Raw genomic sequence first — 72,089 nt, 5'->3', positions numbered from 1 at the left:
GCAAAATGGTGCCACATTTGATGCTAAATTCGATCTGAAGATATCTCCAGAAATTGCTATTTTTGAGGTAATGATTTTAACAACGCGCAGAATTTTGCAGAGGATATAGGGGGCACCAGCATTTGATGGGGGGGCACTCGGGGGGGCACTAGGTTTTCCAGGGGGGGCACGTGCTCCCCCTGGCCCCCCCTTGGCGACGCCACTGCAAAGGACTCCTACTCATTTGTATAAACCCTCCTAGAACTGGTCTAAAACCAAAACAATAGGTATATACGCGGAAAAGTACGTGCTTCCCAAAAAATACGCTGTTGACGACTCCAAATATGCTCTTTTTGTAAACGCTGCGCTGATAAATAATCAGTGAGGAATGTCAATCACAAAAATTGGCATGATGACGTCATTTTTAAAAGGACATCAAAGATCTAGAGGAAATTTGAATTTAAAAAGTATACTTATCACATTACCCCTAAATATTCTTTGTACAATCTCAAAGGACTGTGAGGTTTCAGAATCATTACGTCATCTGACCGGAAGTTATTGTAGGGAGAATTTGTACATGATCAGTTTTCTTTCCTTTAAATTCAAATCGGAACCGGAAGTTAAGTGTTATTAGCACACATACACTTAAATATTCATTACAATTTCCATATTTTCAAAGTTATTTTCACTGTTTGACGCAGAGTTGTAATGACTTGAGTCCATGACTCGACTCGAGTCCGACTCGAGTCCCTCAGGGCAAATGACTCGACTTGACTTGAGTCACTGCGAGCAAATGACTCGAGTCCCTCATCAGAATGACTCGACTCGAGGAAGGCTAATGAGACTTAAGTCCCAAAAATTAAAGTAAAACTTTGCAAAAAATATTTGCAATGACTTATGCTGGTGCCGTTTTTTTGTTCACGTCAGGTTAGAATGTTCACAAATCATGCATACATATACCTTTGTGGATTGATCAGTGTCCCCCTTAGTTGAATGGCGATCAGCTGGCACCCCCTTTTTATTCTCATTAAAAGTCAAATGTGGTATCAACACATGTAGTAGCCCGAATGTAAAATTAAAATTGCCAAAAAAAGTGACTTTCTGTCTTGTTTTTTTTTAATTTTATGGTGTTCAAATATTTGTGACTCGAATTGACTCGAGCTAAATACTTGACTCGACTGGACTACGCACTGTGACTAGACTTGACTCGACTTTCTTGACTTAATGACTCGACTCGACTCCAGTAAAAAAAATCAGTGACTCGTTACAACTCTGGTATGATGAATGTTTATCATGTCTGGACTTGAAAGGATGCTTTTTTGTTCATGTGAAAACAAATGGTTCCACTGAAAATGGATGAGTTTCTGTTCTTAAAAATATTCACAACTTAACTGACCAATAAAATAGTTCTAACTCAACAAACGATGTAGCTCTAGTTGTATTTGCAGTGTTATTTTGTCTGATACAGGGAATGGCAAATATAAAAGGCTAAGGCCCCCCAAAAAAGTCTCCGGTTTCTGGTATGGAGCTTGCCCAAAAAGTGGTGCGGTGACGCGGCTTTTTTTTGTGTTTTTACCTGATTTTTTTGCTTCAAATGTGTGCTGATGACTGCAAATGGTGCCCGACTAAACTTAGTGCAAATATATGGGAGTCCAGAGAGGTCACATAAAGCTTATTCTCGACCATAACCTAATCTAAAAACACGTTAAAATTGTGCAGCAGCAGAATTCCAGTCAAACCAGTGAGTTTGGCGGTTTGAGACATCATCTTTCATTGAAAATTTTTTTTTCATTTTGCCGACGCGCATGGCTACGGCGACGCGCGCGCATACCAGAAACCGGAGACTTTTTGTTTTGTCCTAAAGGACCAATTTCATCTTTATGATTGGCAGATGGCAATTTTGTGGCGAATCAAGGATATTTCATCAGTCTAGTTTTTTATGAGGAAAAACTTGCAGAGGGTTAAGCATGAGTACCTTTTTTTATTAAAGCGAAAATACACTGGAATTGTCGTACAGCATGACTAGTTTAAATGAAGGCCGGTCCCATTCCTTTGAGACAGGGCATGTGTAACCGCTGGTAAGCATAAACAACTTAGCCACCATTGTCATTTTGAGTCAAAGCATCCATCACGGCAGAACTCCACTGGCGCCACAATTGTGCAAGTTAATAATACATGTATCATGGACATGTCATTAAAGTGAAAAGACACAGGAATTGGCGTAGAGCATGACTAGTTTAAATGAAAGCCGGTCCCGTTCCCATGAGGTTGGGGATGTGTGTAGCCGCAGCATGAACCTTGCTATTTGTTAAGGTTCAGTACAAAACGTTAGCAACGTGAATGAAACTTTAAAATGAAAAAAACAAAAAACCTTCCCGGGAAAAGTATTAACAATTGCCCCTAAATGTATTGAAAGATCGTAAACAACTTTGTCACCATTGTCATGGTCAAAGTCCATTGCTTTTGCGTCAAGCATCAAGCATGACATAACTCCCATGCCGCCACAATCGTTGCGTAAGTTCATAATCTCACGAACATGTCATGGTTCAGATAGTTTGAGAGAAATATCTTTTCTGCACTGCCTGAAGATTTCGAAAATACCACCTCTGTATTTTACAGTGTTTTTGCATTTATTTTTTTCAATACCGGGATACTGCGTCTTCAACCCGGAAGTTATAGGCCATCAGCCTCGGTCCAAAATTTGAACAAACGGTATCAAATGAGGGGAATAATCGTCATAGCGATTTTTGGCAAGGTATACACCTCCACAGAGTTGGAAAGTATGTGATAGCATTGCAGTGGTGGCAGCTTTTTAGGTGTTATCCTCTTTTTCCAAAATGTCCATCAAAATGCTTGTTACCACTCCAGGGGCGGTATACCTTGCGCATGCGCACTATAATCATTTATGCCCTGATTTGATACTGACCAAACCCCCAAGCTGATGACCTATTAGATGTTTCACACACAAAACATTATTATTTCAATATTTTCAGAAGTTCTTTTCTTTTCATGATGAACACAAGAACTAAACCGATATCATTTTAATTGATGATGTCATCAAACCTGACATAACGTGTGCGTGTAAATATACGGCCAAAAAAAAGAATAGTTCTGCTTCCGGTTACCCGACCGACCCTATTTTTAGGCTGCGACCCTAAAAATTTTATCTGCAATTCCAAAAAAAAAAAAAAAAAAAAAAAAAGGGAATAAATAAAAATAAAATCTTGTTGTCTTTCTGTCTTCACAAAATACCTCTCAACAACCCTTTTGCATCAAAAAATGCTTGTATTTATTTGTTTTCTTACTTACATTCGCTTTTTTTCAAAAGAAACCTACGTTATTTTTACAAATTCGCTTCGCGATATAACTACTTCGCAATTCGATGTCACGGTGACTTTAATCACATGGCGACGACTGGTTCCCACCGCGCCGTGCAGGGGCCAATTTGAAAATGAAAAATGCGGTAAATGGAAAAATGCGGTAACCAGTCCACAGCTATGCGACCGATAGCGCGCTAGTGCAGGCCACTGCCAACTGGTCGGATTCGACATCGTAAAAATGCCAAGAAAACACCGATGGAGAATGAACATTTTTGCAAGTTAATTTACAGAATTGATCTAGCTTGTCTGTGTATGTATTTTCTGTGTTCAAGAGTTCATTTTGAGATCGCACTGCTCGTATTTCGAGTTATACATGCCGCGTGTTTTCCGAAATTTTTGACCGTAAAAACAGGTCTGTCGGCCCATGGTGGGCCGCTCGCCACACACGCACGCATCACACACCTCGGAGTTTTGGCCAGCTCCCCGCGTCTTGACTAGCGTTGTGCATATGGTGCGAACGACCTGAATTTTCCATTTTTTTTTTAATTATCGAACGTAAATATATTGACAATAATTAAAGGTAGGTTTTATTCACTTTTTGTTGCCATTTCGTTTATAGCTTTCGTAGTGCAATGGAAATAGTTCAGGCTAAAACTTCGCATATAATTGAATACCCCATTCAATCTGCATAAAAAAAATTGGCAAAAAAAAAAAACGACCGACCGACCGACCCTATTTTTGAAAGGCATGTAATCGGAAGCAGAACTATTTTTTTTTTTGGCCTAATGCATACAGACACTCATCAAAACCCAACTGGTGCATTTTTTATACATTATTAAAATGGCTCTACTGCAAAGCCCGAATTTCATGATCATTTTTCTCTTTCTGTTCTGAATTCAAAATAAACTGGAGAGTCGCGTTTGTTGAGTTTGAAACGCTGAAATATCAGGCCAAAAAAAACCTATTTCATATACAGGGTTCGACCTTAACTTTTTTGTTCACTAGCCAGCCGGGCTACTGAAATGGACTCTGAACTAGCCTGCATGTTTTTCTGACCTCAAATACAAAATGGCGTATTTTCAGGCTCAATTCTGAGGCAATAATTTTTCCTTATAAAACAGTTGATTAAATCAGACACAAATTGATGGGGTTTTCTTTCTGAATTTAATGATTTATTTCTTCCTGTACATTCCTCTTTGCCGTATCCCAATAATTTTTGACTCGCCAGCCGGGCTACTTAAGGAATAGTTTGACTAGCCCGCCGCTGTTTTGACTAACATTTGGCTAGCGGGCTACCGCTAATTTGGAACCCTGATATAGGACGTTGCCAAAATGTGAATATTTGAAATCAGAACAGAAATAGGACTAATGTATTTTATCTCATATTTTTCAATTTTATTTTGGAAAAGGGATTGCATCATAATGTTTGACATTTTGTAAATTTTTTTGCATGTAAAGTTGCAGGTTTTTTGCCCTTCAATCTATCCTGAACTTTTTCAGGTTTAACTCATCATATAGGCCTTCTTTGTGAACTGGCGTCCGACAGAAAAAAATTTAGTCGTCGGCGATTGAATTTGCACATGCTACAGCTAAAAAAATGGAAGGAGATATGATAGTTTGTTCTCGACCTGGCATAGTTGCCAGGTCAAGAACAAACGTTCATGAGGACAACGTTGCAACTTGGGGACTGTTGAATAACTATTCCACAGAGTATGATAACTATTTACAAAATGGATCAACCCTTTCAGTCCTCAACACTTCATGGTTGATGTATGGTTGCCCATGGTTGATGTATGGGCGGCCAAACATATCAACATACCGACTTTCTGAAAAGTAGTGACTGTATCTGTGTTGAGGGTGTTTTGAGTGTGGTTTCCTGGTCGACTAAAGTTGCCCATGGGAACCAGCAGGGGGGGGGGGGGTAGTTCTTGTCGACAAAAGTCGCCCATGGTAAGGAAAGGGTAAAATTGCAGAGGCTTATTTCGTGCAACTCATCGTAACTTACGATGCATCGAAGCGCTTTGACACGTCGTATCCCTACGATGCCTGGCAGCTGCGACGCGTCCTGCCATCCGTTTCACAAAACACGTTGTATTTTAGGACGCGTCACAGGTGTATTTATAGCACAACTCGGTGACTATTTTATATAATGAATAAGTGTACAGTAAATAGTGGTCTGATATTCAACAAAACGTAATACCAAATGGTGGACGTGTGATGCATTTTTAAAGGAAAACAAGCTCTCAGTGGACTAAATAGCCACTTTGAAATTTCAACTGCAATATTCCAGGCTAATTCATAATTATTCAATGCATTTTCTGTTTACACACATTACACACATTACACACATTGTCTCAGTATTATAGTCTCGTTTATGTGTTCTTATGGCATAAAACTGGCTAAGAAAAGGACGCTTCAAATATATCAATAATGCCACAAATATATCAATAAAAAGCCTGAAACACTACTAAAAAAGCTGAAACTACCCTTACCCCCTTTCAAAAATGTGTTTTCTGGATGTTTCAGACCAAATCCAGCACTTTTAATTTGTCACACTTTTTGAAAAAAAACCTGAATTCAGGTTTAAACCTGAAAAGTGGCATCTCTGCACTAGACAAGTCGTAATGTGTGACGCGTTTTAAGCTGTTGTCAAGGAACTTTCGACGCGTTCAACACATTGAAAGTTTCGTTTAATGGATCATATGACGCGTCGCGAGTTGCAACGTGTAACACCCCGTAACTTGGGTTGCAACGTGTCACAGCGCTTTGTGAAATCGGGTGCTGATCACACTTCGCAACTTGATTCTTATTTTATGGTGAAGGGTCATTATTTGACACGACAAACTTACCTGCTGGCTACGTCAGTTGCAATCAAGATGGATCTGCTCTTCCCTTTAAATTTATTCAGCGTTCCTAACCTCTTGGACTAAAGGAGCAACCAAGAAAAAACAAAAAAAACAATACAATTGATGTCCATTCCATAACTTGCAATTCAGGCAGTTCACAATTTGGGCGATTCAACAATGAAGTTTTCTTAAACTGAAATGGACTACCCTCGTGAAAGATTGCAATGAGTGCGTTCGATAACTTCCCCCAGCTCACATGTGCCTGGCTCCTCAAGTGATGACAGACATGCGCAGTGGAGCTAAATAAACGAACGGTTTCGGGTAAAGTTTTGTGCAAGAGCTGGAAAGTTGCACTTTGATATGACACAGGCTGCGCATCCGAATCAACTGTCTAGAGCTAGATCTAGGTCCACGCCCATTGAAAATACGCGGGGACGCGCTGACAATAGACGAAGCCGTAGCTCTGGAAGCCCGTTTCGGACACGGCCGGCCTAAGGCACCCGCCAGACGTCACGTTGGCAGCCATGTCGATTGCATGGCCTTATGGGATACTTTAGTAACTGGCTCGGTGAGTCGGTTACTTGGGCGAAAATATTACAGTTTTTGCACTGGCTTCAAAGTTATGATGTGATTAGGGTTATGTACGACCAGGGACAGACATTTTGTGACAAATGTCCAGTCTGTTCGTACGTATAAATCCTGATTATAAAATATCAAATAATTCTTCACATTGACTCTGAGTTTTCTAGGTTTTGACTTGATAGCATTCCTCCAGGGTACATCTTCTTAAATAAGTCCACATTACGGGATCATTAAATTTTATGCTTACTTTGTGACTTTATCTCAAATGTCTGTCCTTCGTTACATACGTAACACTTTTTAAAACAATATCCACCATATTTCCTAAAATACAAAACCAGTTATATCATTTGCAGGTGAGGATATTTGTTTAAAGCTTGCAATGTTTACAGCAAAAATTGAGAGACCAAGATCGTAGTTTTATCATCAAAACTTAAAGGTCTTCTCAAATGTCACACTTTTGGGCCCATTTGTGTAGAATTGCCCACATACATGTACTTGTGATGGACTTGTGATAGACTTGCAATGACTTGTGATGGACTTGTGATGGACTTGTGATAGACTTGTGATAGACTTGTGATGGACTTGTGATAGACTTGCAATGACTTGTGATGGACTTGTGATGGACTTGCAATGACTTGTGATGGACTTGTGATGGACTTGTGAGGACTTGTGATGGACTTGCGATGGACTTGTGATGGACTTGTGAGGACTTGTGATAGACTTGCGATGGACTTGTGACGGACTTGTGATGGACTTGTGATGGACTGGTGATAGACTTGCGATGGACTTGTGATGGACTTGTGGTGGACTTGCAATGACTTGTGATGGACTTGTGATGGACTTGTGAGGACTTGTGATGGACTTGTGATGGACTTGTGATGACTTGTGATGGACTTGTGATGGACTTGTGATGGACTTGCAATGACTTGTGGTGGACTTGTGATGGACTTGTGATAGACTTGTGATAGCCTAGTGATGGACTTGTGACAGACTTGTGATGGACTTGTGATGGACTTGTGATGGACTTGTGAGGACTTGTGACAGACTTGTGATGAACTTGTGATGGACTCGTGATGGACTTGTGATGGACTTGTGATGGACTTGCAATGACTTGTGATGGACTTGTGATGGACTTGTGATAGACTTGTGATGGACTTGTGATGGACTTGTGATGGACTTGTGATGGACTTGTGATAGACTTGCAATGACTTGTGGTGGACTTGTGATGGACTTGTGATGGACTTGTGATAGACTTGTGATGGACTTGTGATGGACTTGTGATGGACTTGTGATGGACTTGTGAGGACTTGTGACAGACTTGTGATGAACTTGTGATGGACTTGTGATGGACTTGTGATGGACTTGTGATGGACTTGTGATAGACTTGCAATGACTTGTGATGGACTTGTGGTGGACTTGTGATGGCCTTGTGATGGACTTGTGATAGACTTGCAATGACTTGTGATGGACTTGTGGTGGACTTGTGATGGCCTTGTGATGGACTTGTGATTGATTGGCAATGATTTGTGATTGACATGTGATTGGCTGGCAATTGACTTGTGATGGTCTTAAGACACACCGTTGGAAAAGGCCTTTTTTCGATAATTTCTTCAAAATGACAGCTTGCCAGAAAGAGTAATTACACAGGCAGTTAGGTCCCTTTCTATCTTTCAACTAAGTATGTTTTTCAACAATAATTACTTATTGGATAGCTGCAAATGATGGACTCTGGCTTTAAGTTATGATTCAACATACCTGTGACATTTGCCCGTGCAATGGAATGGCCGTCATGCCCAGGTTGCGCAACATGAGCGCCACTCGCTGTGTGTTGTTGCATGTGCTGCAGAACACCATGAAGTTGTTGCCAGCCAACTCATTCAAGATGTACACTAAGTAGCAGTCCTAAAAATAAAAGAAACAATCCAAAAAAAAATGACAGGTATCTGGATGAAAATCAACGACACTTGTGTTTCACTGTGAAACAGAACATTTCAAGTAATTTGACAATCTATTCTAAAACAAGGCACTTCCTGGCTTTAAAAAAAATACATAAAAATTTAACTGTTAGGCCAAAAAAAAATTAAGTAGGACTCTGGTCAGCGCGCGCGTCGATTTTAATCATGCGCGTCGATCTTTTTTTTTCCAAAATGTTCCGCGGTAGCTCCAACAGCGCCCTCTATTTCCGCACCTCCTCAATTTTTTTTTACCAAAGAGCACCAAGGAATGGGAAATTGCACCAAGGCAAATGATCAAAAGCACCAAGGCAAATTATGGAGGACACCAATGTACATGAGGACACCAAAAAAGCAAAATATTACCCACCTTGTCTGTACAATCCAAGCTTGAAGAAAAAAAAAAAAGCAAAAAAAAAAAAAAGCCGCGTGGCCGCGTCAATTCCGGAACTTTGGTCTGACCAGAGACCGAATATTTTTTTTTTTGGCCTTACTCTACTCTTTACACCAGAGATGAAACTGGCATATGAAGAAAAAATCGGAAATAGGCTGAACAAAAATATATGTCCGAAATCTGGGCCGCGCTGCAGCTACACATGTACATGTAGGTATGTACAATACACTTCATGCCCAATTTCCTGACATCGCCTCCTGTTTTATTTTAGATCTAAATGAAAATTTACGTTGAGAACATTTTGCATTGTTCTCACAAAAATAAAATTCCTGAATTACGGTTAGAGTAAAAGACTCATCAACAAAGAACTAACAAAGAATTTCACTTCTTACTTGAGAAAGTCGAGGAAAAAAGTCAGAAAGACAAGAGGGCACCATTCATGATGCCACTCAATCATGTCCATGTTTGCTAAACTCGGGCAGCATCGGTTTTTTTCTTCAAACAACTGTCAATGAAGTGTATCACTTATGCTCTCTTCGCCATCCTCAAGATATTCATCAGGATTTTTAAAGCATTGCATTTTGTACAACTAAATCTGAAACGTCAGAAAATCACACAACATGTTGGAGTTCTTCCATTGGATTGTTCGTGTAGCTAACCATACCCGGCCAGCAATATCACACACGCACCACACTCTGTTTTTACCGTGTGACGCAGTGATTTTTTTTCCATGTCACAGGTCAATGTTTAGCCTTTTATCCAGCCTGAAAAGACTCCAATCAGTGTTGGCCTAGGTGTTTCTACCGCAGACACACTCCATTTACGACTGGTGAAAGAGATTAAAACTATGCTCGCGATAATTTTCATGTGCCACGGACTTACTCAAGTTGCGGACCTACGCACTATCAGACTTTCGTGAAATGTGTCTATAAGTGAACCATTGCGTAAGGTTTCGTGAAATCGGCTGCAGGTCGCAGCTTTTGTCGTCTTCAGTTTTGATAAGACTGTCTTTTACGGGTACCAGGGTACCCATGTTTTACTTCAATAGGGTGCCCAGTTCCCATACTATCGGTTATGTGTGCTTTCCAACTCATGCGGTGGCTGACCCGAGTGAGCTCCGAGAATGACGTCAGAGCTCATTGAACGGCACAGGGCTGACCCCTGTCGACCCGGGTGAGCTAAATGAACGCACCCAAAATGCGTTACAAGTCGCCAGAGGTACTTTTGAGGAATTGGCCTTTTTTGACACATTCTTACACAATTGAAAACAACACTAGCAACAATCAATATTTTCACCAGCATTGGGACTTTATTGATACATCACAAGGAATCACAAATTATCTGTGTCTGACTGTAAGTGAAAAACCTAAAAAGTGAAAATTGTCCTTAACCCCATGCGCTCGGGAAGCGGTCATGGCCGCGGCCGCTAATCCTCATTGGAATGCAGTTGCCAGCTGTGGTATGCCGTGGCACACGGCTAGTGGGTAGTTCCACAGCTGCTGCTTTTGTGCAGTCCCGCTACCACACAAAGGCTGTGCAGTCATGCGGGCCACTTGCTCTATGTGTGGAGGAATGTCCCCATTATAACCCGTGCTTAAGGGGTTAAGACTCATTTCGTGGGATCCGTTCACAATTGATTGATTTAACTGGCTTACCTTGTACTTGGCTGGTATGAAGACATAAAACTGCTGCAGTTTCTCCACCGTGTCATACTTGCTGGATACCTCCACCTTGACTGGCTCTTTCAATGATGCCCGTTGAAGTTTGGCAACCTGGGGAAAACGCAGGTCATAAGGTACATATGATCATTTGTCATTTGTGCATTTTTTTTTCATTCAAAATTACAAAACTGCTCAGTCTTTGGAAGGGTGGATAACAACTAACCTGAAGAATTTAAAGGTAGAGTATATTATTTGTCATTTTTGCATTTTTTTTTCCTTCGTTTGAAGCAACAAAAGTGCTCAAAATCTAAAGAAGGGTGCTTAACAACTAACCTGATGAAGTTTTAGCTCAGTGAATGCTGTATATTCCGAGAAAACAATATTCTAGGATCTTGATTTCAAATCGAAAGTTGCCGAGTCATGTTTTGAATTGCGCCCGAAATCAGACATGTTCTCATTCAGTCGATTGCAGCTATGCAATGTCACGGACTGAACCGACAAATAATGGTAACTGCGCGCGCCTGTGCGTCGTGTTAACGCTTGTGCGCGCACCCATTCAAGCCTTCGCCGAATTAAAATCAAACTACTAACGGAAATTTCCACAAATGCATCGCTTGACGCATCTTTGGAAATTGCCTTCTTTTATTGTTTTCTCCAAAATGACAGCATGCCAGAACGAATAATTTCACAGGGAGTTTGGTGCCATTACTATCTTTAAACAAAGTTATTTAACAATAATTTTGTCAGTCACTTTTTGGATAGCTGCAAATGATCTACATGTACTCTACCTTTAAGCTTAATTGATTATAACATTTTGAGAAAACAGCGAATGAGGGCGCTATTTTTTTAGTATATTGAAACCACATTCCATGATTGTTTTCTTCCAAATTCGGTGCTAACCTGGGCCCAATTTCACGGCGCTGCTAAGCACAAAAATTTGCTCAGCACAAAAAAAAGTCTGGTTTATAAAAGCAGGTTACCAGCCAAAACTCCATGTGATTTTCACGCTAAAGCATACAACAGCTCAATGCTAATCACGAGCAATATACATCACGTGGAGTTTTGGCTGGTGACCTGCTTTTATAAGCCATACTTTTTTGTGCCAAGCAAATTGTTTGTGCTTAGCAGCACCGTGAAATTGGTCCCTGATCTTCACTTTGAGCAACTGATCTTGACTTGAATGTAGAACATTTAAGCAATGAAAAGGCATTTCATGTGCACTGAATTGAGTATTTCAAAGAAACATGTGAGAATGGTTTTCAAATAGACAACCATGTTGGTGCTCAAAGAAACATGTTAAGAAATCACCAAAAATGGGCAAGGATCAGCTCAATTGATTTAACACCGTATTCTAATATTTGCAGTCTCAAACTCCACACTGTACACATTTGTTATTGAAAATCTGATTTTAAAACCATGACTATAGACCATTATCATGATGTGGCCATCTTGATTTTTTTCCCATTCAAATCAACATAACCAAAGCGAGGCTGGAAGGAAAAATAGTGTGGTTCCTTTCTGCACAAAAAACATTATCATTCCGTACTGTTATTGGATACGGGGAACATGACTGAAATGATAGCAGCATGAAAAAGGTCTATTGGCCTAGTTTTGCAGTACCTTTTTAGTCATAGTTGCAGAGTAGAGATACGTGTGCCTCTCCTTGGGAATGACTTTCAGGATCTTATCGAGCTCGGCTTCAAAATCCATATTCAAGATGCGATCAGCCTCATCCATTACCTGCAAAAAAACAAAAAAACAAACTTCTCAACATTTCGTTGTGTCCGTGCAACAAGGTCGTATCTCCTAAAATGGCGTGCGACGTCATGTACGTGAAATGCGAGTTTTGAGTATCAAAAGGTCGTATCTCGCTTAAAATAACCCGGATGTACACACAAAGTCAAAGGACGTTGCGATATGCGAGATACAACCATGTTGCACGGAGCGTATTCGCGCAAGATACAACTTTTTTGCAGAATCGAAAACGACCTAGTTGCACTGATGCGACGATTTCATCTTCTACACTATTCACAAACAGGATTTGGGCTCGAAGTAAACTTGGTAAGACAAGAGTGGTATGCTCTCACAGTTCTAAGTTCCGAAGAACACTGAAATCGAACTCACCAAGTATTTTAAAGCTCGAAGGCTGAAACCTTTGGTGTTTTCCAAGTGATCAACAAGACGGCCCGGGGTAGCTAAGGAAGAAACCAACAAAATAAAGCAAAACTTCATGACAACATCAATTATCCTCGAATATGTTAATCATCCACTCACATGCATGGCTGGAAAGTTAAGTCTACGTGCTATCCATGCGCTTTTGTTCCACGGGTATACACAGTCCTTCCGATTTGAGGCGTGCCATCGCACCCCCATGCCATCGCACGCCTAGTAAAAGCTTCCCAAGAATTGGGAATAATCGCATGCCTGAATCCCTCTGCACCGCACACCTCGGCATACATTTACAATTTTAATATAAAATTTGGTAGGAAATGGGCAATAAATAACTCCTTACCCCTTTCTGTGAGCTCTTGAAATGGTTTTACCAAGATGAATATTATAAAAAAAAATACCAGATTGTTCAGTGCCAGCTTCCAACACAGAATCACACGCCTAGAAAAATTACACGCCTAGAAAAATCACACGCCTAGAAAAATCACACGCCTAGAAAAATCACACGCCTAGAAAAATCACACGCCTAGAAAAATCCAGGTGTGCCCTTTTCCACACGCCTGTGATATTCCAATCGGAAGGACTGTGTATCCGCTCCGTTCACAAGTACCCCCTCACCGGCAAAGGAAGTACAGTTGGGGGTGCGCGGCCACTGCGTGTACATAGAACAAATCCCCTGGTGTACGCGCGTCACACACAAGGAATGGTGCGCGTCTACCAGCGAAACGTACCGCCCATGGGACGTCGTTGCTAGGTAAAAGGGCGCCCTCTTTTGGTAGCGCATGGAGCTCATACACTTGGATTAACCTTTCAGTGCATTCACTGTTACAGCATTAAAACAACAACGAAACCACCTCAATGGTGTCTGCTGAATGCCAACGGTCCATGTAAGATTCAAATGAGGTACATGTACTAGAAAATCTGAGTTACCATTTTAGGGCCCCTCTCAATTCAATACACACACACTTAAAGTACGGGGTGAGTAAAAAAAAAAAACACGAAACCCAAATGTCAGGACCATTGTTTTAGTGAAGTTCTGCAAGTAGCACTTTGAAAATCTAGGATATAAAAGCCCAATTCATAAGCTTGCTTTCAGTACAAGAATCATTCAAATCACTCATGTAATTTTCAAGTTATACAATTTCAAACACAACCACCATTGAAAAAATCTGTCCACAGATCACAAAAAGGTAAGTGTTCTTTCAGCAAACAAAAACAAATCACACGGGGATGTGTGTGAATTGTTTTCGTTTTGCTGAAATAACCACACACCTTCTTTTGTTATCCGTGGACAGAACTTTAAAACGGCGGTTGTGTTTAAAATTCCGTAACTTGAAAAGTACTTGAGTGATTTCAATGATTCTTGTACTAAAAGAAAGCTTGTGAATTGGGCTTTCATATCCTAGATTTAGAGAGTGCTACATGCAGAACTTCACGAAAACAACAGTCCCGACATTTGGGTTTCATATTTTTTTTAACGCACCCCGTACAATTACACTTGAACAACAGAAAAGTAAAGACACAGGTAATTAGGGCCCGTGTCAATTTTAATCCGGCAAGATTTTTTGACAAGTTGCGGACATGTAAGTTGCAGGATTCTGAACAACTTCCCCTGCAATCTTCCCGCAATGAAGTCATCAGTATCGGTGAGTCAAGCAGTTGCAAGTGAAAATATCTCGGAACATGTTCGGGACAAATGCAGAGCTTCTTCCGGACGAAGCGACTGATTTTATCCAGAAGTTGTCCCTGCTATTTTAATTGAGACCGGCCCCTAACATCTCTAACAGAGTAAAAAGAGCAATATACATTTTGTAAACCCTGGTATTTTGCGTAAACTTTCACACTGCCCAGGATAACTGTTTGTTTTCAATGCAAAAGAGCCGAAGACGCAAAAGGCCCAAAATCCTTGTTTTATTGTCTCAAAAAGAATAGTACCCACTGAACTTAAGCTTAAATTTATTTTCTTTACACCTATAGGATTTGGAGTGCTATTGATGACCGTATCAGTTGAAAAGGAAAAATAAGAAATGCAGGTGATTTCATTGGCCTTTAAAGGGAATGTACATCATTGGCTTTTGCTGTAATTTTCAGAAATGAACTATTTGAGGGGTTAGTATAATTGATCAAATATTGTTACACTGACATTTTTAAAGTTTTGTGTTAGAAAAAGTTTGAAAAACCAAGAAAAACAAAAATGTTCAAGTAGTCTGGTTCCCTGACTCCACAAAAGATAAAATGGCTCAATTTATAGATGACGGAAAATTGTAAGGCAAGGGAACCAGTCTAGCTGGCCTGCACCCGTTCATGAACATGTAACCAATAGCAAACAAAATTTGGACTGAAAAATGGTTAATTTGGAGCAGTAGTTGAAAAATAGTTAGGTTTTTCCAACGCTGGTCGGCCGACCACCGTTGGAAATGTATACAAAAATACCATTTTCTTGAAAATGACTTCACATCAGGTGCCATAATTTTACAAGATGCTTGAGACTGTCATTTACCAACATTCTAGTGAGGTATTTCGTAAAAACTTGGTAGTTTTATTTTTCGATGTTTGCAAATGTTGTATATTCCCTTTAATTGTAATGTTTTATTTCAAAGGTACATGAAAATGAAGTGAAGTTCGGACCTACCTACTATGACATGTGGCTTCTTGGCCAGTTGTAGAGCTTGCGTCATCATGTCAATGCCTCCAATAACCACAGCTGCAATCAGTCCAAAAAAACAATTTAGTTTTAAAGGTAGAGTATATCATTTGTCATTTGTGCATTTTGTTTGCTTGAAGCAACAAAAGTGCTAAAAATCTAAAGACGGGTGCTTAACCCCATGCGTACGGGAAGCGGTCATTGCCGCGGCCGCTAATCCTCATTGGAATGCAGTTGCCAGCTGTGGTATGCCGTGGCACACGGCTAGTGGGTAGTTCCACAGCTGCTGCTTTTGTGCAGTCCCGCTACCACACAAAGGCTGTGCAGTCATGCGGGCCACTTGCTCTATGTGTGGAGGAATGTCCCCATTACACCCCGTCCTTAAGGGGTTAACAACTAACCTGATGAAGTCTTAGCTTTGTGAATGCCGTACATTCTGAGAAAACAATATTCTAAGATCTCGGTTTCAACTCCAAAGTTGCAGTGTCATGTTTTGAATTGCGCCCCAAATCATTTTTGGTCCTTATCGTACCGCAAGTGACACCTATGCCGGATCCCAGCGCTTCAAACTGCTCCGATATCTGGAAGGCGAGTTCCCGCGTTGGCGTGAGCACTAAGGCAAAGAGTCTCTGGGGTCTCTCCAGCAAGGCTTGCAGGATTGGGATGGCGAAGGCCCCGGTCTTACCGGAACCTGTCTCCGCCAAGCCAATGATATCACGCCCTGTAATTTCAAACAATAATAATAATACATGTAATAGTGGATATTTACAAAGCGCACGTATCCACCAGGACTGGTGCTCAAGGCGCTACATCATTATTACCCCTGCTCATTGGGCACATCATGAAACATTCCAAATACCATCTCAGCTCCCTGGGGAGTACACAGCTCGATGCAGCCTGTTAGCGGCAAGGAAGCTAATTCAATCACAATACCCATCTCTGCCCTCACAGGTACCCATTTACTCCTGGGTGGAGAGAAGCAATGAGTGACAATGTGCCTTGCCCAAGGGCACACGCACCAAACAGAAAATCTATTACATCAAGTCGTGGTGATCAAAAACTGCGTAGGCAACTTAGCAGAAAAATTTACACCCTGCAAATAAACTATGAAAGGGCACAGATACTTTTTCAATTTTGTTTTCTGTTTGCAAAGGGCTAGCTACTATATCTGGGTCATTCTATGAGTTGAGCGTCCAAAGTGGGACACTTTTTTTTCTCTCTGTGTTGCCTTGTTACTTTGTAATTTAATAAATAATAATAATACTAATAATTATTAATGCTTTATTTATTATTAATTTGACAATTCAAGTATCATTAAGAATGACTTCAATTTATTTTTTTTGTATTCGGTAGGTAGTTAGCTATTCACAATCACTCTTTGACTGTATTAACACAACCTTCCAAAATCCTCAAAAATCCTCTCTGCAAAATGTGTCCAGGTCTAAGGCCTGAACCTTGTGTTGTTTTTGCTCAGCCGTGCATAAATATAGGCTTAGATTATACTTGGAATCCTCCGCACTGCTCCAGGATGTCACTGGCTCAGCCTCAAAGTATTCCCAGTGATTGCTGGAGGATTTTGCAGGATGGAGGCAGTGGTCGCCCCTCCATGGCCGACTTCAAGAAATAACGGATGATTTTAAAGGATTGAAGCTGTGTGCTATTTTTTACTTGGAGGCAGTTGGAGGATATCGCAGGATTGAGGTTGCATCCCAGCAAAAATGCCTAGGTACTACTTGGTTCTTGGTTGGTGGTCCTCCGAAATATTCCACCCAGGGAATTTAAACCGGAGGTGTGGCACCAGGGTTTATAAGGTGCTGCGGCCACTGCCAGAAACACTGGGACAAACCCCTTCTCTTAGCGACAAGTGTTACTGGGTTCTTTAACGTGCATTACACAACACACGGGACCTACGGCTTTACGTCTCATCCGAAGGACGAAGCAATAGTGGTAAAGTGCCTTGCTCAAGAACACAAGCCCCCTGTTCCCACGGCCACCATTAGACCACAGTACCCCACAGGGAGTCAGGGTCAAGGAGTGTATCAGATCTATAAGCTCACAGCTGAGAAAAATAACAGGGACAGGGAAGAAACCTTTTTAAAACTATAATGAAACCAACCTTTCAGACTGAGTGGAAGAGACTCTCGCTGTATTTTGGTTGGGGTCTTCCATTTCAGACGTTCACATGCTTCACACAGCACATCTACTACGCCCTGCAAAGAAAACAGGTGTCAAAACATTAGCACCAACATATATATCCTTGTCATGTGTGCGAATCCACTGCCTTGTTGCGAGTTGGTCATTATGACTGTGTGTGCGCATGCATCGATGTTAGATACTTTCTCTGATATTCGTCTCTCAGAGATCACCATATCCAAAACAATTTCCCCCTTCGTATACTGCACTGACTGCACTCCATTGTATCCTTTGACTTACTTCATCGAGATTCGAACCTCGGACTCTTACTTGAAACACGAGACTCTTAACCGCTAGGCCGCGCACGACCGCTGTTGCAATAACGACCGCTGTTGCAATAATCAATCTTTGAACGTGTTTGAAGTAGCCATTGAAATAAACTAAATATTCATGAGAAATAAATATTCATAATGACGTATTGCACTATCATTGGCCGGCTCATGCGACGTCATGGTTGTCGATGTCATGCGTCATGCGTACCGCTGTCTGTCAGCCACACTTCAATCAGTTTTGACCGGCTGCTTCAACTTCGTTCCGCACGACGTGTGCATACAAAATGGGCTCTAAAAACACATTTTGCCTAATTTTTTTTGCATTAACACAGCTTCCTGGATTCCTCTTGGGTGAAATCACAAGGTGAGGTGAAAATTGATGTGTTTAGCGGCAGGTAAAGTCGTGGCCCAGTATGGAATTTTTCCCACAGTGTCATTTAGAGTTGTATTGGTATTGGTATTTATTTTCCAATGAATTTGTGGACTTTTTTGGTGTTTTTTTACTACATTTTTCAAAAATAAAAAATAATAAAAAAATCCAGGCGGCCTCCAAAAAGGAAGCGGGCGGGGACGAGAAACTTGTTTTTTTTTACTTCGCCTAAAGCTGAAATTTCACACCCCTGATAATGATATGAAGAAAAAAGTGGCGTCAGGTTTTCCCAACTTTTCTCTTCATATATCATATCAATGAAGGTCAGTCATTGTGTTGCAACGAAATTGGGAATCCGCCGAAACTATAGTATATAATAACCACCCCAATCGTCAAATTTGTAAGTTTCGTTACCGTATTTATTTGGTAGTGGATATTTTGCCGGAGGTAACGCCAGCAAACTAACGTTTACTAATGGTTTGCCGGCGGCAATCCATATCAACAGAGGGCGCTGTACTCTTTAAGATAGAGCTGAATTATAACATGTATTAAATTCCAACCAAAGTTGTGTAGCACAGTCGGTGCAGTGGTTAAGCAATGGCTCTCGGGATGTCCCGAGTTCGAATCCTGATCCCCGCCAGAATTTTAAGGTTTTTTTTTCCCATCCCCAAATAAATAAGAATATTCTTCTTTTATTATTTTAACATGTCTCAAACATTTTATTGCAGAGTATTACTTTTTCTTTTTCAGATTTGTGGCTCTGGAGGATTTTTTTTTAAAGGGAAATAAAGTCCGAAATTATAAAATGGTCTGATTCCCATCTTGTGAATACAAAAATACAATGATAATATTGGCATGGAGCCAGACTAAAATGTTTAAGTGCAAAAAAACAGTAACTGCGCATGTTCAGTGCATATCCGGCAAACTAACATTTACTGAAGGTTTGCTGTCTCCAGCAAAATATCCACTGCCTATTTATTTATCATGTGCTTAGTTACAGGCTTAGGTTGCAACATTTTTTTCAAAAGTGGCGTCAGGTTGCAACATTTTTTTCCGTACCTTTTTTCTTTGTTGGTGTTTTGAAGAAATGGTAATCCTTACTTTTAGGACCCCGTTCCTATATAGGAAGGGAAAGACTCACCAAAACAGTTGACTAAATGACACTCAAAATTGACATTCTGACATTCCTTGATACATCTGAACAATTGGCAATGACATCTTCTTGAATATCAGCACGTTTATTTTTGTGGAAAGAGGGCAGGGCTTTGATTTATGAGGGAAATTAAGGGGTAAAAGATGACGATGACAACCAGAAAACAGACTCAAAAACCAAGATGGCAAACGTGAAAGCTTGATGCAATGAAAGCTCGATGCTGATTGGCTGATAAAAAATAATCATCTAATTAATTTTTTTTAGCAGCCAATCAGCATCGGGCTTTCATTAGGTAGGGCTTTCACGCGTGTGAGAACTACAACATGCATGTCTGACTGCAAAACAAGGTAGGAAAGTCGAATTTTCTTTGAAAGTGCTTTCAAAATTACAACTAACATGAGTTTATATGAAGCAAAAAGACTGCTTTAGCCTGCAAAAGTCACTTTGGTACTGGACAGTCATCTGCAAAAGTCAGTTTTGAACAGAACTTGTAAAAAATAGAGCTTAGGTTAGAGGTGTCCTAAAGATAAGGATTACCAAAGAAATAAACAATGCTGTGGGGTAAGTCGTGGAGCAACTATAGAATGCAGGGCCACGCCGGAGCAAGGTTTTTTAATTTGCCTGGAGGCGTGGATGGATAGGAGTAATAGATATGCAAACCTGCAAAAAGTGCTAAGTACAGCGAATGCACTTGTCTTCTAAGCTTCTCATGAAGGATCGGAAGGGAGGGCGTGCTTGTAAACGTGTTGGGGGCACGGTACGGATCGGAGTGGCGGAGGCGCGGAGTCTGGGAGTCGCAGAGTCTAGTTGCGGAGACGCGGGGCACTGGAGTGGCGGAGGCGCAGAGTCGCGGAGTCGCAGAGACGCGCGCCGATAGAGGGCGCAATTCTCGGGGGAATTTTTTTGAGAACGAAGCATCCGTATCCATTTTAAATGGGCTCGCAAATTAGGAAGGGAGGAGGGCAACGGGGCACTGTCTGGAGTGGCGGAGGCGCGGAGTCTGGGAGTCGCAGAGTCTAGTCGCGGAGACGCAGGGCACTGGAGTGGCGGAGGCGCGGAGTCGCGGAGTCGCAGAGACTCGCGCCGATAGAGGGCGCGATTGTCGGGGGAATTTTTTTGAGAACGAAGCATCCGTATCCATTTTAAATGGGCTCGCAAATTAGGAAGGGAGGAGGGCGACGGGGCACTGTCTGGAGTGGCGGAGGCGCGGAGTCTGGGAGTCGCAGAGTCTAGTCGCGGAGACGCGGGGCACTGGAGTGGCGGAGGCGCGGAGTCGCGGAGTCACAGAGACGCGCACCGATAGAGGGCGCAATTCTCGGAGATATCGACTGAGCTGCGGCTCCACGACTCCACGATCGATTTTCGGAGGTAGGTCGACTGCGGCTCCACGCCTCCACGCAGCCGTACGGAGGCGTGGATGTAGAGTAAAGTGGCCCTGCATTCTATAGTTTTACCTAAGTCGTCTATGGGGCCGGCTCCGCTACTCGCTAGGGGTACGGTACGGCTCTAGTACTAGTGCGTGGCAACTTCGAATGTCCGGAAACTAGGCCACACGATACTTCATGACAACTTGAAGTATAATCATTATTAATAACAAAACTTTTTATAGCAAAGACAGAATAACGTTTTCCTTACTAGTGATGCAAAGGTGCTCTCTTCTTCAGTTTCTGTGTGGTCCTCCTCGTCAACTTTCGTTTCACTCGTTTCACTCGTTTTACTCTTGGGGGCTGCCATTTTGGATTTTAATATTGCGCAAGAAACGGCGTGGATTTTCCAACAGAGGGCGCGCTACACAAATAGCGGTCACTACTGTAAAAAAATTCAAAGCCAATCACGATCTGCCAGGGTTCTGATTGAACAAAAATAAAGCCATTCTTTGTGGAGATGATAACTCACGAAAAAAAATTGCAAAAAACATATTGCGCTGAATCGAAATTACGCCCACTGTTTAGTCATGATATATGACACGACAGGTTTAGAAATTGACGGCAAAAAAAACCATATTAATCTCGAAAATCCAAATTCAAGTCTCCTTTAATTGAACAAAAATAAAAATAAAACACTCTTTGTGGAGACGATAACTCTCGAAAAGACACTGCATTGAATTGAAATTTCGTCCAATGATTGGTCGTGTTATAATATGACAGGTTCAAATATTGATGGCAACTGTTGAAGAATAAATTTAATATGATTTTTAAAAAATACTGATGCTAATCACGAAAATTTCAATCCGAATTCAAGTCACTTTAAACTGAACAAAAATAAAACACTCTTTGTGGAGACGATATACTCTCGAAAAACACATTGCATTGAGTTGAAATTTCGTCCAATGATTGGTCGTGTTATATAGCACGATAGCTTTAAAAAAAAACAATAGCACAATAACTGTTAAAAAAAACCCAAATTAATACAACAAAAACAAAAACTATAAAGGCAATCAATTTTGCTAACAGCAATTTCTTCCAAAAGAGGGCGCGCTTCACAAATAGTGGTCACCACCGTGAAAACGTTTGTCAACGCGGATCGCGATCAGTGCAATGTGTTTTTTCGTGAGCTGTCCCCATAAAAGTATGTTTATTTTTGTTCAGTTATTGGACCCAATTTTAATTCAATGTAATTTGGTTTTCTTGAGTTATCATCTCCACAAAGAGTGCTTTATTCATGTTCAATTAAAAAGTGACTTGAAGTTGAATTCAGATTGAATTTTCCGCGATTTGTACACTGTATTTCTTTAAATCATATTAAATTTATTCTTCAATTGTTCTCGTCGATCTCGAACAATTATTGGACGAAATTTCAATTCAGTGCAATGTGTTTTTCTTGAGTTATCATCTCCACAAACTGTGTGCTATTTTTGTTCACTTTAATGCCGACTTCGTTTGGGCAGATCGTGATCCGCGTTGCTTTACGGTGATGACCACTATTTGTGTAGCGCGCCCTCTATTGGAAGAGATTGATGTTGGTAAAATGTACGGGAGTGCCCTTACACACTGAAGTTTTTTATTTTGGTGTGTTCATTTTTTTACTTCAACGGTCAATTATAGGACGCAATTTGAATTCAATGCAATTTGGTTTTCTTGATTTATCGTCTCCACAAAGAGTGCTTTATTCATGTTCAATTAAAAAGTGACTTGAATTCAGATTGAATTTTTCGCGATTTGTACACTGTATTCCTTTAAATCATATTACATTTATTCTTCAAGTGTTCTCGTCGATTTTCAAACTGGATGTGTCCCATATCTTGAACAAATATTGGACGAAATTTCAATTCAGTGCAATGTGTTTTTCTTGATTTATCGTCTCCACAAAGAGTGCCTTATTCGAGTTCAATTAAAAAGTGACTTGAATTCAGATTGAATTTTTCGCGATATGTACACTGGTTTTCTTTAAATCATATTAAATTTATTCTTCAAGTGTTCTCGTCGATTTTCAAACTGGTTGTGCCCCATATCTCGAGCAATTATTGGACGAAATTTCAATTCAGTGCAATGTGTTTTTCTTGAGTTATCTCCACAAACTGTGTGCTATTTTTGTTCACTTAATGCCGACTTCGTTTGGGCAGATCGTGATCCGCGTTGCTTTACGGTGGTGGTGACCACTATTTGTGTAGCGCGCCCTCTATTGGAAGAGATTGATGTTGGTAAAATGTACGGGAGTGCCCTTACACACTGTAGTTTTTGTTTTTGTTGTGTTCATTGTTTTCTTCAACGGTTTTTGTTGATTTTTCAAACATTTCATGGCCCATATCTTGACCAATTATTGGACGCAATATTAATTCAATGCAATTTGGTTTTCTTGATTTATCGTCTCCACAAAGAGTGCTTTATTCATGTTCAATTAAAAAGTGACTTGAATTCAGATTGAATTTTTCGCGATTTATACACTGTACTTCTTTAAATCATATTAAATTTATTCTTCAAGTGTTCTCGTCGATTTTCAAACTGGTTGTGTCCCATATCTCGTACAATTATTGGACGAAACTTCAATTCAGTGCAATGTGTTTTTCTTGAGTTATCATCTCCACAAACTGTGTGTTATTTTTGTTCACTTAATGCATGCCAACTTCGTTTGCGCAGATCGTGATCCGCGTTGCTTTACGGTGGTGACCACTATTTGTGTAGCGCGCCCTCTATTGGAAGAAATTGATGTTGGTAAAATGTACGGGAGTGCCCTTACACACTGTAGTTTTTGTTTTTGTTGTGTTCATTTTTTTCTTCAACGGTTTTTGTTGATTTTTTTAACTAATGTGTCGTACATCACGATCAATTATAGGGCGCAATTTGAATTCAATGCAACTTGGTTCTTGATTGATCGTCTCCACAAAGAGTGCTTTATTCATGTTCAATTAAAAAGTGACTTGAATTCAGATTGATTTTTTTTGCGATTTGTACACTGTATTCCTTTAAATCACATTAAATTTATTCTGCAATGGTTCCCGTCGATTTTCAAACATTTTATGGCCCATATCTTGACCATTTATTGGACAGAATTTCAATTCAATGCATTTATGTTTTCTTGATTTATCGTCTCCACAACGAGTGCTTTATTCATGTTCAATTAAAAAGTGACTTGAATTTTTCGCGATTTGTTCATTGTATTTCTTTAAATCATATTTAATTCATTAAGTACATATTAAGTACAAGTGTTCTCGTCGATTTTCAAACTGGTCGTGTCCCATATCTCGAACAATTATTGGACGAAATTTCAATTTGGTGCAACAGTGTGTTTTTCTTGAGTTATCATCTCCACAGACCACAATGTGCGTGTTTTATTTTTGTTTCGGTTTCTGTTGATTTTCAAATTTGTTGTGTCGTATATTACGATCAATTACTGGACGCAATTTCAATTCAATGCAATGTGTTTTTCTTGAGTAATCGTCTTCACAATGCGTGTTTTATTTTTCTTCATCACTTAAGCCGACTTCGTTTGGGCAGATCGTGATCCGCGTTGACAGAAGTAGTCTTTACGGTGTATTGACCAGTATCTGTGCTGTATTACTAGCACACTGCCGAAAAAAATGGTCCGGTGTCATATGAAAATCGGACTCGTGTGAAAATCGGACTCTTTTCCCCTTTTTATTGGTTAAACCCTCTCACGTGACCAGTCCCTCTCCTAATTATCGATGCATGAGCATGTGCAATACTACCAATGAGTCCGCAGTTCATAAAACCTAAATTCTTGCTACACCGGCAATCATGCTACACGAAACCCCAAGCGTCTGGGGTTTTGTGCACAAACCTATAGGCCTATCAGTCGGCCTATCACACTCAAATGACTCAATCACAAAGAATAAGTTGGACCAACATTTGTATTCGGTTGTATTTTTTGTTCACGCTATATCTGTGAATACAAATTGTATTCACTTGTATTTTTTGTTCATGTCTTCGACAATGTGTTTTTCTCAGCTTTGAGCTCTAATCAGGCCTCCACAGTAAACCACACCACGCAATTAACGTTCCGCGCCTTAGCTATCAAAATGCCAACAGACATTAATGCGTAGTAATTTTCAGCTCCAAAAATACAACAAATGAAAATATCGAATGAATATGAAGGCATATCCATGTCTATAAATATATACGTGTATATATCTTTTTTGTTTTGTATACATGTAGTTAGGCTTTATGGTTCCCAATTACACTCTAATAATCTTCCCGTGCTAGTAAGACCAAAATGCGAAGCACGTTCATTATTTTCAAATTTTACATTGGATATTTTTTATTGGATATGACGCAGAACGTGCTTCGTACAAAAGATCTCAGTTTTGCCCCCCGATGTTTTCTATCATATCCGGTGGTCAGCATCCTCGTCTTATACTGTAGCTTTTAAATAAGGAAGGGGGGGGGGGGTACGGATTCTTGCCTTCGTATCTGTCTTCGGCTGGAAGATGGAAGGGGGGGGGGTGTACGGACTCTTGGCTTCGTCTCTGTCTTCAGCCGGAGGACCCATCTGCAAGGTTTCAGTCCCCTGACTTGACAGGTCCTTTTTCTGCTTTTTAAAAATAGTGGTTGTGAGGTGGTGCCTTTTTCTGGTACTACAGAGCAGGATAGGCAAAGAAAACGGCTGCATCTGTAAATATTAATGCGCCTATCAAATGCTTCCCCCACCCCTCCCCCACCCCTCCCCCACCCCCCGCGCTGCCCCAGGTCCGATGTCGGGATTTGGTCACGTTTTTCATGCCCCAGGGTGGGGATTTTGGTCACTCAAATTACATTGTTAACATTGGCGTACTAATGGAAAGGCAATCACTAGTGCGCCCCACGTGTATGTATATGTCGGGGTGTAGCATGAATTTAGGTTTTATGAAATACGGACTCATTGGTGGTATTGCGCATGCTCATGCATAGATAATTAGGAGAGGGACCGGTCACGTGAGAGGGTTTAACCAATAAAACGGAAAAAGAGTCCGATTTTCATACGAGTCCGATTTTCAAATGACACAGGGCATGGTCGGGGATTGTCACTTAAATTTTGCCCGAGGGGTGGGGATTTTGTCACTTCAAAAGTGACAATCCCCACGTCTTGGGTGGGGCAGCCCGGGGGAGGGGTGGGGGAAACAATTGATAGGCGCATAAATAACAGGGTGTTTTAACCATGCATTTTCCCGTGAATAAGCTTATGTGGATTTCACATGGCACAACTTGCTTTTAGTGGGGCAGATAGGGGAAATATTCGGGGGTTGTGCCTTTGACGATACAAGCATGGAATTTGGCAAGAAAGATATTTGGCTGTAGGGCTATCGCAGATTTATCCGTTAAAGAAAAAAAGTAGAATGAGGCCAAAAAAAGTTGGTCTCAGGTCACCGCGCGCGTCGATTTTGATCATGCGGGTCAATCTTTTCCCCCTCAAATTTTCCGCGGTAGCTACAACAGCGCCCTCTATTGCCTCAAATGTTCGTACCAAGGAGCTCCAAAGAATGGGGATTGGCACCAAGACAAACTGATGGAGGGCACCAAGGTATGAGGACACACAAAAGCAAAACAGTACCCACCTTGTCTGTACAATCCAAGCGTGAAAAACAAAAACCCGCATCGCCTCATCAATTTCGAAACTTTGGTCCGACCAAAGACTTTATTTTTTTGGCCTATATTTAAAATTTCCAATATGGCTGCCATTGCTTGTTATTCCACCTATGTTTTTTTCAAAGGACAAATGGCCCTTTAGCAATGGCCCTTTAGCAATGGCCCTTTAGCCAAATATCTTTCTCATGACACAATATCTGACAGTATGCCAAATGCCATGCCGTACCATTTTTTACTATGCCAATCTAATCGAAAACATTCTAACTGTCGGAAATCCACCTTCATCATAGGCCTAATCATTCCCCAATTTTACGAATGCGCTTTAGGGTTGCAGGCCAGTAAATCGGTCCAAAATCGCCTACGCCGGCCAAATCACGATCTGCATGCCCTCAAATTCTTCGTTATTTGAGCATATCGTGGGACATGAACTTGAGGGTTTGTAAAAAAATATGGGAGGAAGCCGTGCACAGGACTGTGAGCTTGTAGTTCTGTGCAATGTAGATGAAATCAGAGTCCTAAAAGCGCTTTATTTTGCCATGGAGTGTAGGCGTCGGTTTTCAAAATGACGATGGGCTTCAGGACTACTTTAAGGGGTGATCATCTTCGGATGGAAATTTCTCCTAAAAGTCACCAGTTAACCCCCCCCCCCCCGAAAATTGAAAAGAAAATGAAAGATGATGAAATTGGCTTTAATTTGATGTGTGTCTCGAAGGGGTCCGCGCAACCCCCAACAAAATAAAGGCCCATAAGTCCGACGCCTCATAGGTCCGACGCCTCATAAGTCCGAAATTTCGGACTTCTGAGGCGTCGGACATAATTATGAGGCGTCGGACTTACGATATGGCCCCGTCTCAAATACCTTGGAGAGTTGTGAGTATTTTTCCTGAATTTTTGAAGTGGGGCATTTATCATTGGGGTCTATGGCAGTTTATTTACTGGTCTGCAAAAAGTGCGGTGTATTATTTAATCAGAAAAATAATTTCAACTAAAACTTTGCCAGCTCGTTATTATGGCCCATTTTCGGACGACACCTGATGTAAATTGCTTTAAAGGTAATATTCAACGTTTGCTTTTGCTGTAATTTTCAGAAATGGATGGATTTGGGGTCAGTATTTTATAGCAAATACTGTTACACTTCTTGCAGTCTGGTACCCTGACCCTGCTTCAGACAAAACGGAGCAATATACAGATGTTGGGGAATAGTCAGGTCAGGGAACCAGACTAGCTGGCTTGCGCCCGTTCACGGATGTGTAACCGATTGCCAACAAAATGTGGACTAACTGAATTTTAATAAAATTGGGGGCAGTATTTGAAGAAAACAAATGTTTGTTTTTTCCAAAGTTGGTTGGCCGACCATCAAAAAAAAAAGCTTTTCTTGAAAATGACAGCACACCAGGTGCCATGATTTCATAGGATGCTTGAGACTATATTATTCTACAGTCAAGTAAGATATTTCACGATAATTTGGAGGCTCAAGAGACTTTTTGATTTTTGCAAATGTATATTTACCTTTAAATCACATAAACCGGCCGTATTCCTACCTCCATGCATGAATTAATGACACTTTGCATGGAAATTGCGTCCTTGCAAATTTTATAGTGAATAATTATTCACAACTATATAATAAACCGGCAAAATTAGGCCATCGCGCCTATTACTAAAGACATCCATACAAACAGTACCACTGAAATGGCATCCTCTCATGATGATACAAAAAAAAAGGATTAAGAATATTCAATAAACCAAACTGAATATCTTAACACACATCATAAACGCTCGGTTGGCAAAATTCCAATCAAATATTGGTGGTTTAGCACGCGAACGGTTGTCATTTTTTGCACTCGCAAAAACCCTTTGAAGTTGCCGGCGGCTACCGACAAAGGCCGCAACTTCATAGGTGACTGAAACTGTCGGTCGTAATCTCCACAGATCATAATTGCTCATTTTCCTAAAGCAGCCATTCTCATTCCCGGCTGCGGCGGAGAAAACTCAATAAAAAAAATATAAAAAAAAACATAAAAAAACTCAAGTGACGTGGTGAAAAATCCACCATACAATCGACGGTTTAGCCAAAGGCGTATTGTTGGTGTTGGAACGGGAACTCCCTCTAATCCCGATCATCCAGTCCGCTGTTGTGTTTATTCATTCCCTTAAAAATCGTACTCGGGCCTCTTTTGTTGGGCCTCGCAGGCCATGAACTGCCGCGGTTTTTCTTCTTGCTTTTCCTTTCGGTTTTTTTTTTTTATGGCCGATATGCTGGAAAGAGATAAAAACCGGCGCGGCAAAGCGGACCTGCTTGTCGGCGGCAACATCACACGGCGCGGGCTGTTTTTATTAGCCGTGATAAATGATTAACGTCGGTCGTCCGTCCGCCTGTGTGAGTGAATGGCGGTCACAATGCATTATTATTATGCAGGAGGGTAGAGTGCATTTCTAGCAGCGGAAGCTACACGGATAGCAGCAGCTATATAGCTTGGATTACTGAATGTAGGTACTAGTATCAGCAGCGAGCGGTAGCCGTGTTAATCGTAATACCACAAGGGGTATACTTTGCCAAGAATTTCCCTTGCTTGGCAGAAAATACACGTACGCCGAGTGCAGCATGTGCCTCGTATTGTATTTGCCTTCGAATGGTTGTGTTGTATTTTTTTTTATAAGTCCATTCATAAATAGGCCTATGGTCATAATTCCCGAACTATAGGGTTACACATGCAGTTGGAAATGTGAACCACAAAAAAAAGATGAGCATTTACCAGTCGAAAAGTCGAGTTACACTTATGGTTGTCGGTTTTTTTTTTTTTAAGAAGAAATGTTCTGTTCAAAATGGTTTCTCCCGCTATCCCTCTAAATCATGGTTTATCTCGCAATGCTAGCTACCATAACACATAAACCCTGGCAGTAAATCCTTGGCCAGCGGTCCCGTGTTTTTACGACATGGTTGTATAACCTTATTACGACAATGATGGCCCATCCATTCTGCAGGAGAATTGTCAGTTGGATGCTTTTAATTCTGGATTAGAAACCGTTATGGTAGAGCGCGGTTCCGCTTTTGGCACCATCAAAACACTTTTACAGGCGTGTTTGCCCGATACTTCGCGTCTTTTACCGACCTCTCGATGTTCGAAACACGGTTTATCGACTTCGGTTTTTACCTCCAGACCCAGCGGCTTAAAAAAAAAAGTCTGGAAAAAAATGCAACCCTACGAGGCAATTTGGCTCATTTAAACAGGCGCCGACTTGGCTTGCACGGAGGCCCGCAGTTGACCGGACCCCGACCCAGCACGGTCAACGGCAAATTAATTCGTCGGGTGATTTGAATGGAAGCGGCAGGGGCTATTTATTCCGGCTATACATGTACCGTACGTATACGGCTTCAGTTTATGTAGGCCTTTACACCGCACGCATCACATGCATTGAACAGACTGAAGACCGGCATTTAGGCGTTCAGGTTTCAGGACGGGCCCATTAAAAAGGCTGTACGGAGAATCCTTGAATTGGAGTCCGTTTGTTTTGCACAATTCATCAATTTGCCCTTCTCATTGCGCCAAGAGTAAGTACATGAGTGATGCAGTGAATCATTTTGAAGCGGTCTTTTTTCCCCTTCTCTTTTACCATCGAGCTTTGCCTTTCACGCAACGTTGACCCGCTGGACTTCCGCGCGGTCCTTTCTCTCTGTGTGCCTGGCGCTAGAATGCCGAATGCCCTCAGGGATTAGAATCTTCCATTTGCCGAAATGGGAGTGAGTCATTTAACTTGCCCTATATTCAACCAAGGACAATCAAGCCTCACTAATGTAGCGGCTTTAATATCATGAGTACGAAATAAAATTGGGCTTAAAAAACACCGAGTTGTGAATAAATGGAATGATAATCGATTCCATGTCCCAATTATTTCGCTTTCTCAAATTATTATAAAGAAAGGTTGCCAGACCGACTTAATAATCTCCCCTATTTTGCGAATGAGCATTACCGTCGGCCTAAAGTCAGCTCTGTTCTGATTGGTGCGGCTTCTCCTTTGAGGAAACGTCACTGCCCTTTGGGAGCCATCGGGCGGCGGGCATGTGCTTTGATGTGTTGCACTTTGAAACACACAGAAAAAACTTCTCGCTTTCGAAGACGCTACCCCGAAAGTGGAGGTCAGAACAAGTCTGCTTTACTCCCGAAATTTCAGGGCTTTTGGAGTGGTATTCCTTGCTCCAGACCCTTGCTTGGACGGAACACGGGTTGTCTTCACGAACTCTTTGGATGATAAACGCACTGGTTGATGGCTGATCAGCGTTTGGGGTGAGTGAATGAACGCTTTGTTGACTGTGCAGTGGTGGGGGATTACTGCCCGGCATGCATGCTGTATGCATTTACCAAAGGGGCCAACTTGCCGTGTTCAACGGTCATGCATGTACGATCGGGGGGAAAAATTCTCGCATGGCGGTTATCGGGCATAAAGCGCTTGTTGATAGCTACACTGTAGGCCGGCAGTCCATGGCCGAGCAGGGATAGATTAGCCAGAATTGGGGATAATTTGCCGCGTTTTGAGTTGGCTGGGAACATGTTAAACCATGGCTGTTTCGATTCGGACTTGGCACACATGAAGCCTAATCTACAGCGTGTTGTGTCAATGAGTGTGGCGGCGCGGTACCGGCACGGTACGGTGAGTATGCATGGTTATTCCGTACATGTACATGTGAATTTGTCATGTTGGTGAACACGTTGATGATGTGTTTTGCACATGTTCAAACTGTGAATTCTCCATAATGTAGAGTGTGGATCATGGTTATGCGACTGATTTGAACACACTGAGTTGTGATATGAGACAAAGAAGGTATGTGGTTTTCAACTTCAAGTCGTACACGCTGAACCGTGGATTTTGCTTACTCAAAAACTGCATTATTTATGATGCATTGTGGGCTATCCGAGAGGAATCAATGAAGTCGCCATCTACACTTTTCTTTTCTTCGCTCAACTTTTCTTAAGCATAATTATTATTCAAAGGAGAGACGTACACATATAAACTGGACGAAAAAATATCCCCCCAAAATTATTTATGTACACATATTCTGTATAATTTAAAGTACTTTCTTCTAGATTAATTTTGTGAGATCAGCATTTATTATGTAGTGCTTACAGCAATGCTCGACAGTATGGTCACAATTTGGATGTTGTGTTGGATCAAATAGTTCGGCATGAACTAGGTTAACTTTCTAGTTCAATGTCTATCTCTTGTATTTATTCAAGTAACAAAATAAGTAGTTAATCAGTGTGATATTTCATGTGCATTTTGCTTAAATAAAAGGGAATAAATTGAATTTAAAAAAAATTGTGAATTAAACCAATTAGCCTCATGTACATGCTATTGGCACACGGTGTTCACCAAAGGCTCGTTCCTATTGTACATGTATGCAGGCGCCAAAACCATTGTGACAAAACTCTTGCGACAATGTTTCCTAATCATTGATACTTTAAAGATACGCTGACAGAACATCACAAAGGCCCAAATAAAAACACCCAACCACTTTGCCCAACTGTACTACCTTAATCGACCTTGGCTTCCTCATCCGCACAAACAGTCGTCAGCCGGATCATACTGCAGCAGCGGACTTACTGGAGGAAACACTGCACCTCCAAACATGCCGAATAAATTACGGGTGCAGTTTACCCCGTCCAGCGCAGGCCTGGAGTATCTGATTCGATTTTGCTTCCTGACCAAGTTCAGATGAATATCGAGATACCTAAGGATGATTGTGGCCATTGTAATCATTTCACCCATGTTTTCCATTACAGCACAGATCAAAAAATAAATATTGAATTGTGTGGAAACGTAACACTAGCATGATACGTGAGACTGCTCAGTTATGCGTAATAAGTGGGCCAATGCTTTACAGGAGCAATTTTGAAAATAATACCTCGCATTATAATTTAGGAATTCTGACGACTGCGTATCACATGGACAAGGCTTTTTTTCCTTTCTGAGTACTAGCTCTACGGACGTGTAGCCTACAGGACTCACTGCTCCTCGGTGGAAACCAAAGACATATTACGACTTGATCAAATCAGACCTTGATCAGCCACACAAGTCATTGCTCTTGCCCGCAGGCCCAGAGTTTTATTTCTGAATTAAGTCGGGAGATGCCTGCGAGATGACCTTGTGCCAGGGATTAAAGTGGTTTCTAGCTGGCAGACTCCCATCAAATTTCCTGCGTTATGCACAATGTGAAGGACAAAGTGGAATGTGGATTGCCGACGAGTTCATGTTTAATTAGTCTGTTGGAGAGTGTTATGAAAGAGACTGTGGACGCGAAATAGACCTAATTATTATAGGTTGGAAAAAAAATACTGACCGCAATCTGATGTGAGTTTCTAATTGAAGCAGCAGCGAAAGCGATCAGTGGCCAATTTTCGTTGGGCTGCTGTTTTTTATTTCAAATTTCCGTGTTTAGCAGCGCTGCGAATTCAGCCCATGGTGGACTTTAATTACGGAGTGTTGATTGTCTTTGCATGGCAAAACCATTTTCCCGGACAGTTTTAGAGGTGTTGAGGTTTAGGGATGAGGGGGGAAGTAGAGCTCATTTCACACTCATCAGTCAATTTGTCTGTTGAAATCCGCCCTGGGAGTTCTTGCAGTGACCTCAGTCATTGCATTTGTGCTGCCCGGGTGAGCTCTAACACGCACTGGTTGTCACAGTAATATCGGCAGTTCAAAATATTACTCTCGGGTAATTGTCCTAGACTTCAATGCGGGTAAAATATATGGGAGCTAGCTTATCCCAAAGCACGTTTGATATTTAGAACACGATTTTGGGAAGGTTTTTGTCTCGTTCATAAAAAAGAAATGAAATTCAGTGTTGATACAGTGGCCAGGATATGCAGGATTTCATGTGTAAAAGTATATTTGTTGGAAATATTTATGAGAAGGCTGCCTACATACAATCCATAAGTTTTGTGTGCCTTTGTAAAATGAACTGATTGAGGAGTTTCTCTAAAATATTAGGTTAATGTCACAAACTGTTGTTTAAACTTAGGACCTGGATGTAAACATACCAGGTACATATATAAGAATTATAAAACTTCTATTTTTGTTTGGATGGTTGTGCAGAGCTCCAACATGGCCATTTTGTGATTGCTGGCTTGTACTGCATAAGTGCATAGATGGATCCCTTTTTACATTATACATGTAGCTGGGGCATGTGGTGATGTGTGCAGTGTGCCCAAATTCCTGAGTGTTACATAACAGGGCCCTATTCATTCTGGCAGGCACACTCTTGGGTACACTCAAGCTAGCTCCATTACCATTTGCATATGGGATTATTCATTAACATAATTCTTTGTCTCTTCTGTTGTTGCAGGTCCATTCAGCGGGTGAGCTGTCTCAATAGGAGTTGTGCATAGTTGGCTGGTCATCTATTGAGCAAAGTGGCCCAGCGCAGTGTGGGAAGGTACCCCCTCTGAATAGGCGGCTGAATGAAGGTTCTTGTTGTGCTGGTTTCATCGCTGTGTCGGCATCCCTGCTGAGATTTTTCTCTGCGGTGAATGAAATACACTTTTGTCGCTGGGAGAAGCTTAAAACTTTGCCGACAACTCATGCCGTCGACTGGCAGCAGGCTGAAACGTGCGCATTCCCCGGCGCCATGACACTTCAGGTATACCACTACATGGCAGATTGTGGTGGAAACTTCACGGAGAACCTGCCCACTAGCCAACGGCCGCCCGTGCCCGGTGAGGAAAATGAAACGGCATCGACGGGTCCCGCCGGCATCAGCAAGGAACGGTCACCTTCAGCCACGCCACGTCGGTCCACGCTCGTGGCAAACATGAAGGCCGGACTCAGAGGAGATATGGACGAGGATGAAGCCCCGTTGGGGTTTGAACCTGAGGGGTCGGCATCGACCACCCCACCTTACACGCGCTGGACGGAGAGTCTGCACGCCTTGCTTTCTGACGAAGATGGGATTTGCCTATTCAAGCAGTTCCTGGTGCAGGAAAAGGCCCAGGACCCGCTCTTGTTTTGGCTGGCAACAGAGGGTTTCAAGAAGAAATCGGCAGACGACCCCAAGCGAAATGAACTAGCTAAGGTCATCTACAAGAAGTTTGTGAAAGCGGATGGACAACAAGTGGTCAAGCTTTCCTCAGCGTTGAGAACTAACATCGCAGGAATGGTGCGTAGCTCAGTGTTTGACGAGACCTTGTTTGATACAGCTCAGGCGGAGGTGGAGGAACACATCCGGGAGTCGACCTACCCGATGTTCCTCAAGTCCGATTTATACGTGCAATACATAAACAATGGTGGAATTAGCCCCAAGAGTAGCGAGTGCAGCTCCAGTGGGGGCAACTCCAGGATTACAGGGTACCTGCCGACGTTGCCAGAGGATGCGGAACTAACGGACATCCCAAGCGGAGACGCTGCTGCCACCAATCAGGGACAGGTACCTCTCACCATGGAGATGCTCATGAAGACATCATTTCATCGCCATGGTACGAGTAAGACGCAGGAAGGGTAAGTGTCATTTTCTCCAGTCGCCTTTGTGAGACATAATGGACACAATGAGGGCGCTGTTTGGAGCGGTCAAATGCGAACGCAGTTTACCTATGAAGGGCCCTCCTGTTGTGTATCCCCTATCTCAAAAAAGGCCATGTAATGTTAAGCATTCCTGCAATTTCATTTTGTGGAGAAGCATCCAGGCCTTGAGAGAGTTATTCAAGGCAAATGTGCTAACCCCATGCCAGTTCATGGATGCTGTCATCTCCGCTTAAACAGCACATTTGACGCAAAGCACGCGTATGGGCAAAATGATATAGCATGCCAATTTGCCGAACCTCTACTCTCCGGCCCTGGGATACATTACATGGCCGGTTTTTTTTATGGGACCGTGATATTTCAGTATCTGCAGATGGTGCTTCATATGAATTCAGCTATGTTTGGAAGTCACTTCTGGCCAAAAGAAAATGTCTGGCGTATTTTGTTGAGACTTTCTCCTACTTGAGGGGTTTTATGTTAACAAACTTGTTCTGATATTCCTGCAAGGGTGAAAATGTACATGTACGTGTAGCCTTTGTTGGGCACACCCAACTTGCTGACTGCTAGATGTCATGTTTTGCCGGGACTGGCTCCCATCCTTCTGCGAGATAATTCACTGGGATTATGGAAAGAAGGAAATTGCCCTTTAGGTGATAAATTAAGTGAAAAACAAACAGCAGCCCCGCTCCATTTATGCCGGGTGTTTATTCCATTGACTTAGGAGGTGTATGTGTGTTTACGAGGATGTTTACATGCACTTGAACAATTTATATCCCTGGGTTCAAACAAGTTCAGTGCTGAGCCTACCTTTCTCGGAGTGCACACACATGGCACGTTTGGGCTTCTCACACATGGCGTAGATATTTTATGGCTTTGTGTGCAAAACATTTATATATCTGGTTTATGTTCAGTTTTTTGGGGCATTGTCCAGTCGGGGAAAAACAGTCGGATTTAATTAAATCTTTAAAGGGGTAGTGAGAAAATTATCTCTAGATCCCGACTTCTTTTTTCAAACTAATTTTTTTGTCTTAAAAATTTTAGTCACTGCAAATTGTATGTGTACCTGTACATGTACATGTAGATAAATTTATATTCAGAGCATAAATTTCCTCAGAGTGAAGTTCTACCTGAAGTCGTTTTTTTTTGTGGGTTTTTTTTTTGGGGGGGGGGGGAGGGGAGGGGTGTGCAGAATGACTGAAGGGATTTAGGTGAAATTTATTTTGATACAAACTTTGCACAAGTCCGCATTATCATAATATGTGAATACAAAGTGCAACCCGAGTTTTTCATTTACTGCACGTAGCCCAGCATATGGCCGGGTCGGTTGTTAGAGTTGCTGCACAATTACGACATGTCCGGCAGAATAAATTTTCTGTAGCGAGTAACCTTTGTTTCATGATAAGGTACAAGTAGCCAAACATTACTCCGATATCTGGGCCATTGTTTACCTTGCTTGATAATCCATGTAAGGCACCTATCTGCGGGCACTGCCTAGCGACCTCACACACACACTTGAACTATTGGACTCCGAAATCCTTCCTGTTTTTTTCTCGATTTATTTTTGTTTAATAATTTGTGTACCCGTTCATGTAATTTTGTTATTTTGCATTACATGTGTACTAGAAAGAACAATGTGATTACGGTATGTGTGTGTAACATGTACAGAAAGTGAATACACATGAATGAATGACTGTGTATTATGTGGATATCACCTCGTGTTTATCCACAGCGTACGCCAACATTAAATTCATAAAACTGCAACTGCACAAACAAAATGGTGGGCCATGGCGCCAGTAGACAGATAACACGTGCATACACCCTCTTTGCAAGTGAATTTTTTTATTTTCTTTTTAAGAAGCATGTATACATGACCATTGCAATTCAACGCAGGCATTTTGATCGTCTTATCTTACATTCGGGCAGTGCATGCAAATGCCTCCCAGGAAGCTGGTTGGATTGTGACTCACAGAATCAATTACATTGTATGTTTGCTGCAGATGCGCTGAATTTAAAGGTATAGACCATTATCATGTTGCAGCCATTTGATTTTTTTTCCCCATTCAAATCCATGTAACCAAATCGAGGCTGGAGGAAAAATAGTCTGGTTCCTTTTTTTGCACAAAAACGTTATCGTTCAGTACTGTCATTGGATACAGGGAACCTGACTAAGATGGTGGAAGCGTGATATAGGTTTATAGACCTTTATCATGCTGCCACCATTTCAGTCATGTTTCCTGTATCCAATAACAGTACTGAATTATAAGGTTTTTGTGCAAAAAGGAACCAGACTATTTTTTTCTTCCAGCCTCGCTTTGGTTGACATGGATTTGAATGGGAAAAGATCAAGATGGCGGCAACATGATAATGGTCTATTATAAAACATTTTGCCTTTTCTGAATTAATATGCAGCAATGGATCATTCGGGGGCTAGTGTTTTAAAGCACATATTGTTACGCTGACCTGTTTTAAGTTTTGTGTGCGTGGATGCTGGAAAAACTAAAGGAAAAATTGCTGTTCTTGTAGTCTGGTTCCTGCTTCCCCGACTCCTACCGTACTTCAGAGAAAACAGCAATTTATAGACGTCGGGAAGTGTCAGGTCAGGGAACCAGACTAGCTGGCTTGCACCCCTTCCTGGTGTAACCGATTGCAAACAAAATATGGACTAACTAAATTTGGTAAATTGGGGGCAGAGTTTGAAGGGGGGAAAAAAAAATCACTTTTTCAATTTTTCCAACGATGGTCAGCCGACCATCGTTGGAAATATTGAAAAAGTGATTTTTTGTTCCCCCTTCAAACTCTGCCCCCAACGATTGTCAGCCGACCATCGTTGGAAAATGATAACAAAATTTGACCATTCTTGAAAATGACAGCATACCAGGTGCCATTATTTCACAGGATGCTTGAGACAATTATTCACTTGCAGTCAAGTAAGCTATTTCGTAATAATTTGATAGTTTTGTTATTTGATGTTTGCAAATGTTGTATGTTACCTTTAAGCATTCTGCATCAAACAGAGGAGTGGCGTGTATAAACTGGCGACCTCCTTGTCCATACGGATACATGTGGCTCTGAATTTTCAAAACTTATACTGGTGGTATAGTTTGGGGCTGTGTTAGTCCAGCTTCATTAAATTAATTAAACCGGCCCACTTCATACAAACTATGCGGACATCCGCAGTAGCAATAAAAACTCTACAATCGTTCACTTTGCAATTATGACTTGTTTAGAAATAAAGTGTCCCTTTGATCAGGAAGAAATTTACTCTAACAGTTAAATTCATTTCTTCGGGTTCCTATTCGAAAACACATCTAACTGAAATCTTTGCACTCATAAAAAAGGGACATTTCATATAATGTCTTCAGATGGCCCATAAACTGCCCCAACTATTGGCATCGGCACCAACTGGAATGTAGAAAAAAGAACTGGTCATTTTAGTTAAACGAAAGGCCACAGACAAATAAAATAACTCACAAAAGATCAGCGGATAATAAAAAGCGAGGCCGTAAAACTGCCGGGCCATAAAGTTTCCCTGCAACTACCTTGAAATGGCCCCCTGCATTAAATGAGATAGCAAATGGTGGCCAGTCCATTGAACTGATTGAATAATACTGCTTCTTGGCCCAGGATGTATTATGAGGTCCGCAATTGCAGGCAATAAACCCAATGCAGTGTAATTGCATTGTCTGGCCCCTAGTGGTTCCCAGTTAAGTTTGTCTAGAGTTAATTTTAAGTGCTTTTCATTCTCTGATGGAATAAATTCCCCTTTTTTGGGGGGGAGGTTGTTGCCATCAAGGCCGAATCAACAAGCCCGGTGCACTGCAATTCAGGAAACTGGGTCTGCTCTTCCAACATTCAGAACGTGTGCACCGTGCATAGGATTTTGTGGGGTTTTTTTGGTTAAATCTGCCCAGCGCCAAAAAAAAAAGAAGCAGCGTCAGTGCTGGGAAGTCAATGTGGAGATATACTGGTGGGTTGCTTTTGCAATTACGGAGGGCACATAGCGCGGATGGTTCCCCTCGACCTTACTGACCCAGCCAGTTAAAGCCAATCTCTTTTGAGCCAAGAAACCTGAATTCCCATGTTGCGATTTCTGCCATCTGCGCTATGCATAATCAGTCCGCAGCTAGCAGCTTGCCTGTTATGTTCTACAATGAAACTTTGTCCCTACAGCTTCTCTCCCCCCCCCCCCAAGTGCTTGTGTGGCAAGAAGGCCAGCGAGCGATAAGAAGGGGGGACCTTGAAGGGACAAAGCCCAGTTCTTGCTTCACTTCAGGGAAAGCTGGCCCCCTCGGTCTCTCCTGGGATCACAACCAATTAGGGACAGCCGAGAATAGGCTGGAGAAATTGTTAATTTCAAGTCTGTATTTCCACTATGTATCATGATTGATATCGTGGAGAGTCAGGGACCTAGGTCTGTGATAGTGATCACTAAAAAAAAAAAGTTCTACCAATTAAATTAACTGGATGTGACCTTAAAATTTAATGTTCATCCCTGTTAAGTGTTATGCCTGTGAGTGTGAACCTGTTTTTGCCCCAAACACATGTCTGAAACTACGGCATAAACTCTCAATTGAAGAAGATTTTGGCTTTGACGATCAGAAAAACAGGCCATGTGATTACCCTTCATACTGTAATGCATGTAGGCCCCCATTATGAACACAAATTCCACACTAAAACAATTTTTTGTAGAACTGCTGGAAAATTGCTGTAGAAAATGAATCCAGCGTTTGGAATGGAGGGATCATGTACAGATTCAGCCACTTATTACTGCCTCCTGGAAGGCCAGTATTGAATTCAAGGGGAGGTCAAGGGTCAGGGTCTAAGAGGGCAGCACTTAGCCATTAGCTTCTGCAGGATATATATCTGAGTTTAGGAGGCCGGGGAGGTTCTGGGTTTGGGATTTCCAGTCTTTTATTGGTAAACTGCATGGGACATTATTATAATTAAAAAATGAAATCAGTACTCATATTCCCCTCATTAGGTTTAAACCCTCCTGCTGTTTGAACAGCCACAAACAGTCAAAAAATCAATCCCCTTCCCCTGCCATGCCTTTTACGCAGGCAAGTCACCAACAGTCAGATCATATTTTAAGCAAGCACCGTGACAAGTCAAATTTGGTCAACAGACAAAAACAGACAGGAAGTAGGCACAGCTGGCTTACCAATCACTTACAGTCAAAGCATATCAGGTTACATAAATAGTCATAGCCAGCCAATACTGCTTAGCTCTTAAATGTTGAAAACAGTGACTTGATTTTGACTGCAAGGACAACTTGGCATAGAATGTATGTTTGCATACATCTATGGAGGGTTAATAATATTAAAACCTTGAATACACGTAAACCAAGTGAATGAAATGATTGAGGCATTTGCATATTTTTAGGGGAATTCCAATTTTGCGGAACTGATAAGCACAGAAAATATTTACTTAGCAAAATCGAGTTACCAGTCAAAAGTGTCATGCAAAGTGTTTTGCTTGTCACTGGTACCTGGTTGATTTTTGCTTAGCACACAAAATTGATATAAGCAGCATTTTCTGCAAAGCAGCTTCATGGAAATTGGATCCCGATTTCAAAACCAGACCAAAAAAATCTTGAGAGTCATCCGTCAATTCATCACTTTTTTAAGCCACCAACGCTGCACTCCTGCACAGATTTTAATATTAAATACATGAAAATCACATGCAAGTTTTAGACTGGACTGTTTATCCCCTGCCCGGCGATCGCAGTATTTATCAGGGGAGGAGGTTCTTAATAACTGGAGGCACAGATGCCCGATAGATCAGCAAGTCCCAGTAGTAATGACCCACTGGCCATGTCTTGTAATTGCGCCCTGAGTTGAGAGAGATACAAAGCTGCCACCATGAAAGGGCCCCCTCCTGATAAGCATATTCTCAGGTTAATGGCATATCCTGCCGTTGACATCAGCTACAAAACATTGTAGACAAAATGTACATGTATGTGCAATTTCCAAAAAAGAAAGAAAAGATGTTACATACATGTAGGCTCTACATACATGTCATTTCTTTAAAACAATAGGAATTTCAGCTTTGCCATTTGCTCCTCCGATAGGATCTTATAAATACCCTGGTACCTGTAGTTCAGTTGAATTGTTGAATGGAAAAGACAAAATATCACCTCAATCAAAGATGGCGCATATAACACATCACATAGCCAAGCTGTGGAGCTGTACGTGTACACATACAAATTACGTATGTATACAAGCATGTAAATGTACGAACACTTGCACTGGTAATCTGCTGTAACACGTGTACAGCCTACATGTACATGGACATGTGTATACAAAGTACATAAATAATGTGGAAAGAGCATCTCTATTCACTGGTACCCGGTATCCACATGTATTGTACGTGTACCTTGTAGGCATACATGTATGTTCATGATGTACATGTACATTGCACATGTAAGTATGCATGCACTTTGTTTAACATTTGGCCATCCACCTCTGTGTACACACACTGTTCAAATATGAAGACATTAACATCAACTCATCACGATGCATTATATACATGAAACCGGACTAGCCACCTCGAACCAATCCATTTCACTGAACAAATCAATTTACCGCCCCCCCCCCCTGAAAGCACTGTCATGTGTCGAATGCATTGCTTTTAAAATGAACATAGTGACACATAAGTCCAGCAGTCGCCCTTGGTCTTTATTACGGTACATGATGGCAGGTCGGCAAAAGATCAAAGCTTCACACGTCCACAAGGAGATGATTGTTGTTGTGTTACATGTCGGTCATGGGAGTCCAAGGCTGTTACTGCAGTAATTGTTTGAGTGCACTTTGTCAGTAATGTTCTTTATCTCTTCAGTGATTTGTACTGTACATGTATGTATGGGTACAGTGCGTAATATACATTGTAGATGTACCCTACAGACAATCTGTCATCTTAAAAGTCGATGGGAAATACAACTCACTTTGGAACATACATGTACAGTCGAATCTCGTTAGTACAAACTCTGTTAATACGAAATTCTGGTTATAACAAACATAAAGCCTTAATCCCGACTGTGGATTTATGTGCACAATGAATGGGACTGATGTTCCTCTTAATACAAAATTCTGATATAACAAACAATTTGGCTAGGTCCGAACAAGTTTGTATTAACGAGACTCGACTGTACATGTCTTGAAGTGGATTTCTTGTATTCGTCCTTTAACCAGGCATGCAACTTTTTCCTCGGATCAGCTGATTTCCTCGTGTGTCACTTCACACTCATGCCATTAAAAAACGGAAAAACACTGTACAAAGTCTTGTGAAGATTGGAGTTTCCTCTTTTTTTTGTCACAAGTTTCCAAGTTGCATGCCTGTTTAACGTTCTTGTCGTTTGCCGAGTTGCCGTGCCTCTCAAGAAAATTAGAAACAAGATAATGTATTAGCTGTAATGCAGCGTTAGCTTTGATTATAATATTATTAAAAATAACTGCAGTTTTGTGTGCAATTGCAACGCACCAAGAATGCTCCAGGTTCTTTTGAAATTAAGATTGATTTTTTCCCCTCTTTTGGTGCGTATCCATGGAAGTCAATGGGATAGAAAGCCAGATGTTGCCATGACGTCATTTCATGGATATTTACTTCTCAATGTCTCTGCGGGTAGAGAGAGAGACGAAGTGTAGAGAGAACGTCCATCTTAGCAAGAGCCGTTGACCTTTTTTTGTGTTTTGTTGGTCCATTCAGCAATTGGTTCCCATCCATTTTTGCCCTTCCCTGGCCTCCCCTGCTCAGCCAACCACACACTTTGACAATGCACGCTATCCACTATCCCTGAGTGAAATCGGCCTCCCGTGTAGGGCACGGGACAATTTTTTTTTTTTTTTTTTTTTTTCTCCTTTTTTTTTTCTTCTTCATCCGTGGCACTGGTGATGTGCGTTCAGCACTGACTGTGCCGAGGACTGGTGTCCCACTGGGCAGCTAGTGTGGCCGAAAAATTGTGTTGATCTAAGCCTTACTGGGTACAAAACTGGCAAATGGCCCCAGCCGCAGAAAGTGTGAAAGTGCTGCGAACTTGCGCCAGAACCGGGGCCTTCCGGTTAATGACCAAAAAGTGATTTTTGTCACCTGAATATCAGACTCTGTAGAGTGGGCCCCGACTTAAATGAAAATTGTTGAAAGGTGTTCGGTGTTATGCTGTTGTAAGAGATGTCCAGATCATGATATTCACAATGCACCGGTACACGTGCGTAATGAATTTTTGTGGTAATTGTTCAAAATAAATAATTAAGACATGTACCGGCATGTGTGTGTATGTAGAAAATAAAGTAAACGCATGTATACATGCATGTCAATGACATTTGTTGTAAGCCTATGTTGCAGTGGCATAGCAAGGTCATTTTTATTTGGGGGGTTTAAAAATTTCTTGAAAAGGACACTTGCACATCCGTGCTGAAATGCAGACACATTTTTCTTTCTGGACACTTTGCCTCCGTAAAATCAAATAGGGAGGGGGGGGGGGCTGGTACCATTTGTTGATGCGGGTGCTGTTCAAAACCCACGATTATGCACAGTAATGCACAATATCTGGTGCTTTTCAGGGCAATAGATGAGCGAAATTCAAAAAGCACCCGTAACGGCCGATGGCACAAAAAGGCCATGATTTTTTTTTGTATAGCTAAGAACAGAAGGGCACTCTTTACAAATATTTGGGGGGGGGGGGGTTAAGCGCTGGTGAAAAAAAGGGTATTTCAAAAGGGCAGTCTTCACAAAATATTTTTGGAGGTTACCCCTTACCCCCCTCCCCCTCCCTGCTGGCTACGCCTATGACATGTTTACACTGAAGTACACGAGCTTGTACACTGTTTTAAGAGCTCAACTCTATTTCAGCACAGGTTGTGAACCATGTTGACTTTGAGTAATTGTAATACCGGTAGGCATGTAGCGCTAATAAAAGACAGACACGGTTTTCATGGGTGCATGGATCCCAAAAACGAAAATACAATAAGTCCCTGAATGAGTTTAGAGACTCAATCAAGCTTAGATATCAGTCCGCCCGTTTTTTTATGATGTAGTACGCGTGAGAGTGCATATCGATTTCGCACACGTACGCTGACTGAAGACGTGATTTTTTTTTTTTTTCGAGGGAAGTTCCGAGATTCACTGCCAGTTGCAGTAAGTGTGATTTCTCTTGCTTCATTGTGAACCCAGGTGTTACCTGAAAGGAAGCAGCGCCCGTGTGCCGAGTCCCTATCACCCCAGCTTCACGTCTTTCGCGCCAGCTGTATCCACCAACGATTCGGAGCTGCAGAGCTTGTCGAGCGACGCCATTTCGGATGACACCATGTCGCTGACGGACTCCAGTGTGTAAGTACAATGCATTGTCGAAAAAGGGAGGGGCACTTGGCATCCATTGGCTCCCCGTTGAGCGTTGACACGTTAAGCTTTTTTTTTCATAAAAAAAATCTCATAAATCCCTAACTGTGGAGATTTATTTCACCAGTTGCGTTATGTGTAGTTTTGGCAGTGTCACTGCACTGGTATGGTGATAGGTATTTCCTGAAAGGTTTTTTTTACTTGAGCCCTTGTCGTGCACCTGCTTGTTGAATGTACCATAACCTGCAATCATTTCTTTACCATTTTGTCTGTCATGACATTTTTTTTTTTGGTTAACAATTTCAATGGTTTTTTATAGTAATTAATGTGACTTGTCAATTTTGTGAGCGCAGCAGTGATGTCGTGATCGGTAGAGCTTCAGATCAGACCTCAAAAGGTTGCCTGCACTAAAACTGCTTGTGTCAATTAGTCTGCCTGCCTGTGCACATAGTTTGTATTGTATGAAAAGGCTGTGACCTGGGCCAGTTATGTCATCCGGGTTCATTACTACATGAAAGTACAACACTAGGCTTGCTTAAGGCCTTTTCACACTAGACAAATCTCGGGGCTGACACAGGGTTGAAAACATGCAGTGTTTCACACTTGAAAAATGTCAACCCTGCGTCAACCCCGAGATTTATTTCAACCCGGGATTGAACTCAAACCTTGCCAGACCAAGGTCGAGATTTTCTACCCGGGTTGAAATTCTTGCCAGTGTTCGAAGCGGTAGTTGTCAAGTGAAATAAGCTAGGTTTGCCAAAAAACAAACTGTGTGAAACGATGAGGGGTCGAATGCAGGTTGAAAAATAAAAGTCCAACCCAAGGTGGCACTGGGTTCGCCCAGGGTTGAGTTCAACCCGGGTTGAGAGGCTCTAGTGTGAAAAGGGCTTTATCTTAGTCGAACTTGACCTGAAAGTTTGACAGCCTGGTTAGGCAGTTCTGGACATTTGTTAGGCCAAAAAAAAAATTCAATTTAAATCATGCGCGTCGATCATTTTTTTTCTCCAAAATGTTCCGCGGTAGTTCCAACAGCGCCCTCTATTTCCGCACCTCATTTTTTTTTACCAAAGAGCACCAAGGAATGGGAAATTGCACCAAGGCAAATGATCAAAAGCACCAAGGCAAATTATGGAGGTCACCAATGTACATGAGGACACCAAAAAAGCAAAATAGTACCCCACCTTGTCTAGGTACAATCCAAGCTTGAAGATAAAAAAAAAGAGAGAGAAAAAAAAAAAAGCCGCTTTGCCGCCTCAGTTCCGGAACTTTGGTCTGGCCAGAGACCGAATATATATTTTTTTGGCCTTACTGTCATTGACTCGATCAGTCAGTCAGTGACTCAGTCAATCAGTGAGTCAATCAGTTAGGTAGTCTGTCTGTAAGAGAACCCTCAGGACTAGCAAAAAGAACAAATGACGGTAAAAAATAAGGAAACAAAAAATGACCAAAATAAGGTTTACCCAACTGAAACTAAGTTACAATCAAGGCATCTTCTTTTTAAAAATGAAATATGAAGTTTCAAAATGGTGCTTGTAGTGGACAATTAATTCTGCAAGTTGTTTTGAAAATAGCTCACAGGCATCAGGCCCCACAGCCCTTTTTCATGCATCTCCTCCTCCCCCCCCCCTTCCTTCCCTTCGCCATTTGGTTGGATGCATGTGTCGGAGCGAAATGTTTTGATCAGTCAAGCGTTGACCTGTGAGAGGTAAATGTTTGCCGTGGGAGCGCTGAGCCACAATCATCTCCGTGACAGTCCCGTTTCTGGTCGGCTGCCCACTTGTCAGATTATTCCACCCAGGAATGTCGGCCCTGAAGTCGGCTTGCAACATAGAGAGGGTGTTTTTGTTTGTTTGTTTCCCAAAGCCGAACCACCAGACCATGCGTGCATGCATGCCTTATGCCTTTGAGTGTCTGGTGCCGTTCTGTTCTTGGTCCGGACTGAAACTCCTTACAAAACACGCTATTCAAATATCGAGTTGACTTGTTTGGCGCCCTCCACTGAAATGTTTAGTCAGACAAGAAGTACACAGATTTTAATGCTAAAATGTGTAATTTGATTATTTTGTAAAAAAAAAACACCTGAATTTGTTCATCATCAAGACAAGAAACTATACCCAAAAGAATGTGTGAAACCTCCCTAAACCTGCAAAAATCTGTCACTTACTTGAGAACCGGTAGGTTCCGGAATGATTGATGCGGTCTCATTGGTTCAACTCATAGACTTTCTTTTAACAAAATTACAAAACTGAGAATGAAACCTCAAGTTGAATGATATGCCTTATGCACATTTATGTACCTGAATCCATCATTCATGAAAGTACAAAGCCTGGACATTAATTTCAGTAAAGGCCTGCAAGTATAAAAGAGAACAATGACAATTTTGGCAGCCAGAGTAATGTACAGTGCGCACATGCACATACAGTAAGTATGTAGTTCATGTATGCTGACAGGACACTAATACGTGTGTTCAGGGTTTGAATTCAGGAAGGGCAACCAAGGCATTTGGTTGTGATTTAGTGGGGCTTATTAACAGCTAAACCAAAAAAACCCCACAAAATCAAATCAATTTTTCATTATAAATAATGTGTGCTAGAATCTTAATGTTCCTTAGCCCTAACCTTACCAACTCCATCAAAATCCATCCTTCCATTTTGGGGGATTTTGGCAGGTAAGCCATGTGTATACCAAGTCCATCAAAATCCACCAGCACCGGTGGTGGATTTCAACGGATTTGGTCCTGAAGCATAATGCGAAGCCGAGTGAGTGACGGATTTTGAATAGACATGGTCTTCTACTCAGTAAAACTAAGTACAGATGTCCGGGTTAATGCAGGAGAGTATCCTCTCTGGTGCACTTGAAATGCTTGTGTGATCCAGTTGAAGATTCTCTCTGGCCGTCTCATTTTTCAAAACATTACTTTCGCGGCGCGCTCATATTTTATGTGAATAACAGTACTTGGTGTCCCGGCAAGTACAGGTCTAATCCACAGTCATTCCCCAGATATCAGGCTCATCAGCCAGTCCAATTGGCAAAAAAATCCCTCAGAGGTTTGAATGAAGACATTGGAAAGGTTTGCCGACTAAAACGGAGCCTTACCCGGTGACCCAGTTATGATCTTATCACTAAATTGAGGTTTCTTTATCCTGGGAAGTATAATGAAATCAGTGGAGTGCCCCAGGTAGAAATGCAAATCAATGTCTTCCAGACCGGCAACTCATTCAGGGAGAGAGAGAGAGTTGGCATGTTCCAATACAGCACATGAGCACGGACGTAATTCAAAGTGACAATTCGCCTCATCTGCATAAAGAGGTTTTGTTAAGTATTTTGGAGTTTTCTCCTGGGCCGTTCCTGTCTTTTTTTTTAATGTTGATGATAGAACTGCGAGCTTAGTATTGTGTACGTGTAATTGTCACCGTGATCTGAAAGGTTCTATTAAAAAATGAAAATCGGCCAGGCCGTCTGAGCGACTCGCACTTATATTCTATTGTGCAGGCTTTTATCTTGGAATCAAATTTTCATAAAGCAGCAGTCCCTTTGTTCTGCCGCCGTGCTCCCTTTCGCGTGCCGTCAGCCGAGAAATCTGCCGATAAATGTCTATTTGAACATGCCTCCCTGATCAGATTGTCTAGGGGAGAGGCGGCGGCGATTGAAGTTTAGGCCCGGCATGTCCAAACCCTCTGACAGGCTGTTTGTACTGCTTCCCCCTGCTGCCTGCCGCCGCGCTGAGAAACACTGTCAGACTTGCTTGAGATTAAAGCGTGGATGTCGGCGTTGTCTGCTTGTTTTTTTGATCAAGCCCCCCAAAGAGGAGGTCTGCATTTTTGAACTGTAACAGTTGTTGCTCTCGCCCCGCTCAAGAAATTAACTTCCCCGGGTCCCCTGGGGAGAGCCAAGCTAAAGCAAGCCTCCAGTTCAGGAGAGTTGAGAGTTGATTTTTCCGATGTAATTCAATTTGATGGTGGCGGCAAGTGAAACAGAAGGCACCATGTGTGACCAGACAACGCCGTTGGTTTCAAGCTGGGAAAAACGGTGGTCCCGCACGCAGCGGGCCGCAGCTAAACTCGCCCTGCCAATTACCAAATATAACATTGTTACAAACACTGATCGACTCTGGTTTTTCTAAAAGCCTTAAAAGGAAACGGGACTGAATCTGATTGGCTTGTGTCAAGAGATTTCTAAACCAGATTATCGTTTAAAGTTGAGTGGGTGCAACAACGTGGCTGGAATAACGACTCCTAAATCGAATGGATACGTAACAGCTGAGACGAGTGAGAGAGATACACGCAAATGAATTGTTGGAAAGTCCACCAAATATGGTTTTTGGATTCGGATATTTAAACAAAGTATTTACCACGTGGGATACAACAAAATGATGCAGCTTTTAAAATACATTATACTCAAGTTTCTTAGGATTTTATATTTCCTATTTATGCACAACGGTACTTTTAGTTTATTCGTTCTGCAAACCAAAACATCCTGCCCACGCTCTGCAGTCTCTTTTCCTGGACTTGACACACAGTGCAAGTTGCAAGCTGCAGTGTGCTCAACCCGCAGAGTTTCACCACTTCTGTGTTGATACCGTCCTTTCCCTCCTGCAGTCCCGCACAAAAAAACACTCCCCACAAGCCACCTTGTCCAATTGAATAGGCATTTCTGCCAAAGCCGTAGGTGTTAATCCCATCTCAAAGAAAACCTCTTGAAAGAGCCTGCTCTGTGCATCTCATTTGCATGCACAGACAGGGTCTTTTTTTTTTTTTTCTTCTTTCAATAAGAGTGGCTGGAGAGAGTGAGAGATCCCCATCTCTGCCTTTTGGGGGTCCAGTTATTCTTCCCCGATTCTTTTCTTTTGAAGGGCTGCCTACAGGATACTGGAGGTGGCCTCACAAAAGAGCGAGCGGGGGACTTAGCATGCCACTTGACTGAGCCCTAATGCTGGCTGTAATTGGATTATGGGAAACGTTTTTGCAATGAAAGATTCTTGAACTTGGATTGAGTTTGGGGGGGGGGGTTCGAAATTTGTTTGAAAGGGGAACCAGTTTAATAGTGGTAACTTGAAGTTATGCTCGGCCTAAACTTACACAAAAATGGACGGCTAAATTTACTGGATTGGTTCTGTTTTGTTAAATACTGAAACGAATGGCAGACGGAAGTGTTGTGTGGCAGGTATTAGTGGTTTGGAAATGTGTGGCACAACGTACTGGTAGATGCATTCTAAATCCTTGTGATTCTAAATCCCCTCGCCAAATAAAGCAAATTTAAAATATTCTTGGAGAGCTGTTCTGAAGGTTGTCTGGTCTTGATGACCATGTAATTCAAGAAATGGTGTCACTGTTTGCATTTTTCTGTGCGCACTGGACCCTTTCACATGCATCTTGGAGTAAAGAATCTGCCAAGTCATGTTTGCTTTTTAAAACACGAAATTCCAAACCAGACTCATTAACAGCACATCCCGGCCGGCTTGAAATTGTCTTACGTGTGTGGAAAGTCTATCAGGTTAAGTCGAAATGTGGGGAGCTTGTCCAACCAATGTGAGTACAAGGTCAAGCTACGATCCCCTCGCAGGCATAAATGCGTATTCAGCCGCGTATGAAATTGATCGAGTTATATGATTGGCAGAGCAGTGTAGCCCATTCACCTGTCAGTGCCAGCCCCCCCCCCCCCCCCCCCCCCCCCCCCCCCCCCCCCCAGGCCATGTTTCATCCCAAAGACTGTCCTCATCAATTGGGGGGAAAAAAAACTAATTTTCAAAAAGCCAACAGCCTTGATTAGATAAATTTGAAATGATGAAGTGAGGACAACAACAAATGCTATATATACATGTACATATTGCTTTGCCCTGTGATGTGATTAACAAGATACAGAAAATTATTTTAACAATTTTGGGAACCCTCTCGTGCCTGACATCAAAATTACGGCAGTAGCGTAATTCATTCTTGGTCAAGGTCGGTCACAGCAGTTTTCATTTTATTAAAGACAAGGCAATTGTGGACTTGGTATGGTACATGTACATGTATCATGATTTTGCAGCTGCGAAAGTTTAAATAAATATCGCAGACGTGCACATCCTGTATTTTCCATTTTCCTTTTTTCTTTATATTTTTTTTTTACCCTAACTAGAGGCATTGTTGCTAGGATGCAACCCCAATCCTGCAAAATCCTTCAACTGCCTCCGTGTAAAAATTGCATAACGCCTCAATCCTGCAAAATCATCCGTTATTTCTTGAATGTGTTCCTTGGAGGGGTGAACGCTGCCTCCATCCTTCAAAATCCTCCAGCAATCACTGTCAACACTTGGAGCAGTGTGCAGGATTTCAAGTATAATCTAGGCCTAAATTTATGCACGGCCGAGTACAAACAACAAGGTCCAGCTTAAGACCCTGACAGAGTGCATCCTTCAAAATCAGCCACCCATTTTTGTCAAGTAGCCTCAACCCTGCAGAATCCTCCACTTATGCAAGGAAGAATTTGGAGGTTTTGGGAAGGTTAGGGTCCGAGGATGTTAACCCTCACCCCCTAGTCATTCCTCCGGACTACCCTGCTAAATCCAGCAGAGTCCAACCGGAGTTTCCTGCTCAATCCACTGTGCCTTATTTTCAGTTGTGTGCTGAATCCAACGGCGTCCAACTTGGCGTTATAAATTAATGCAGTTCAGTTGCCTGCTGAATCTAACATTTTGCATCAGGAATGTACACAAGGGGTTTACTGCTCAATCCAACAGGCTCCATCAGGTGTATGACATACATGTAGTTGGATCCTGTTGGATTCAGAAGGGTTAGTATATACTTGCGCCAATGCAGTTTTCCAAACATTGTCTGCATCTCCCTCATCAGCTCTCTTTCCCCTCCTTGCTGCTGTCCCTATCGCCAGGGTGCATGGACTTCAGCAAGTCATGTGCGAAACGGTCAGTAAGAGCCTGCCTCTACGGTCTACTGACCAATCAGACACAGAGATGGGGCAGGTGGTTTGGACACAGGATATTAGATTGTATTTGTTGTACGGAATATCTTATTCCTCTGCAGCTCCTGCTTGCCATATGTACATTAACCTTTTTAGAGATATACGGCAGATACAATGGGAGGTCGCTAATTTTGTGGATTAATTTGAGACAAATACAAAAGAGTTTACCCAACACCAAAGAGCGCCCTCTATTGTTTTCACCAAACTACACAAATGCTAATGTGGGTTAACAAGTCACTTTGAGTGAATTCGCAGACGGCATCTGAAATTTCAGTTGCAATTTTTTTTTTTTTTTGTCTGACTCATTTGAAGTTTGTTTGAGACAAACCATCTTCAGTCATGTAAAAAAAAAATAAGGGTACTGGAATGTGAGCCTAGAATGCTATAACATGTACTTGACCTACATGCTAGCCAGAGTTGCCAGTCTTAATGTACAAGCCGTGAATGTTATTAGCCTTTCAAGAGCAGAGGGTAATTATGCTTTGCTCGTGGACAGACTGTCGGTCACTTAAAATTTTCGTTACAGTGGAAAAACAAAGGATTCATTTTGAAATGAATATTATGATCCCCATAAACAGTAAGCGTGTAGCCCTCAAATTCATTGAACATAACAACTGAATTAAGGGTTTTTTGCCTATAAAATTTACCGATAAATTTTGTACGTACCGGTATGTACATGTTTGTACATCAGTATGTAAGCTTGAAATATCAAACAGAAAGGCCTAACACACTCCACCCCCCTTTTTTTTTTATACTTTTGACACATGCATCTTGTGAATAACTCAATTTACGAATTTATGAAAGCATCAACAGAAAGTAAAGATATGATCTTAAGAAAAAAACACAGATGAAAGACCTGTTCATTGCACGCATTTTTCGTATTTTGTCCAAACCCTGTCATTTGGTTGGAAAAAAAGGAATGGGCTCATTTATCAATGGAAAGTACACATGGTACGCGGGTATGCACAGTCTTGTATGTTTATGATAATTGCTCGTAATTGATGGACACAACACGGAGGTTTGATTCTTCTCAGGATAATAATTGAACAAAGGCGCCTAGAAAGATGCTGAATGTCATTTCATTAATGTTGTAGGTGTCGCCAGACTGCACTTTCGGTTATTTTTATATGTTCCTCATGTATTGTGTGTAATGCAGAAATGCTAAAAACTAATTAGAGCCTACATGTACTGGTATATGTTGGTCGTATGAAAATACATCATGTTGTGGGCAAATGCTTTCGTAACAATCATGGTCGTTTTTTTTACTTTCTCTTCAAGTCTAAATCCAACCTGCTTTTTGCTTTTGTGGAGGGTTCAGTTCTCATAAGAAGGAGAGAAAAAAAATATCGTTGGGAAAAACCTTGCGTTGCCATGGCAACTAATCCCTCCCAAAGGGGACATGTTGGTTCACTGACCAAGGGATACCCTTTGCCTGAATGATTAGATACAGTGTAGTAAAAAAAAAAAAACCAGTGTAGCCATCGAGGTGAACGAAACACTAGCCTGCTCATGCACATGTAATATGATAGTGCATGCGCCAACAGGCTCAGGGTGAGTGCCTTGCGTTGACCCTTCACCTTTGACCTGAGGGGTCGGGCGGCGATGATGATGAGCAGGCGGATGTCTTAGGCTGCCATGGGCTGCCTATTGATTTGATATGACGAAACGAGGGTTTAGAGAATGCATATATTAAGGATCTGAAGATCTTTGATTTTCAGCATGTTCTTTGTGTCGACACGTCCGAAGTATTTTGTTGTCTCTCAAATGATTTTTTTTTTTGGAGGATGTTAATAACGTGTGTTTGGCAAAAATTATGTAATTACACACGTATACTGTAAGTTTATCTGGTGAATACACAAAGGCACATCGGCAACAAAAGCTGCTTCATGCTCATGTTGTGCAGAAATGAATCAAAGCATTACGTGAATCTTCAGCAATACAAAAGGTTTTTTTCGAAGTGAAATGAATCAGAAAGCAAGGACGTTCACCCCAAGATGGTTGTGTGCATTCCTGCTGGGATTTATGGGGGAAAACTGGGACACAGTTTTTTGTGTGAAATGGATCCGTATGAACTACTTATTTCTTCTTGACGCAGTGTACATTTAGTGTTCGCATGTACATGTACATGTGTACGAGCAACACAGTGTATACAATGTATACAAGCAACATACATGTACGTACATGTACATAGACATCAGTGCAAAGTCTCAGAAAATGTCAAATTATTTGTGGCTTTGTTTTACATATTTCAATGGCTTTAGCATAAAGCCATTGTTACATCATTTGTCACCGTTACGTGTGTCGGACAATCAGTGAACATGCGCACTTTTTCCCACTTAATAATTTGAAGTGGAGGGTGCAGAAAATATTATTCTTTTGTTGGGCGGAAAAAAACTTGAAAATGCTGGAGTATTTCATATTTATAATGCCGGCAAAAAAAACCCCCGGAGGACATGGGGATTAACCCTAACCCACCTCACTCCTCCAAAATCCTCCTGGCAGTTTTGGAGGATTCTAGAGGATTGAGGATGAATGGTGATTGAATCAAATGAGGATGCTGGAGGATTGAGGATGAATGGTGATTGAAGCCCATGAGGATTTTGGAGGATTGAGGATGAATGGTGAATGAAGCACAAGATGATTTTGGAGGATTGAGGATGAATGCATTTTGAGGCAGGACTGTCTGATGATTTTGAAGGATTTGGCGTTGGTTATCCTTCATTTAAACACGAGTGCAAAGTTTTGGGATGAGGAAGATTTTGGAGGATTGAGGATGAATGGATTTTGAGGCAGGACTGTCTGACAATTTTGAAAAATTTAGGCAGAGTTGAAAAATTTTGGAGGATTTTGGAGGATTGAGGATGGATGTAAGCAACAAGGGCCTAGGGGGTTAGGGTTAAGTGTTCATCCGTATATTTTATTTCTAAACATTGTGTCAATTTAGATCTCCACTGTGTACATGTAGGTATCAATTTGAGCTGGTCGTTTTTTGAAAAAGACAAATATATGTACTTGAAGTGGTGTGCTAAGTGTTGTGTATTTTTGTTGTTGCAGTGACGGTGGGCCCATGATGGGGAGACATCAGAAGCAGCAGCAAAGACGGAGGCAATACCGAGCCATGAAGACCAACGTCAGGCAGAATGGACGGGTTACATCATTCCCACCCTTCCCTGTAAGATAAGCCACTCCCCCATCCTTACATTCATGTACCATACTTCAACCCCCCCCCCCCCCCCATCGGACCCCCGAATACATACCCCCCCTTCAATTAACAAACATGTGACTAGGGATGTATGCGTGCTTGCATTTGTTTAAAAGATCCATCTATTGAAATTTTGGTACAACATGTAGCCTTGGCCAAAAAAAAAAGGTTGTGTACCTTTCAAGAAGGTTGTCAACCTTTCCGCTACTCTGCAGCTAGTCAGAAGAAAAGCAAACAGGTTTTCTGTTAACTTACTTACTCTTCTAGCATTGTATCTGAAGATCTCTCTCTTAACGCACAGTCTTTAAATTTTTTAGCCGGAAGGCTGTTCAAGGTTTATATGCACCTAATTTTTTAATCTTAAGTTTCCACTATCAAGGTTGACAACCTTTCTGTGACCATGCAGCGCGCCAGATGAAAACAAACAGGTTTTCAGTTAAAATAACTGTCTTGGCGTTGTACATGAAGGTCTTGTTTTACTGGATTTTTTTTTCTTTTTTTTTTGTCATTTTTTTTTTTTGATAGCCAGAAGTCTATTCAAGTGCCTTTCACGTCGAATTTTGAATCCAAGTTTCGTACATCCACTTCTTAACCACATTAATACCTTAAATAAATCTGAAAAATTCCGATACCTTGTTTCCGTCTTTCCCAATCATGGCCCAAACCCTGCCCCGTGTGTTTAACACCCTAGTACACACAGTGCTGATTTAGAATTGACCAAGAAACATAGTGCTCACGCGAGAAAGCCTCTGCAACCCATGGTACATGTAAGGTGAATACTAAGGAGCGCTTTGTTTTCCCCGTGCTCTTGATAGATAACTCAGCGTCCACCCAAGGATGTCCAGCCCATGGAGCCGGCAGAGTTCGCACGTATTCTGACCGAGAAACTGGAGAGGGTCCTAAGACAACGAGAGACGGAGGAACGACTCTCGGCGAGGTTACGAAAAGTGGAGGTAAGGAAGAGAAATCAACAACGGTCTCCCCAAGCATAGCCGAGTGTGGTGCTCTCACTACAACTGACTGGAAAAATTGGGAATTTCCCACATGCTGAATAAGAGTGCGCCTCTCTGGAAAACCACTGTGCGTGTATGCGCTGCACTGGCAATGAGCAGTGTTAGCCGGAGCTGAAATGTGTTCAGCTTTGTGGATTCGTAGTGCGAATATTTGTTGTGGCATCATAAGTTCACATTTGTGTTCGCTTTCTTGAGTATGAATCGGCCCTAATGCTTTAAAATGAGCAGTACCGCAAATTGCGAGTTGTACATTGCAAGTCTACTATGACGTGTACGTTTCCATCATTGTTCTGTACTTTCAACAACAAACACAAAAGACAGAAGATGTATTTTCAATGATTTCCAAGAGATCAGTATATTTTTTTTACGAAGTTGCTCAGACAGAGACTAAAACTTTCAATGAGCAATACATTGTCTGCACATCAGAGGTAAAAACTGTTCAACACAAATTTGTAGATTAAATTAATTAGCGTGTCTTTTTGTTTTTAAGGAAGAGGAATCGGACCCAGATAGGACAGCCAGTGCATCTGATGCGCCCAGGTTATCGGCGGCCATGTTTGAGAAAGGAGCGTTACCCGAAGACGACCCCAACAGCATTCTAGATGACCACTTCTCCCGCGTGTTCGTGGACTCGGCGAGGCACACGCCGGGGGAGTACTCCCCTCGGTCGCGATCGCCCGAGCGCGTCCACCGGGCTAAGGTAGCTAATCCGCTGAGCGGGTCCATGGTCCAACCGGGAATAAACCCCAAGCAGATGATTCCTCATCATCAGCTGCAACAGCACAACAAACTCATCATGCAGCGACAGCGGGCGAAGGACGCTTACACGCCGGGTTACAACGTGGACCCCGAGATGTCCCTTGCTCAGTACAAACACTTGATGCATCACAAGGCCAAGCAGATCGAATTTGATGCCGGAGCGCAGAGAACATTGACGGCCGAAACGGGCGACTCAATATACCACAAACTCCGAGCCAGAGGAGACAGTATAACCATGGACCTAATAACGGACTCCTCACGGCATGTGAAAACCAAAAAGTCCAGTAAAAAGTCTGATATTTCTTCCATCTCCAAGACGACGGACAGTGGGATATACGAGGGTCCTCCTTCGCTGCCATCGGACAACGAAAGGTATAAACCTTGTCTTGCTCATGTACTAACCTCAGGTTTTGTTTTTCTCAAAGGTAGAAAGTTGAGTGCAATACAGGGTGAGTAAAAAAAAATGAAACTCAAATGTCGGGACTATTGTTTTAGCGAAGTTCCGCATGTAGCACTTTCAAAATCTAGGATATGAAAGCCCCATCATAAGCTTTCTTTTAGTACAAGAATCATTTCAATCGCTCATGTAATTTTCAAGTGTCCACGGATCACAAAAAGGTAAGTGTTCTTTCAGCAAAACAAAAACAAGTCGCATAGGGATGTGTGTGAATTGTTTCATTTTGCTGAAAGAAAGCACACCTTTTTTGAGATCCGTGGACAGAACTTTAAAACGGTGGTTGTGTTTAAAAGTCCGTATCTTGAAAAGTACACAAGTGATTTGAATGATTCTTGTAATAAAAGAAAGCTTAGGAATTGGGCTTTCATATCCTAGATTTTGAAAGTGCTACATGCAAAACCTCTTTCAAACATTGGTCCGTCCATTTGGGTTTCAATTTTTTTACTTGCCCTGTATAGGTTGATAAAGGAATTTTCAAATTTCAGGCTGGAGTCCAACATCTACATGTAATGCCAGTCATTGCATATTTTTGGTTGGTTATGGTGGTTGGGCTTTAAATTGTTCTTATGTTCATACACCTTTCAACCTTTATTGATGCCTCGCGGGGTAGGTAAGTTAGTCCATCAGCGAGAATGAATCAAAGATTAATGATCGGTCTTGCACTTGCAGGAAGCAACACATCGAGCAGTGGATTGAGGAAGGGGAGAGGTACAGCAAGCAAGTCATCGGCAAGCAGTACCGTCGGACCAGCCACCGCATTTCCCCTGATATCACGCAGACCTCATCCGTGCCACCGCACAGACAAAGGTCAGTAACAAGCGAAATTCGGGAGACCTGGCACAACTGTGACCATTTTTTGTGTCGCGTAAAACAAACTTTTGAGAGACACTTACCAGTCCTAAATTCTGTACGACCGTACACACCAGAGGTACTTGTGGGGTAACAAACAAAGGCAACGGTACCCCACATGTGCAATCTTTAGAAAAAAGGGTACCCCCACAAGTCTTTAGAAATAGGGATATCTGGACAGCAATGCTCCTACCCTGAACTCCCATCCGCTGGAACGTCCGTAGACCCGTATGATAAAGTTTTGAAAAAAATGTATAACTTCTACATGCTTTCATGGATTTTTGATAAAACTTGGATGCAGTGACCCTTGGGTGGGAAGACACAACTCTTCATCGGAGTACTGAACTGAGGTCAAAGGTCATGTAGGGGTCATTAGAGGTCATTCTTCAAATGTGCTTCGACTGTTTCTTTGTCTACTGAATTTGATGGATTTTGATGTAACTTGGGGCAAGTTCGCGCAAGGACTATAGTTAACCATTGGTCGACTAACGCTTGCCCGAACTCTGTCTAGTCGACGATGGTTAACTACGCTAGTCGACTATTTGGAACCAACCTACTGGGGCTGGTTGCATCGCTGGTAACCATAGCCGCGCACATTCGTAACATACAGCAGGGAGCCAGGATCCAGACGTTTTGCAATGACATTTTGACCAGCGTTCGACTAGAGACGTTCGCACTTTGCTATTAGTGTGCAAATCAACCACTAGTCGACTAATGGTCCTTGCCCGAACTTGGCCTTGGATGGAGTGATGCTTGGGTTGGGTTCATCACAAGTCGTCCAAAACTGGAGGTCATTTGAGGTCGTTAAAAAATTCATTTGTTTCGCTGTTTCAATATTTTATATTTTACACTCGCCCACAGTATGCCAAAGAAGCCCGTCGCCTACAACACCTCGCGGCCCAACTCCCAGGAGCGGACGCACTGCCTGACCAAGGTGCTACCCCAGCGCAGCTCCCCGCACCTCCCCACCCAGCCCATCATGCAGGACCCCAGCATGCCCGTCAATAAGCCCCCCGAGCCCCTCACCGTGCTGGAGGAGGTGCGGCGAAGGATAGACGTCTCCAGCAAACAGAGGCAGAGGTAATGTCTTGCAGGATAGTTTGGTTTTTTGTCCCAATGTCTGTTCACTCTGAAATGAGCACCACCACTTCAAAAGGCCTGAGCCTTGAATTCCCCCCAAAATAGCACTCGTAGTACATGACATCAAATTGTTACAACCCAAAAACTCTGAAAACTTGTTATACACACACATGCAATGTTTGATATTTGGTATACACATATGCTTTGTCTATATCTTGAAGAACGAACCAGCTAGCCACTTTTTGAGTGTTGAGGAAAAAGTCTCCATAGTTTCTACAGTTTCTCCGTAAGTGAATCTGCAGAAGACAATGTCTATAGTTGCATTATGATTCTCTGAAGATTCGTGTTGCTGGACTTGACCGGCTTTTGAATTTCCGTCCTTGCAGGCATTCTGATGGCGTCCGCAAGGAGAGGAGACCCACCAGCGGAAACCCTCCAACCCGTGTAACCTCAGCGCCTGCCAAGATGGCTCCAGTGGTCTCGCCAGATATGATGGAAGACCAAGGGTAGGTTGCAGGGCACATGCCAGTTGAACTTCACCCCCAGACCCCTACACCCCCTAAGAATCTTTACCCCATCCCCAAAGTACTCCCTTAAAACCTTTACCCCATCCCCAAAGTACCCCCTTCGAACTTTTACCCCATCCCCAAAGTTCCCCCTTAGAACCTTTACCCCATCCCCAAAGTACCCCCTTAGAACCTTTACCCCATCCCCAAAGTACCCCCTTAGAACCCATCCCCAAAGTACCCCCTTAGAACTTTTACCCCATCCCCAAAGTACCCCCTTAGAACCTTTACCCCATCCCCAAAGTACCCCCTTAGAACCTTTACCCCATCCCCAAAGTACCCCCCTTAGAACCTTTACCCAGTCTCCAAAGTACCCCCCTTAGAACCTTTACCCCATCCCCAAAGTACCCCCTTAGAACCTTTACCCCATCCCGAAAGTTCCCCCTTAGAACCTTTACCCCATCCCCAAAGATCCCCCTTAGAACCTTTCCCCCATCCCCAAAGTTCCCCCTTAGAACCTTTGCCCCATCCCCAAAGTTCCCCCTTAGAACCTTTCCCCATCCCCAAAGTTCCCCCTTAGAACCTTCCCCCCATCCCCAAAGTTTTACTGGTCTCGCCTTGTTTCTTATGATCAGTGTTTCTCGTGTCCGTTGTCATTAATATGATATTCACAAGTGGGCGATCCAGCCTTTTATAATATCCTTGACAGCGCTTTTAAGAGCTCATTAAGTAAACCCGACAATGTATTATTAAAATCCTATACATCGTGTAGTAATGGTCAAGAAGATTACAGACTAGGAGTTTTACGATCATTTCTCTGAATCATTAATTAGATATCATGGTTCATTGGCCGTGTCACGGACATTACACTTCCTTTCATAACTCTGGAATTACCCAAGTGGAAACTGCAAGGCTTTCAGTCAGACAACAGAGGCTCTCATGAAATACTGACTTATCTGATGACCAAACATATTGCTATTAATAAAGTGGGTCCATATTGCATACAGGTGGTACACAATCATTTTGTACTCCTTAATACGTGTTTCAAATTAAATACAATTTTCCTCAGACCAGCTGATTTCCTCTTTAATTCCCATTTCTGTCATTCACAAAAGAAAAACACCGTGCAAAGTCTTCTGATTTTGGGAATTTCCTCTCTTTTTTTCGTGAATGTACAGTTGCATTAATACGGTACACTATCGCAAGGAAAGTTTGAAGCTTTAAGTCTTGTAAGACACCCAATCCCTTTCATAAAGAAAAAAGGTTCCGAAAAGTTTTTAAAAAAAAGGCGTTGCGAGACCATAAGTGGCTAACGAGCGGATATTAAACTCGTTTTGTGCCTCGGTGTGTTGCTAATGCATGTGATGTTTGATGGATGCGAAATACACCAGAACAGGACAGGTTTGAAAGCGTGGCTTTTAAGTGTGTGGCTGGATAAGATTTCTCTATTGTTCGGGAAGGGAAATTAAAATCCAGGCTTTTGTTTGATACGAATGTAGCATGTGCATGCCCAAAGAGGTCAGTTGAAGTGGGTCAGCATACCGGTACATGTGTTTACTCCAAAGCATTCACGTCGTTTCTTTAAAGTCACTGTCTCTGTACAGGGTGGTCCTAAAAAAACGTTGCCACTTTTCCAGACGCAGATTTCTTGGAATTGAGGAGACATGTTAAAATTGTTTCAAGATATTCCTTAACTGCAGGATCTTGGTGGTATATGGTGAAAACGGCGCTGAAAATGAAGCCTAAATTAAGAAATGGCGATGGTTTAAAGAAAGATGGTCAAACACCAGTTTGTCCACATGTAAATCTATGAGATATGGTCAAACAATAGCACTGCACACACAAAGAACTGCAATGATTGTACTGAGGTCTACATGACTGCCATAGACGTGGACACTAAATGGCCACTATTTCTTAACTTGAGCTATGTTTTCAATGCCGTTTTTACCATATACGACCAGGACCTTGAAGTTCAGGAATATCTTAAAACAATTTCTGCATGTCTCTTCAATTTTGCGTGCTTATCTGTCATCCGTTCCGAACACCGCTGAAGCTTTGCCACTGTTTAAAAGGCTCAGTCACGGACATTACATGACCCTGGAATTGCCCATTTCAGCAACTATAATCTCCCAAAACACATATTGTTTTATAAATATCTTTAAACTGGTAATCTGTTTCTCTGATTACGTTCACAGGAGGAAAAGTGGGTCCAAGCAGCGCACCTTTGCCCCGCCGGACGGTAAGGAAACAATGACAACGACGGTAGCCTACTACTTCTGCAACGATCCCATCCCCTACAGGACGACACTACCGGGCGACAAGATCACGTTGGCCCAATTCAAGACTCTCATTTCCAAGAGGGGTGACTACAGGTAAGCCTTAAACGAATCAATGATGTCATTTTCGACAATGCAAACAAATTCCCATAAAATTATAGTGCATTTATATTCTATTTCCAATATTTTTAAACGCTTTTTCTACAGTGTTTTTTTTTATTTGAATGTCGAAGCAAGATTGTTTTTTTTTGTGGAGAAAATCCAACATTCAGTCTGGAGCTTTAAAAGATCCACGGCCTATCTATTTTTGTGTTGTGTGCAGGATGAAAATGGCTTAACAAAGCCTGGAAAAATTGGTGAAGTATTATAAATTATCAAAAAGTAATCAAAATCCTTTGCTTTGAATAAGAGCTTTTGAACAGAATTTAGATACAAGCTGTGTATCTCGAATATCAAAGTCTGTCATGTGTGTGACATGCCAGCTAAATTAAGTAATCATTGCAACTTGGCGTATAATGCGAGTTACGATCCTGCATTGTTCAGCTGCAGTATTATTTTAGCCCAGTGCTAGTAATTTGACGTCTGAGTCAGAAATCTGTCTTGCAGAATCATCCCTGTCATCCTGTTAAACTGCCATCCGAGCCCATGCATAGCTCGTGGCAGGAAAAAAAAAAGAAGCATCTATCCTGACTCCACTTACTTAATTCAGGTCTAAAAAGCCTCGCGCGCTGTCAGTTACGATTTGACACCTCGGCAGACCGGCGTGATCGGTATCACATTAGGCGCACGTCCCCTCCTCTTAAGGAAAATTCCCAGTTGTGGCCATTTTGATGTCCACTGGATTGAAGTTCATGACTTGGGATGTACAGGGAAGCCCTGGGGGTTATCCTCAGTAGACCTCATCATGCTTGACCGGACTGTCCTGTCCGTTCCCGGTGGACGTCTGCAGCCCGTCAGTGGTCACTCGCGGTGGACAGTTGAGAGGAGGATATCTCAGCATCATTTTGGAGTGTCAGATTAACGTCTCTCAGGATAATACGCATATTTGCAAGGCTTTTTTTCTCTGGTTATCATCTGATAAGACTGATGTACTGAAAAACTCTGAAGTTGAAGGTAATTGTCAAGGTTGTTGGCACTTCTGATGTTTCCGGTACCATATACTTGACAGTGCATACTGGTCCATTTGGTCTGATGTTGGAAAAATTACACTTCGTTGTCTGATTTGTTTTTTAAGTCTTGTCTAACTGAGCTGTGTGTCCTGGTTTATGGAACAACAACAGAAGCACAAAAGCAAGTCTATTTTTTTTTCTCTTTCATGAGAAATAATTCAAGTTGGCATTGATTTTAAATGCCCCTTTAAAGAAACAGAGGATGTGCTTTACACGTTAAATGGAACTTGACTGATGAGCCATCTATTTCTGTCCAGCTCTCCCCTGCACATGTAATTGCCCTGACTGGGCCAAGTGATTTTCACACCGTCCTAGCGTGTCGCAGCTAAGGAGAAATACTAGAGTATTTTGCTGCCCGACCCACGTGGGGGAACTGGAAGGTGTTCGGAGTGTGAAATTTGATATCTCCGTCTCATGCTGCAGTTACCTTGGCTTCCTAGTTCAGCTCGCACCCCTTCAGGGGCCTACCCTTCTTGTATCTGAAGTCAAATTATATCAGCGCCTTGTTGGCTAGAGAGAGATTCAGCTCAGTAGTGACTGCTGGTTCTCTATTCCAGGCCATTTTTTTTTGGGGGGGGGGGACTTTGATTTGGTTGGATTAACACTCTACTGTCCGGTGCTGGGCTTGGTGGTAGTCGATGCCCCGGGCAACTCTGTTGAGGTCAGGCTTGCTGGGGTGTTGCTTTTGTGGCCAAGATGTTATTTTGGGCTGATGAGAGATGAGATTAAGGCCTGATGGAATTCTGGGGCCTCTATATACAGATGGTACCCTGGTGTCGCTGGTAACCAAATAGGCTAGGTGCCGTGCCACATGTATATCTTCAGTTCCCGTTAAACATTTTTTTTAGGGGGGGAGGGTCGACTTGGTCCAAATCAATTTGTTTGCCATGTTCATTTTGGTGTTTTTCTTTTTAAGAAATTCCACAGAAAAAAAGAACAGAACTTCGAAAAGCCTTCATAATTTTGGGGTTTATTGGTATTCTTGTATTTGAAACAACGATGAATGCCTCGTAAAAGGAGTTTAGCCTTTCAGTTCACATTTACTTGCAATTTAATGCATGTCTCTTTCGTAAGTTGCAATCTGTTTATGATTTTTAAAAGCACTACAAAAAAAACTACATTGTTATCACCATTAAACTAATATGATCATTAATTTGAATCGTCTTATTTGACAGTGAAGTAGTAAATGCATACTGTGTTGTAGTACCGAAATCACTTCATTGTCCCGACCCTACTGTGATTATATTCCGTCATGCTTTAAGGTCAAGTTAAAAAAGCAATCACATCAAAAGGCAATTTTCCAAATGAACGTCACAGATTTTAATACCCTAATGTACACACTACTGACCGACGTTCTCATGTAGGCCTCTTTGATGCGGTGCTTTTAGAAAAAAAATAATAAGTCTTTGTTTTGAAGCAAGGTTAGAATCGCATAACCATCGACTTTAAAACCGTGGCAAATTCACAGGAGTGAAGATAATCTGTAATCAAAACACTCAAGGGAAAGCATTTTGGATTGGAATTGGCCGTGTATTGGGAGAGCCTTGGTTAAAAAAAAAAAAAAAAAAAATTCGCGAGACGGGAAGAGTTCCGTAAGCCGACCATTTGGAGAGATGTTTTCATTGTGTGATTACCTCCTTGGCCCGCCTCCTTCCGGAATTATCGCCGCCAGGATGCTTCAGCTGTCTCCAGGGAGTTTCTCAAGCGAAGCCTGCGGCCTGTGCTCCGTGCCTAGGCCTGGTGTTCTAGCATCTTGAAGTCTTGACTGAAATGCTCACTAAAAACTTGGAGAAAATAATCTCAATGTGCGCAAACAGGAAATGGCTTTAAAATTATAAAACAAAACATTGCAAGATTTATGATATTTTGCCTGCGTAATATTTTTGCTGTCTGCAGCTTCCACTTTCCACTTAGTATAAGTAAAAGAGATTTGCATGTAGGTAAAATGAGTGGGATTGGCTTTGATTTCTTGCCTGCCTTCCCCCCCCCCCCCCCTTTCCAAAATAAATTTCCCTCTTTAGTGAGATATTACCTTCCGAGGTAAAAAAAAATAAAGACCAGTGAGGAAAAAAAAACCAAGTAGATAATTATGTTGAAGTTGATAATTGTTATGTACAAAGTGTTTATAAAAACAATAATGGTTTTCTATTTTGTGCGTCTCTCAAAAAACAAACAAAAACCACGGCGTGGAAAAATAACGAGACATTATTTATGTGTTCTGGCTTCTCAACCGATGTCACAAATTGGGAAGACAAGCAGAGGAAGCGTTGTTGCCTTTGCCTGTTTTTCGCTACATTGACTGATCAGATTGATGGGGCGCCCTCAGGGGGTTTATTCTTGAAAAAAGCAGGGCATCCACTACGCTGTGTCGTGTCGTTACTCCGGGCCGCACTGGCTAAAGATGCAATCGTCTTGTTTTGCTTGCCACTTCAGATTCCCGATCGGAGGGATGTTAAGAATTAATCCGAGTTCTCCTGGGTATTTTAGACGGCAGATTGGATGGAGAAAAGGGAAAAAAATTGTCTGCTTTTTCAAGTTCCTGTTTGGCTTGTTGGGTCTGATGATGTACAGTATCTGTCCATTTTTGTCTGTGTTTTTTCCGGATAAATAAGAGATATACTTTTTGTTATTAACAAGGCTCTTTTTTTGCCGAAAATTTTGATTTTCGAAAAGGCAAGATATACACGTAGCAGCCAACTTTTGATACAGCCAAACGCCACAAATACTGATTCACAGGAGTCGTTTCAACAGTATTTTTACGGTATTTCTTTCCGCAACCTCATATTTTTCAACACTCTGGGGTGTACCCACGGAGCGTAACTTGTACCACAACAGGCTGTGCACAGTGACCAGGTTCATGTACATGTACAACACACAGTCCGCCTACACAGATTGTTTGGACTTCGTTTGTGTGTACAAAACAAATGGGGGATTAGTGTGTTTAGACGTCGTCCGGAGGCGTGTCGAGGCACACTTGACATTTTAAGGGAAGTTATACAATTGGAAAAAATTAAGAATGTTTCTCATCGAGAGTTCAAAATGGTTGCTACGGGTATAGTACTTTTGGCCGTCCACAGAAAGAAAGCCGTGCCTGTGTATAGAAACGGCCAGATCGCGATAACACACCGTCCAACGCGAAGCGGTTAACATCACATCGTGACAATTGTGTTACGAATTTCAAACCATTGCACACTTGATAAATATATAAATGAAGAATCCGGAAAGAAAAAAAAAACTATACACGTTCCTCAATCATCCTGTGAAAAAAACCACATTATTTACAATTCCCCCGAATTTGTTTTAAAGTACAGAATTTAAACACTCCGTGATGATTTTTTCAATATTCAAATAAGGGAAAGTACAGAAAGGGTTTAATTTCAGTTGCCTTTCAATCAGTGAGGAATAACGTGAGTTGAGTTATCCAATCAGCCGGGAACTTAGAGTAAACAGAATAAGTGGTCTCTATTCCCTTAAGTTCCTCAAAGGAGATTTAGGGATAACGTTAATATTCAGAACGCAGTGCGGTTTACTAGCATGCCTTATGCATCTGGGACTTGGGCCGCTTTTCAGAGAGAATATATGCTTTGGAAGGAGCTGTACCTTTAAAGCCGAGTAGTACAGCCCAGTACGTCAACTTCTTGTCGGCAATGCATGGAGAAGAGCTGAAGAAATTTTGCTATGACTATTTACATGATAGATGTTAGAATCGTTTCAGTTTTCTAGAGATTATCAACACGGCATGATGAAAAGTTGCAGAAAAAGAGTAAAAACTAGAGACTGATTCTGCGACAGCCATTCTCTGAGATAGCACCAGGCTTGGGCGAGTTGCGCTCATGTAGTACACACGCACTCCGTACGCCTTTGATCAATAGGGTTAACATAATGCGCACGCGCCTCGTCTTTAAGAATGCGCACGGCGCGTGCGCGCGGATGTGGCTTGACCTAAAAAATGGCTTCTAATGTTGTTTGCCGAATTAGTCTAGTCGCTGATAACTGGATCAGCTTCACCAAAACCATAATTTCCTTATTCTTGTGTGTTGTCCGTATGCAGCTCAGCCTCGTGCTTTTCTGTCAAATAGAGGATTTGCATATGATGCAGTGACTTCAGCGTAAATGCAGATGTAATTACCTTCAGTGCAAATAGTAAAAACAAACTTGAATTTTTAAAACCAATATGTGTCTATGCAGAGTTGGCCCCAGGTCACACCGCCCACTAGTCTCTTAGTACTTTCCTCATCTGTGGCTTTCGAAACAGAAACGCTAGGCTTTCTCTGAGCTGTTCCCTCCCCTGCTGGTGTCCTTTTGATGGCCGCCGCCGCCCCCCGGCGTGTCATCGGCAACACCAAAATTACCTATAATTGGTGCCGCCCAAGACTGGACAGAACCGCCTGAAACTGGAAACCGCTGCACTCTAATTGGCCGGTCGGCTTTGACATTCTGGAACACACACACACACACTCTTGATTTGAAATGTGTGTAGTGATGATGCACCCTGGGTTGGGGACCCATGTGGAGGGAACAGTGGTTGCCAAGGCGGCCATCTTTGATTGTCTTATTTTGCTACAAAAAAAGAATTTGCTGTGGCCCTTTTTTTAAGTCAGCGCCTTAGGAGCTACAGTTGCAATTGGCTGCTGCACCTGTCCAGGGACATCTTATTTCTTGTCCGTAATTTTTTTTTCTTCTCTCTAGCCTCGGGGCTACATCACAACTACATGTACCCGTAGAAGTTGTTGTGACTTATGTTAAAAAATTTTTTGCGGTTTTCCTCCAACTTTTTTTGTTGACCTTCTGGAATGCCACTAGGCAGGGGATATTTTCAGAAGAGAGATAGGGGTGCATACCTCAGTGTGTGTGTGTGCGTGTTGTGTTTATGCACATGTAAATATATATGTACATGTACATGAAGTTGAATACATTGTTAGGGATCAAATGTGTATTATTATATTTCAGTTATGCAAAGTATTTATTCCCCCCCCCCTCCCCCAAAAAGGGAGGGGTATAACAATAAGAGAAATTTGACAACCAGTCATGTAAATTTTGTGGTTTTTTACTGTTTTTTTTGCCGAACAGGTATACCTTTAAGACGCCCAGCGACGAATTTGACACGGGAGTTGTCCACGAGATCATCTCGGACGATTCAACAATTCTACCCATCTACCAGGGCAAAATCATCGGCAAAGTGGAGAAGATCGACTGAGTACGGTTGCCAGCACCCGACGATTTGCCCGAAAAAATTCCAAACAGAGCTACCCCAACCGTGCCAACAACCGCCTGACGTTGCAAAGTGAAAACTGTCGGCATTTTGTTTAACAAAATTAAACCAAAGGTGAAACCGTACTGTTTTTTTTTATGATCGTATGCAAACTCCTCCAAAAAAAAGTAGACTTGAAGCATTAACATGTGGCAGTTTCTGGTTTGAATGTGCCAGAGCTGGAATTTGTCTACGAAATTGCTGCAAAATATCTCAGCTACTTTTAACTACATGTACAGTACTTAAAATATTCAAATACATCTCTGTCATGCCAGTCGTGTCCAGCTCCTGTAATACAAGACATTGACACAGCATTTGTGATGCGATCAAGCTAAATGAGTCGTTGGTCAGGAATTTTTATTTGGAGATTCAGGCCAACATAGGGCCACTTCATCACATCACTTCATCACATCTCTTGGTGTTCCGACTTCCATAATCTTTGAACTAAAGATGGTATCAGCATGCGGTTTTCACAGCAGTAAGGCTGAGATTGTGCTCTTTTCAAATCTGTAATAAATAAAATGTTGACCAGGGTCGACAAACCACTCATGTAGCTTGATCACATCACATTTAATATTTTGTCATACCCCACAGACTAGGCTTAATTCTGCATCACTTTTGTTCTTAAAATGAACAGTAAACCATTTGTAATTTGTGCTTTTTTGTTTCGTTTGAACCCAACAAAAATGCTCAAAATCTGAAGGACGGTTAATAACTAACCCGATGACGTTTTAGCTTCGTGAATGCTGTACATTTCGAGGAAACAGAACAAACATAAACACAGATATTGTGGATCTCGATTTCAATTCCAAAGTTGCTGCGTCATATTGTGAATTGCGCCCTCTTGTGATGCATTCCCAAAACCAGCATTCGGGACATGATTCTCATTCAGCTGGTTGTCGCCCATTCATGGATTCGCCCAATTGCAAACCAACTACAAATTATAATGCCTGCGGGTGGCTTCACAGAAATTCCACAAATGTGTCACTTGACACATCTTTGGAAATGACCTTCTTTTGTTCTTTTCTCCAAAATGACAGCATGCCAGATAGAATGATTTCGCAGGGAGTTTAGTGTCATTACTATCTTTAAACAAGTAAGCTTTCCAACATGGATTTGGTAGGCTACTTTTTGGATAGCTGCAAAATACTCTGCCTTTAAACTTTTGCAAATCCCTTGCAGATAACTTATTATTTTCTCCACACCGGGTACACATTTACGTTTATATTTCTTGGCACAGAAACTCAAAATTTCAACAAATCGTTGAATATGTTGAAGAATTGAGCAAAGAGAATGAGCTTGTTGACCCTATACTGTGGTTTAAAAAAAAGATTATACTAAAGAAAAAAAAAGTTGGAATTGTGTCTACCTCAGATTTCTTAACCAGTAGAGTGACAGCTAAAAAACTGTTATCGTTAAAGACAGCATTGCGAAGAATTATGACCGTCTACTTAGTGATTAGAAGAGATTGTATAAAAATATTTATTTGTGTATTTTTAAAGGCCCCCCCCCCTCGTTATTAGGAGCATGTTTGTGGTCTATACTTCCAAATCATGTCCCATTGAGCTTTAAACCACACCCTCCTAAGCTGTTTTTATTACGAGCTTTGTCCCCCTGTAATTTATGCGTACTTATTAATAGTTAAACTTACAAAGCCTCTATACAAATTTAAAATCCGCGATGAGAGTAATTTAAACAATCAGGAGGCATTTTTCAGGCAGCCAGGACTTGTGGAAGTTTAGGCTGCTTGTTTGCCTACGTGTATATTTGATACAAAGTCTTATATTCAACTGCCAATTTGTACAGATAAACGACTAGACTTCCTTTTGAAAAGTCTGTTGTTGTTTTTTTATAGATATAACTTTAAAAAGAAACATTGTAAAGTATTATTAAGCTTGTTATGATGAACGTTTTGTTGGTTGTCGGGAGACGCAAGGTTGTCTGCTTGCAGTTGACGTGTTCAGATGTGCGGTGAGCGCGTTGAATGCCTGAGACTGCGAGCAACTGAAATGGCGCGTCTTGGCATATCCAGCCGGGCAGTGATCTGAAAGTTGACTCTGTACTCTTCCATGCTTCCCCGGTTATGTTTCGTTCCAAACCCTTATCTCATCTGTTCTGTAAAATCATAAAATGTGTTGTCTGGAAAAACGAACAGGCTCAACTTTGTGCGAAAATTGGCCAATTTCTACATGGAACAAATTTGGTCTGGTGTTTTTGTGGAGCAACTCTGTAATCTAAGCCCAGTGCATTCGGCTCGAATAAATTTGTCCAATTGGTAAATTTGATCAAATATACATAACACCCAAACAGGAAATTCAAATAACAAAAATTCACTTTCCAGTGCAGATTTCATGTCTTTATTAGCTTGGATGCCATTTCGGCCTAAACTCATTGAACACTGGACAATTCCTTCCATTTCCGCAAACTTGGACAAAATTGTTCAAAATGTCAATTTTTCTGGGGAATTAATGACAGAAATTACGCCATGGGTTTTCTTTTGATAAATATCACTTAGTGAGACTTACTGATGATAAAACCTAAAGAATAAAAAAATATGAATAATATATGTATATTCCAAATGGTGTAAAGTCTGAGAAGTACATCATATCCAACTCGGAAACCTGCTAACAGTGCGTACACATAAAGGTGTTCTTGATGTTGTGGGAAGTGAGCTGAAAAACTCCTACATCCAAAATTCAATTCATTGAGACATAATGACGTAATGGTTTTGTTTACATATGCACTTTCCGATGGAAGTGAAGTCGGGACGCCGGACAAAGTGAGGACCGTCTACTACATAGGAAAGCGCATATGTAAACAAAGCATGACATCATTATGTCTTGGGCCTATTGTGAGTGCTGGTACAATGCGTAATATTCATGCTGTCAACAATTCCATGTGGCATTGATCATTTTGAAAGACCGAAACCGCTTTTGAACAAAATTGGCTTGACTCGACAAACTGCTTTGAAAATCTCACCCGGTATTTTTTGCTGTGTTTAGTATTGGTGAAAAGCTCCAAAAACTGAATATTTCCAGAACAAAATCAAAACCCGAGTAAATGATTTGAGATTTAATGTGTTGAAAAACAGTACTGCCACGTTTCAACATCCGAGTGTATTTGATCTTAGCCTTAAGTCAAGGCCCACGCGGCTCCTGGACACGCACCCCGGATACTGGCACATGAAAGGGCTAGTCTTTCCACGTGCTGGCTCCGGGGAGCGCCACGTGACCGGGTAGCCACGTGGGCCTTGACTAAAGGCTAATTTGATCTGGTCTTGTACTTAACAAAGCTCTTCCTTTCAAAATTTACAATAAAAACATCAAGCATCAGTGGACAAAGATTCCTTCATCGACTTCCCTCAAAGTGTCAAAGCAGTTTTCACCTCTCCATGCTGAATATTGTGTCAGATTCAATTAAGTCTTTATACTTGTAGATATATACATAATTTCTTTACGTTGCTTTTATGAGCTTTTTTTTCCCCTGTGTTTTTACTGACATGTACTGCATGACATTTTGTCGTGTGACGTAAATTTGTTTTTGTTTTCTGCAAACTGTTGTATACATGAAAAATTAAAGAATATTATGTGCTATATTTTTAAGAAACAAAACGGTGACTGTGTGTGTTTTCTTTAGCCTGTCGGCCTCAGGAAGCCTGGTTAGTGATTTTTTTTGGCACTCGTTAGGATGTTTTTTGTAAACTTTGCGCACACAAGACAATTAGTTTTTTGCCTCTTTGGGAATTGCCCTGCGTAAACGGAGCACTGTGGTCCAATGGTTACGGTGTTCGACTCGCGTGCCATGGTACGTGGGTTTGAATCCTGTCGGGGAACATGGTGCTTGTGTAAACGGAGCACTGTGGTCCAATGGTTACGGTGTTCGACTCATGTGCCGTGGTACGTGGGTTCGAATCCTGTCGGGGAACATGGTGCTTGTGTGAACGGAGCACTGTGTTCCAATGGTTACGGTGTTCGACTCATGTGCCATGGTACGTGGGTTCGAATCCTGTCGGGGAACATGGTGCTTGTGTTCTAAGGCAAGACACTTTACTACAATTGTCTCCATATAGGAGTATAAAACCTTTTGGGGGACCAAAAAATGTTTTGCCCCCCCCCTCCCCCCCCCCCCCCAAAAAGAAATTGTGTTCTGGATCCGCCCCTGTGGGCATGGTTATC

At 41.8% G+C, this 72,089-nt stretch overlaps 2 protein-coding genes across 3 annotated transcripts in view; one reads left to right on the top strand and one right to left on the bottom strand.

The window, feature by feature from the left end:
- Positions 1–21,292, bottom strand: part of LOC119734423 (probable ATP-dependent RNA helicase DDX47) — a 37,152-nt gene extending 15,860 nt beyond the window's left edge. The window contains exons 1-9 of the mRNA XM_038207923.1: positions 21,171–21,292; positions 17,664–17,757; positions 16,080–16,268; positions 15,536–15,607; positions 12,859–12,929; positions 12,355–12,474; positions 10,729–10,845; positions 8,483–8,629; positions 6,149–6,225 (exon numbers count right to left, since the gene is read on the bottom strand). Coding sequence (XP_038063851.1) covers positions 6,149–6,225; positions 8,483–8,629; positions 10,729–10,845; positions 12,355–12,474; positions 12,859–12,929; positions 15,536–15,607; positions 16,080–16,268; positions 17,664–17,757; positions 21,171–21,269 — 986 coding nt within the window. The 5' untranslated portion in view covers positions 21,270–21,292. The remainder of the gene's footprint in view (positions 1–6,148; positions 6,226–8,482; positions 8,630–10,728; positions 10,846–12,354; positions 12,475–12,858; positions 12,930–15,535; positions 15,608–16,079; positions 16,269–17,663; positions 17,758–21,170) is intronic.
- A 9,311-nt stretch (positions 21,293–30,603) lies between these two features.
- On the top strand, positions 30,604–68,353 carry LOC119734224 (axin-1-like). 2 transcript variants are annotated; one of them, XM_038207593.1, is made up of 11 exons: positions 30,604–30,837; positions 33,894–35,041; positions 44,231–44,386; positions 54,407–54,524; positions 55,370–55,507; positions 56,058–56,698; positions 57,453–57,590; positions 58,494–58,712; positions 59,099–59,218; positions 61,414–61,590; positions 67,734–68,353. In XM_038207593.1, exons 2-11 carry the CDS (start codon positions 34,176–34,178, stop codon positions 67,858–67,860), a joined length of 2,700 nt encoding a protein of 899 aa, XP_038063521.1. In that variant the 5' UTR covers positions 30,604–30,837; positions 33,894–34,175; the 3' UTR covers positions 67,861–68,353. The 2 variants fall into 2 exon arrangements, with proteins under 2 accessions (XP_038063521.1, XP_038063522.1); XM_038207594.1 differs by lacking the exon at positions 30,604–30,837 and adding an exon at positions 30,870–31,201.
- The last annotated feature ends 3,736 nt before the right edge of the window (positions 68,354–72,089 follow it).

This window comes from Patiria miniata, unplaced genomic scaffold (assembly GCF_015706575.1).
Source record: "Patiria miniata isolate m_02_andy unplaced genomic scaffold, ASM1570657v1 HiC_scaffold_27, whole genome shotgun sequence".
NCBI lineage: Eukaryota > Metazoa > Echinodermata > Asteroidea > Valvatida > Asterinidae > Patiria > Patiria miniata.
Note: the sequence above shows the minus strand (reverse complement) of the source record. Positions and strands in the feature narration are given on the sequence as shown.

What these genes read in the sequence shown, in the direction of transcription:
- LOC119734224 (XM_038207593.1), top strand. Translation starts at nt 34,176, where the DNA reads ATGACACTTCAGGTATACCACTACATGGCAGATTGTGGTGGAAACTTC. An exon ending in TCGCTGACGGACTCCAGTGT is followed by an intron (nt 44,387 to 54,406) that starts GTAAGTACAATG and finishes TTGTTGTTGCAG; the next exon opens with TGACGGTGGGCCCATGATGG. An exon ending in GATATGATGGAAGACCAAGG is followed by an intron (nt 59,219 to 61,413) that starts GTAGGTTGCAGG and finishes TTACGTTCACAG; the next exon opens with GAGGAAAAGTGGGTCCAAGC.